The sequence below is a fragment of the Dendrobates tinctorius genome, unplaced genomic scaffold (assembly GCF_039654945.1).
Source record: "Dendrobates tinctorius isolate UK_male_01 unplaced genomic scaffold, ASM3965494v1 ptg000166l, whole genome shotgun sequence".
Lineage (NCBI taxonomy): Eukaryota > Metazoa > Chordata > Amphibia > Anura > Dendrobatidae > Dendrobates > Dendrobates tinctorius.
The window spans coordinates 12,061,744-12,133,832 of NW_027361833.1; positions in this window are offsets into that span (position 1 = coordinate 12,061,744).

A 72,089-nucleotide genomic window follows, 5' to 3' on the forward strand; every position below is an offset into this window, starting at 1 on the left:
AGGCTCCCTGATAGCTGCATTGCTGTTTGCACACTGCTGTGCAAACTGCTTTTTTAAAAGCAAAAATACTTTTTTTTCCTCTTTTCAGTACAGTTACCAAGCGTTCATTTTTCCACCCTTTTGTGTGTGCAGCAGTCCTGCTTATTAGGCTGCCTGCATCCATACTTGGACTGAGAGCATCATTGTCAGCGTCCTCAAATCTCTAGTGAGATCCAAATTCTCACCAATCCTATAGACACCCTCCACCTTGTCATACACCATCCAATTTCAGCCTGTTACATTGAGGTGTAATCTCTCCTGGGTCTGAGACAATAGTTCAGCGTCCTCAAATCTATAGTGAGATTCAAATTCTCACCAATCCTATAGACACCCTCCACCTTGTCATTCAGCATCCAATTTCAGCCTGTTACAATGAGGTGTAATCTCTCCTGGGCCTGAGACAATAGTTCAGCGTCCTCAAATCTATAGTGAGATCCAAATTCTCACCAACCCTATAGACACCCTCCACCTTGTTATACACCATCCAATTTCAGCCTGTTACATTGAGGTGTAATCTCTCCTGAGCCTGAGGCAATATTTCAGCGTCCTCAAATCTAATGTGAGACTCAATTTCTCACCAATCCTATAGACACCCTCCACCTTGTCATACACCATCCAATTTCAGCATGTTACATTGAAGTGTAATCTCTCCTGGACCTGAGACAATAGTTCTGCATCCTGAAATCTATAGTGAAATTCAAATTCTCATCAATCCTATAGACACCCTTCACCTTGTCATACACCATCCAATTTCAGCCTGTTACATTGAGGTGTAATCTCTCCTGGGCCTGAGACAATAGTTATGCGTCCTGAAATCTATATTGAGATTCAAATTCTCACCAATCCTATAGACACCCTCCACCTTGTCATACACCATCCAATTTCAGCCTGTTACATTGAGGTGTAATCTCTCCTGGGCCTGAGACAATAGTTCAGAGTCCTCAAATCTATAGTGAGATCCAAATTCTCATTAATCCTATAGACACCCTCCACCTTGTCATACACCATCCAATTTCAGCCTGTTACATTGAGGTGTAATCTCTCCTGGGCCTGAGACAATAGTCCAGCATCCTAAAATCTATAGTGAGATTCAAATTCTCACCAACAGTAGATACACCTTCTACCTTGTTTTACTGTACCATATTGCTGGTGGTATTTTGGGTACATTTTCACAAAAATGAGGAAGAGTGGTGGAAGACGCCATGGAAGTGGGCGGGGGTTGCCAGCTGGTCCTGATGGTGGTGGTGTTGCATCTGATGGTAGTGGCAAAAGCACAATAGCACCTAAGGCAGGAGGTGTTGAGCCTACATCATCGTCTGGCTCCACAAGGCCTCGAAGGCTCTCTTTTCTGGGAGTAGGTAAACGACTTTTAAAGCCGGAGCTTCAGGAACAAGTTTTGGCTTACATTGCTGACACAGCCTCCAGCTCTCTCACCTCCTCTTCTGAAGTTTCAAAAAATAAAAGCACTGAGTCATCAGTGGAGGCTCCTGGTCAGGAACAACACCTTTCCTTGTGTCCTTCACCCCTACCAAAAGTGAAGAATCTTAAAAAGGAGAAAACGGAGTAACGGATACAAAATATATGCAAAAGTATAAATTTTATTAGTACTCACATCAAGTGCTGACAAGTATACAAGTTGACTAAAATAGGGGGGATAAGCCCCAATGATACAACAATCAGGACAGACAAGGACAGGGTAAATAAAATGATACCAGTGCTCGAAATCTACATGGCACAACGTTCAGTCAGCCCATGGGCATTGCACATAACAGACATGTGTCTAATGGTAAAAGATAGTCAAATATGGCATACTCAATTAAATGTGTATTGTACATAGTTGTACATGTCTAGAGCGCAAAAAAAAAAAAAAAAAACATCCAGAGGGGTCAATGTGCAAGTCCAATGGACACTGAACATAAATGAATCAATGACATGTGGAAGGATTCTTACATAGTAAATAACATATGTATCAGCATATCAAAACTGCGCAATTGTGCCAGAGAGAACCCGGGAGACGACCCGCCCAGCGGTCCAAATGACCGAAGTGTGGAAACAAGTAAAGGCAGGCTGCTTACCGGGGAGCAGAGGAGGTGAAGGCCCATGCAACGACACAGGGGTGTCGTTGCATGGGCCTTCACCTCCTCTGCTCCCCGGTAAGCAGCCTGCCTTTACTTGTTTCCACACTTCGGTCATTTGGACCGCTGGGCGGGTCGTCTCCCGGGTTCTCTCTGGCACAATTGCGCAGTTTTGATATGCTGATACATATGTTATTTACTATGTAAGAATCCTTCCACATGTCATTGATTCATTTATGTTCAGTGTCCATTGGACTTGCACATTGACCCCTCTGGATGTTTTTTTTTTTTTTTTTTTGCGCTCTAGACATGTACAACTATGTACAATACACATTTAATTGAGTATGCCATATTTGACTATCTTTTACCATTAGACACATGTCTGTTATGTGCAATGCCCATGGGCTGACTGAACGTTGTGCCATGTAGATTTCGAGCACTGGTATCATTTTATTTACCCTGTCCTTGTCTGTCCTGATTGTTGTATCATTGGGGCTTATCCCCCCTATTTTAGTCAACTTGTATACTTGTCAGCACTTGATGTGAGTACTAATAAAATTTATACTTTTGCAAATATTTTGTATCCGTTACTCCGTTTTCTCCTTTTTAAGATTAGCATATGGAGTGGTAATCCATGCACAAGGCGTTTTTGGACCATGGTCACCGCCTTGTCTCGTTCTCTGATACTGGGCATTATCATATATGTATCAAAAGTGAAGAATGTGGCAGGCTACAATACCGATTACTCCATGGAGCTCTTTTCACATACCATGCCTGGGTTAGCAAGTCAAATCGTGAATTCCCCAGTCCAAGATGAATCTGACATGGAGTGCACTGATGAACAGCGACTGCTAGATTTTTCTGCTGGTACATTCACTCAGAGCACTACATTGTCCTCGCAGTGTACTGAGGCAGAATCAGACCCTGATGAAACTCAGGTGCCCCTTCCCGCATACTATACCACCTTACATGGTGACACAGAGGAAGGTGCACATGAAATTGAAGAGGAGGCGATGGATGACCCAGTTGTTGACCCAGATTGGCATCCATTGGGGGAAGAGGGTACCGCTGCCAATAGCTCAGAAGAGGAGGAGGAGGATCCGCTGCAGGCAATGACATCGCAACAGCTGTTATCTGGCATGACCGTAGCAGTCCAAAAAAGGGTAACAAAAACCAAAAGAGTTGCAGGACAGCTTGGCCAGACGGTCAAATTAGCACAGCGTGCAAGGTTTAAAAATGTCTTCCATAGTAGGAAGAGTGCAGTGTGGCACTTTTTTGAACAAAATCCTAATGATCAGGCAAAAGTTATCTGTAAGAAGTGCGCAAAGACCTTTAGCCAAGGGAAAAATCTGAGAAATTTGAATACCAGTTGCATGCTTAGACATTTAACCACCATGCACTTGCAAGCGTGGACGGACTAACAAACCTCACGTACCACATGCGCACCTGCTCCGAATGAAGGTAGTCAGCAACGCTACATTGCTTCCCCCACTGTAAGCCCAACGGTTAGCACACCACCATCAGCAGATGTTGAGCTGTCGTCGCAAGGGCAAAGCAGTCATGGAATCACAATGTTATTGCTACGAAAGACTGAATCTAGGCTATCAGTAACACCACCAACACCATCACCATCACCAACCCTCTCTCAGTCCGCCATGTCCACCGCTAGTTCCACCATATGCAGCTCTCAAGTCCAGCTCACCCTACCAGAGACTCTGAGTAGGACAAGAAAGTACTCATCCTCTCATCCGCGTACACTTGCTTTGAATGCCCACATTGCCAAACTAATCTCATTAGAGATGATGCCCTACCCGTTGGTAGAAAGCAAATCTTTCCGCGAGCGCATGGCCTACGCAGTACCATGCTATGACCTACCCAGTCAGCACTTCTTTTCGTGAAAAGCCATCCCAGCCCTCCACGTGCATGTGAAAGACCGCATTGTCCATGCACTCAAGGTGCACCTCATAACAGATGCATGGTCCAGTAGGCATGGCCAGGGCCGTTACGTGTCTATCACTGCGCACTGGGTTAATGTGGTGGATGCAGGGTCCACAGGGGACAGCGGCGGTGGGACAGTGCTGCCTATCCCATGGTATAGGAAACAGTTTGCTGTAGGCGTTCGACCCTCCTCCTCCTCCAGAAGTGAAAGCTCGTCCACAGAGCGCAGTCGCACGAGCACTCCATCCGCAGCTGCCAGTATTGCACACGAGTTGTCCCACTATCGAACAGCTAGTGGTAAGTGTCAGCAGGCTGTGTTGAAGATGATGTGTTTGGGCGACAACAGACTCACCGCGGAGGTACTGGCCAACTACTTGCAGTGACAAACTGAGTCATGGCTGGGCAGTCTACATCTTGAGGCAGGCAAGGTAGTTAGTGATAACGGCCGGAATTTTGTGGCAACCATAGCCCTTTCAAAACTCAGACACATACTTTGCCTAGCTCACACCTTGAACCTGGTGGTGCAGTGCTCCCTCAATAATTATCCAGAGTTAACACCCCTGCTCCATAAGATGCGAAGACCGTGCTCGCACATCCGCCGGTCGCCCGTACACTCCAGTCGTATGCAGAAGCTGCAGCGATTGCTCTACCTTCCCAAGCACCGCCTAATTATCGACGTTGCAACAAGGTGTAACTCCACCCTGCACATGGTTCAGAGGCTGTGCGAACAGAGGCAGGCTGTAATTCATTTGTAGGAGGATACACGGGCAGGCAGTTTGCAGGCAGACATGTAATTGTCTGGTGTGCAGTGGTCAAAGCTGAAAGACCTCTGTGAAGTCCTTCAGTGTTTTGAGGAATGCACATGGCTGTTAAGCGCATACGACGCCATCATAAGCATGAGCATCCCACTTATGCATCTGCTCATGCAAACTTTGATGCACATTAAGGAGCAGGCATCTGCAGCCGAGGTGGAAGAGGAGGAGGGAAGCCTTGATGACAGTCAGCCATTGTCTGCTCAGGGAAGTCTCGTGGACGAGGTGGAGGAAGGAGAGGAAGAGGATGATGGGGATTATTATTTTGGGGAGGAGGATGCTTCTCAGGGGGCAAGAAAAAATGTTGGCGTGGCAAGATCAGGTACAGGGTGTGTGCGTGACTGGAGGGATGTTGATTTGCCAGAAAGTGCTCCTCCACCCAGCACTCGTAGTGCATCATTGACACCTGGAACATTGGCCAACATGTCTGATTATGCCTTGCAGATCCTAAAAATGGACCCCCGCATTGCCAAAATGATGAACGATGATGACTACTGGTTGGCCAGCATCCTGAATCCATGCTATAAAGGCAAATTCCAAAACATCATGCCACAGGAGAACCTAGAGCTAATATTGGCTAACAAACAAGCAACTCTAGTAAACCGTTTGTTTGAGGCATTCCCAGCACACAGCGGCGATTATGCTTTTCCAACGAGCCGTAGGGGGCAACATGGAAGAGGTGTTCGTGGTGCACACAGCCAAAGTGGCGTTGGACACAGGGGTTTCATGACCATGTTGTGGACTGATTTTTCAAGTACCACTCACACGACTGGTAATACTGCATCGATCGAAAGTGACAGGAGACAGCAGTTGTCAACTATGGTAACAAACTACTTCTCGTCCCATATCGATGTTCTCCCTCACCAGTCATTCCCCTTTGACTATTGGGCCAGTAAACTTGACACCTGGCCTGAATTGGCACAATATGCCTTACAGGAGCTCGCTTGCCATGCTGCTAGTGTGTTATCTGAACGAGTCTTCAGTGCTGCTGGATCAATCCTGGCAGAAAAAAAGGACCCATCTGTCGACCCAAAATGTTGATGATCTAACCTTCATTAAAATGAACCATGCAAGGGTTTCAAAGGATTTTGTCCCACCCTCCCCTGCTGACACGTAGATTGCCAGAAAAATGGCTTGCTTTTGTCCTCCACTTTCGCGGACTTCTCCAATTACTCCATTTGCAGCTGCTGAATGGCCAACATCAACATATGCCATTTTTTCCACCTCCCTAACTGGGCTGCCTCCCCCCACAGGGCCAGGGTCACCACCTGGTGCACGCACCCGTGCGAGTGCCATTGCCCTTGACAGGTGGGTAGGCACACTCTTTGGCAACGGCACTGGCACAAGGTCCCTCATAGTAGAATCAAGTGTCTCTGACGGTGGGGGTGCACACCAGCCTTCAGACACACCGGCGTACTATGAGGGGCCCTGTGCCAGTACCGCCACCCACGAGTGGCCCCCCCTGCTTGCTCAGGGCACCAGCACTTGCAAAGTTGAAATACTTACCTCTCCCTGCTCCACTGCCGTGATGTCTTCCGCGTTTCCTGACAGTGACATTCTGGTCAGAGAGCGCGATGACATCACGTCTGTACGCTCTCTGCCTAAACAGTCCAAGTGCAGTGAGATGGAAGATGGGGACGACGAGGAGTCCAGACTAGTACAGGGATTCCCTAGCGAGGAGACTTATTTAATTGTTTTCAATGTTGGGACAGCAATTTTTGGGGAGCACTATACTCTGGAGACTGATATATGAGGCCCACCATACACTGGAGCATTCCAAAGGTGGACATCAGACACTGGAGCAGCATATACAGGGCCCATTATGCACTGGAGCATTAGAAATGGGGCCCATTATATATGGAGCATTATTTGGGCCCATAACACAGTGGAGCTTCATCCATGGGAACCAACATATACTGTAGCATTATGTGGAGCTCATCATATACTGTATGGAACATTATATGGGACCAATGATTCTGTATGGAGAAATATATAGGCCTCATTACTCTATAGCGCACTATGCGGTGGCCATAATACTGTATGGAGTAATATACTGTCCGTTTTTGGAGCTATTGGAGAATTTAAAATGGATATCAGTCATGAGATGTAATAAGTGAAGTATTTTTCATTGTACTATACCTCAATTTTTCTGCCGTATCAGAGGATCATGAATTGTGGCATGTGTTAAAAGAGCCCAGTGACACTCTTTGGCCCAGGGCCCATGAAAATCTGGAGCCCGCCCTACCCCCCCACATCTTTAGCCAAATAACCCCCAGTTTTCAAAGCCTAACTATTATTATAAAGTAAATTAAGGTTGACAAGCTTAAGTAATAAGAATTGATGTTTTTGGCATTAAAATGGGCACTGTAGGTGTGTTTCATGTCCTCCACTCCCTGCCGACCTTGGTTCCCCATTGACTTGCATTGGGTTTCGTGTTTCTGTCGGCCTTCGACTTTTCACAATAATCGGCCGATTTCGTTCGACCCGACTTTTGAGGAAATCAGGTTTCATGAAACCCGACTCGACCCGAAAAAAGGCAAAGTCACTCATCTCTACTGCTAGATAAATGTAGAAGTAACTTTAAACCTGTGCTTGCGTTATGGAAATCAAGGAAGACTAATTGGGAGGGGGAAGTGGCCTTGATTTTCTTGGACTAAAGGCCCCGTCACACATAGCAATCTGCTGATTTTGTGACGCCACAGCGATCTTGCCAGCGATCTGTGTGTGACGGGGATCAGTGACCGGCCCCCCTGCTGGATACCGCTGATCGTGCTTGATTGGCCTGGGCCATTTTTCGTTTGCTGGTCTCCTGCTGGCCAGCACGCATCGCTGCATGTGGCAGCGAGAGACCAGAGATCAGCGTCGCTGGACGCTGGTTTCTAATGTAAACATCCCGCTGTTTACCTTGGAAACCGGCATGCACGCTGGTATCCAGGGTAAACAGCGGGTATCCAGGAGCGGCATAGCTCTTAGAAACCCGATGTTTTACCTTGGAAACCAGCATGTACGCCGGTTTCCAAAGTAAACAGCGGGTATCCAGGAGCCGTGGCTCCTGAATACCCGATGTTTACATTAGAAACCAGCTTGCTCGCTGGTCCTGATCGCTGGAGGGGCTGTCTATGTGACAGCTCACCAGCGATCAGCCTAACGATGTCCCAGCGATCCCATCCATGTCGGATCGTTGGTGGGATCGCTGGGACATCGTTATGTGTAACGGAGCCTTAAAGCCCCCATCTCACATAGCGAGATCGCTAGCGAGATCTCTGAAGCGTCACCGATTTTGTGACGCAACAGTGATCTCGCCAGCGATCTCGCTACATGTGACACGCAGCGGCGACCAGTCCCACCACTGGATATTGCTGATGGTGCTCGAATGTCCTGGGCCATTTTTTCATCGTCGGCGTCCTGCTGGCCAGCATGCATCGCTGTGTTTGAGACCGATGAGCGACCTCGTTGGCGACGCAGAACTCAGGGCACAGGCGGGATTCGTCATAAAAGCTGCTGTGACAAAGTACCAATGACCGTCGAGGTCGTTATACGGATCGCCGGATCGTTGCTGCGTCGATGAAGAGATCTGCCTGTTTGGCAGCTTACTAGCGACCATGTGGCGACGCTCCAGCGATCCTTACCAGGTCGTATCGATGTCGGGATAGCTGGTGCGTCGCTATGTAAAACGGGACCCATACCCTCCCTCTCATTGTGAAATCAGACCCCTATGGGCGTGACAGAATTTTCAGGAGCGACTTTATCACTTTCACTTTTCAAACTTCGTGACTGGCCAAATCTATCAACATGGGCATGCTCAGTGTTCAAACAAAGTTTTACACCTAACTTCATTGCATGTTGGGGATAGGTCTTTGTGACATTATTATTATTATTATATATTTATAAAGCACCATTGATTCCATGGTGCAGTACATGAGGAGGGGTTACATACGAATTACAGATATCATAACTTCATAGACTTTTTTCTGCGCCGACCCTGCAAGCTGTGTGTTCAAAGCATATCAAGAAGCAGCAAGCTGATTATCTAGTGTGTTCTAGAAACTTGCTGCTGCCATCCTAATACTATTTGCAACAGTCTCTTGTGTCTGCTGGGCTATTGCTTTGAGAAGCCAAATTTTCAGTGCCAGCAAGAAAAGACAGGGGACATAGCAAGTGCTTGTGTAAAGCTTTGAGTTCTGCATAAAACATTTCAAGATCGGAACTTGCAAGAATCGTATATCTACTCAACACCACGCAGAGTCATTTGAGAGGGGTTAGACCAGGCAGTCACGATGACTGCAACCCACCAGGCATCTGCCTGGTCTGGCATATTGCTTATCTAGGCCTCTTATTAGTCAAAGTTTAATAGCTATATTTTCTGGTCACAGAGATATTAACTTTTTTATATGCACTGAAGAATACACACTGATTCTGATCTGCGGTAAAATCATTACTCCCGGTCAGCCAGCCGCTGTTTCTACGCTGTCAAATGACAGTGAGAACCTGCAGCTGTAATCGGAAGTAAAAAAGTTAACCTCTGGCATCAGCTGATGGGACTAATGCTCCCGTCAGCCGATGCTAATAAAAGTGAGAGAAGGCGGCAGCTGATGGGAGTATTCATCAACAAGCGCCTGCACTATAAATAAATAATAAAAAAATTCCATGGGTTCACCTGTATTTTTGATAACTTCACCAGGCAAAAATGACAGTTGGGGACTGCAACTCTCAGCTGTCAGCTTTATTAAGGTTGGTTACTAAGAATAGTGGGGTCCCCATACTGTTTTTTTAACTATTTAAATAAATAGTTTTAAAAAATGGCGTGGGGATCCCCCTATTTTTGACAACTAGCCTTGCTAAAGCAGACAGATGGGAACTGGTACTCTCAAGCTGATAAGGGGGCATGGATATTGTCCCCCATCCTAAAAATAGCAGCTCGGAGCCACACCAGAAAAGGCACATCTATTAGAGCTGTGCTGTGTTCACTTAGTGTTACTTCTCCCTGTTTTTAATAGTATTTTTAAGTGTATAAATATATCAATAAAGTTTTCATTACTTTAATACTTTTTCATGCCTATTTGCTTCCCTATGCTGTTCCAGTTTATCTCGTGGTTATTAGCGGCAGCAAGCATAGGCTAATGGGAGCAATACTCCCATCAACCCACGCCAGTAACCAGAGGACAGGCTGACGCTGTCATTTGACAGTTTGTGGACTGCGGCTGTCTTTCCGGCGATAATGATTTTACTGCAGATCAGAATCAGTGTTTGCCACATTGTCATGCACATGCCAGAGTGATAAACACCTGGTTTTCGGGGGCAGAACCCAACAGCAACACGGACTACCTGGTGGAGTCTGTGTTCGGTGTCTGTGCCCGAACAGTAGGTGTTCGGTGTGGATGCCAAACTTTACTGTTCAGGTTCGCCTATCTCTAGTAAAAAAGAGCAAAATTATGACCTGTAAACAGAATCTATTTCAGTTTATTCAGTTGATTGTCTCCAGGTAGCAACAGATTTTGTCTACTTTGTAGATGTAACACCCATGGTTCTTTTTCTCCCTCCATGCTGGGACGTCGACATAGTCAGTGCCCCGTCCGTGGCAGCATCCTCGTGCATCTCTCTCTCCTTCCTCTGTGCATGCTACACAGGCTAACAGTAGCATGCCTAGTACACGTGCGCTACGTTAAAGTGGCAGCATGCACGTGCAAAGATGCCCCCAGCTAACAACTCGGTGGCCTCTTCTATAAAAGGTACCTTCTCCAATAGGGAGGTGCCTGAGTAAACCCTGTAATTACTTAGTGATAGTGTGAGTGCAACTGTATGTTGCCAAGTCCCCATCCTTTGTTCAAAATAGGTATTTCCATATTCAGTATCATCCCTGCAGTCTTGTGTAGTTTATACAAGACCCTGAAGACGCTCTAACGGCACCAGAACCCTGTAGATGCATCGGTGATACCCGAACCATTTCCCAAGACCTGTGTGTCTAAATGAGAACCTTTCCCTGAAGTCCACATTGTCAGACTGTCCATCAGTCTCCATATCTTGTTTGTTAGTCACTCCGGTCCCATGTCTCTTTCCAGCAAACCCCTCAGCAGCTGTTGTACCAGAGACTAACAAGGACTGGTGCCTGGTGACTACATGCAGCTCAAGACTGGTGTTAAAGTTTGCAGAAAGCACCAAATATAAATTATGAAAAGGTACGATCGCAAACCAGTAGCTCCAAATGAATAGTGCACTGGTTCATGAATCCCCGACAGACTTTGCTGTCACCCGAGAACTTATCGGGCAGGGGGATGTGCGTGAGAGATGGAGAAGGGGTGGCAGCGGAAACTCTTGATGCAGCTTCACTGGCTGCACGAGCCGCTACCGCAGTACCATCCACTGCTGAAGTTGTGCGCTCTAAAGCGGACAACCTGCCCTCCAGCTGCTGGATATATCACTGTAAGTCAAACAAAAGATATATAAGCAAGCTCACCGACTTTCATAGGAGCACGGATCACCATCCCACAGTGGTTGATTCAACGAAGAAAAGGAAAAAATTATCCAGCTCCACACGATATTCAATTTAGGAATTTATTCCAATGAAGACAATATTCAAGTCAGCTCCAGGGTTGCATAGCTCACACAGGAGCGGCATTTAGCGACGCGTTTCGATCGCTGAGTGCAATCTTTATCAAAGCTAATACATCAAAATCACACGCAGGTTAAAAAGGAGCAAAGACCAATCCAAAGTCCGATACAAATCACATGATTGGAAGGTCCTGTTCCATTAATACAATACAGACAGACAACGAATTTGTGAAATATATCCCAAAAATACATATGAAATATACAAAAAAGACACTATATGAATGTAAAAAACACCATCAATACAAAAAATTCACAAATTTATCAAGAACAATAAAACTACAAGTATACATTTATAAATCATGTGACCGCAAAAGCTGACCTAGTCAACGCAAAAATCAATTAGCGGTGTCACATATATTTATCACAAAACATGAAAAATATCATGTACAAAATATATATATACAAAAATAAATGTAAAAAACACCATATTATGAACATGCTCTGAAATACTAATAATGAAACATGATTTCATTCTTTTTGTTTAATCCATCAGGAAATCTCGGCCCCAGGTTAAAAATCCAGAAAGCCTCCCGGGTGAGCAGAGTTCTTCTAATATCACCACCCCTAGAAGATTTCCTGATTTTTTCAATACCTGTCACCTGCAAAGAAGCAACATTACGAGAATGGAAATTAATAAAATGTTTGGCTGCAGAAGAAATATTACGGACTCCACTTGTGACATTAATCACATCATATAGATGTTCAGCTATCCTAGTCTTCAATTTTCTAGATGTACAACCTATATAGGATTTATTACAAATAGTGCAATCAATTTTGTACACCACAAAATCGGTATTACAATTAATAAAATTGTTAATTTTAAACTATGTGGATTTGTCATTATTATAAAAAAATTTAGTTTTTACCATATATTTACAAGTCCTACAATTATTACCTCCGCATTTATAGTTGCCTTTATTATCCAACCAAGTACCCCTATTGTTTCTAGAAGAGAACAGACTTGGTGATAAAATATTACCTAAAGTGGGAGCTCTACGTGCAACTATATTACATCCCTCTCCCAAAACAGCAGCCAAAATGGGATCCTCATATAATAAAGGTAAAAATTTATTAATAATCTTTTTAATTTCAACAAATTGAGGACTAAATTGAAAACATATAAACGGATTTTTGGACATAACAGATTTTTTATTCTTGTTATCAACTAAATCACAACTATCCTCTGTGACTAAATCCAAAGCTCTGTTCAGCATCCAATTAGGATAATTTCTATTTTTCAATTTATTACAAGATCTATTAAGTTCCTGCTGTAGACTGTTATTATTCTTACAATTCCTTCTGATTCTTGTAAGCTCACCCACAGGAATCGACTTTACTGTATGTCTCGGATGACTGCTATTAGCATGCAGGATAGTATTTCCTGCCAATGGTTTGGAATAAGTACGGGTGGAAATAAGCTGACCTGGAACACCCTGCAAAAATAAATCTAAAAATGAAATTTCATTTTTATTGTGCACAAAAGTAAATTTTAAATTGTAATTATTAGAATCACTAATCACTAATATATCACTGTAAGCACTGCTCATCCGCCATTGAATTGCGAGACCCTGGTGCTAAGACACTGTTAAGGTTTGCAGATTACACCAAATATAAATTATGAAAAGGTGCAATCGCATCCCGGGGTCCACCGTGCGGTGATGGAACCGCAGCTAGCAACCAATGGCGGAGCGGTGCTGCGTGCAAGCACCGTAAACACAGAGTTAAATGTCACTGCGTGTGTTAAGAGTGCAAAGTACCTGCTTGGTTGCTCAACAGAGTGGTACATCTAGAGAGAGCACTCAAGCCTATACCCTGTTAAGCTTCACAGGGATATAGTAGAGTGATGCTATTTGGGGTCCCTATAGCTACTCCCCAGGAAATTCTAAGCTGGTGGTTGCACTTGCTTTGATACTCAGTGTGCGATCCGCACATGCAACTTAGGACTCCTGATTGAGCTGCTAAGCCAAGCGGGGGTTTCCACCCTACACTGCCTGCCTTGACACACACTCACAGTGCTCGTAGCGGCACACGTGCACACAGGGTGGTAACGTATCCACCAACACACCAAACACAAATGATCTTAGTGTTGACGCCCACTTCAGGGAACCTTTTATATATTGTGTTTAAGTCCAGTCAGACAGGACTTTGTTCGTGGACCAATCCGGACCTGCCACGTCACCTGGGCAGCTGAAGACCGACCACCAATGAGAGGTTGCCACCTCACGAGCATGCTCAGTAGGGAGAAATCCGGACTTAGCCTCTGGAATGTCTCTTTGCTGCTGCCTGTTGTTAGTTACTATAGCTTTGGCTGGAGGGCCAGCAGTAACCAAGCGCACAGCACGAGTCTGAGCAAGATGCTGAGAATGACGTCTTTGCTGAACAGCCTCCACTGCAGCCGTAGCAGAATGAGAGACTGCAGATGCAGATAAGGCTTAAGATCTACCCTATGCAGTGGGAGAATCCTGGCACCCAACACCTGACTCCACCTTCATGAGCTCCAGTGAACACCAGGTAGCCACTTAGCTATGCCTCTCCTAGGCAAGCTTGACCTTGTTGCATGGAAGACCCAAGAACCAAGTGCGCCACCTGCAGATGTGACAGAGTACAAGAAATAAGTGAAAAACAGGTAACAAGAGAAAAAAATCTAATGACTGTCACAAGCTCAACTTTAGATTGACTGCAAATAAGAAATATGCTAGTCAAAAAAATAAATCTTAAAATTATATTATTTTAAAAAGGTATATTCACATTACCAAGTCTATTGACCCTGACAGTAATTTGTGGAAAAAGGATGGGAGTAATGTGAACTAATGTGGCGCCCCCAGGAGTATGGTTGCCACAGTGGCATTACCTTCCTCCTAGGGAGGGTGATGTCATGCTTGGAAGCAATGAAGGATCTCTCTGTCAGGTAAATCAGCACACAGCACAGTTCCTACTCCAGGCCAGCAGAGGGAGCTCTAAACCAAACTGGGGGAGGAACTGCTCTCTGGGACCAGGAAAGGAAAGTTAGTGGAGTTCGTGTGGAGAAGGTGAAGTGTGTGGATATGAAAAAGAGGAGCTGAAGGATTGATCAGAATTCAGGCTCACTTCTAGCTGAAGCGCATGGTCCGGAGTCCGGTATCCGAGGTTGTATGGATGATGATGGTCCTGCAGCAGAAACCAGAGGAACGAGAGGCGGTAAATGCTCCGTTCCCAACTAAGACTCGGAGGCACAGCAGCAACTGGTGTGAGCCAGAAGAATAAGGAGGCTACGGCTGTCTGCCATATGAGGGGAGTTCTAAAGAGAGCCAGCAAGGGGGACTTCAGTGTAACTCAGTACTGCAAGTGCCTCAGATTAGCGTTAGAAAGGAGACTACACAACCCATCTGCATAGAGAGATTCCTAAGTTGCTTCCCGGCTGATCAACTCCTGTTCCATCTGTAATCTGGATCCTGGACTGCACTTACAAAGCAAAGTAAAAAAAAGGTAAAGGAAACTGCACCCTGTTGTGTCCTTGCCTTCTTCCTGCAACCCCTTCAGCACTGCTACATCTCTGTGCCTAACACTGCACCCTCTTCCTCAACACCTATTACTACTGCCCTGGGACTACAGCTCTACCTGAGGGGAGCTCTTACATCTTGCTGCCTTGTACCATCTGTCCCAGAGGATCTGCCAGCAGCATCGGCTTAACCCCTTCATTGCACCACAGGTGACGTCAAGTATCATCCACCTATAAACTTTATTCAGCCACGGTTCACCCCTTTTACATGGATGCCCAGGGCCACCGCCACCGTGACACATCCCTCTGAGACACCGGCCCGGTACAGAGTAACCCCACTTCCCTGGCGGGCAATCCACTACGTCTTACCTGTTGGCATCACTGGCTCCTCTTGATTAACTGGCATGGAAATTAATTAATTCACAACACTGGGAGACTGGCATGAGACAGGACTCTGGACTGAGCTGGATGTTGAAAAGGACCTTTCTAAGGCCGGGATCACACATAGAAATACATGCAACCACACTTTCCACTCCCGAGTGCCAGCGGCAGTGCCAGGTATTAAGATGTGAGACTCGTCTGAGTTTCTTGCATGTGTTATCCCGGCCTCAACCATATCATTAGTTGCATGTAAAATATGTTTTTAGAGTTAGTAATGCATACCCCTACCCATACAGAGTCTGATCTCTGCTTACCCTGTTGGACTATCTTCTCTGCTATTGGATTATCAGGTGACACCCTTGATTGCCTTGTTGCTGTGGTGTTGTATTTCTGGGAATTAGTGTCAATGTAATGTAAAATAGTTTCAGTGACTAAGAAGCCATCACTGCTAGCTATCTGTTAGAAAACCCATTATAGAGTATCTATAGCATTACAGCTAGATAAGAGCTAATCTTTTAAAATTTAAATTTGTGAGATTTGGCAAACTTTACTTGAAAATTTAATTTGCTGCAAATAAATTCACTGTAAATCTCAATTTTTCAGTGCCTCTGATTAATTGGAAAATACAAGTATAACAGGGATGTGCTAGAAATCATGGGGCAACATAGTAAAATTCCAAATTGATTAATTTTTTTTGGAAAAGTAGAGGGGTCCAGAGATGATGCATTAAAAGAGTCACAGAAGATCAGTCCCACAAACTTTTAAAGATAAGGAGATGGACATATATTGCAACATTTACACAGTTATTTTACCTCCATTGAAACCCCTTACTGTTGTCACTAGTGTTGAGCATTCCGATACCGCAAGTATCGGTTATCGGCCGATATTCGCGGTATCGGAATTCCGATACTGAGTTCCGATACTTTTAGGACATTGAATACCGGAATCGGAAGTTCCCATAATGCTATGAGCCAGTTTGATTTGATTCAGCCAACGACAATCCTCTGAAGTGTGGGCACATCCTGTTAGGCATGTAGGCATGTTAACTAATGGCATGGCTGTGATTGGCTGCTGAAATGATGTCATGATGCACTATAAAAGCCGCTGCCGCCGCCATTTAGGGTTCACTCTGCTGTGAATTCAGTTAGCGACAGGCTGCTGTTCAAGACTGTGAGGGACAGTTAGAGAGCGATTTTCCAAATAACATTGTGCTTTATCCAGGCCACATTCTCAATAAGTGTAGCTTTCTTTTGCCTTGCAGCAGCACTAGTCACAGCTGTCTGCAAGGTCTGTGTGAGTGCAGCTCACGCTGTGTAGTGTGTCCTGCAGGCACGTCTGCTTGTAGGCCGCTCAGCGTGTCACTGCCTCATACATATTTTTCTTTTCTTGCTGCAAATTTTTCATTCTCCTATTAGTGTGCATCCATCCGTATCTATATACGTTGGTTGCAAACACTATAGGAGTAGAGAGCGGAGCCTTTCTGCAGCCTTTCAGTGCTAGTGCCCAATTGTCTGCACTGTTCACGGCTGTCTGAGAGGTCTCTGTGTGAGTGCAGCTCACGCTGTAGTTTGTCCTGCAGGCACGTCTGCTTGTAGGCTGCTCAGCGTGCGTCACTGCCTCATACATATTTTTCTTTTATTGCAGCTCATTTTTCATTAATTCTCCTATTTGGGTGCATCCATCTGTATCCATCTACATTGGTTGGTTGCAAACACTATATAGGAGTAGATAGAGGAGCCTTTTTGCTGGCTTATGCCCTGCAGGCACAGTCAGATTAGTATTACCCTATTTTTTGGAGCCTTATCTTTTGCATTGTAGGTTACCTTCCTGCATTGTAATAGCTCCAAAAAGTTTGTGATACCATCGCTTTCAAATCTTTTGTCACATCCTTTTTGTTTTTTTGAAAAAAAAAAAAAATAAATAAAGTTCACCAAACACTCCACTTCACAGTTGCGTAGGCCACATTAGCTCCTATTAAAGTGTAGTCCACACACTTTATAAAATTAGTGTTTCTTATACCTGTTAGCAGCTGTTCAGGAATAAGCACACTAAGCCCCCCTTTCTACTTTTCTGCCTATCTTTATCAGACTACCAAGATGAAGAAGGCAGGGAGTAAGGCACGTGGTCGTGGGCATGGAGTTGCAGCAGGGAGAGGACGTGGGGATTCTGTGCCTGCTGCAGCCACCAGTGAGTCAGCATTCTCCAGTTTTACCCGGCAATAGTACTTTATGCGCAGCTTTGTAGGACCTCGCCATACCCCACTGCTGCGTGACGAACAAATTGAAACCGTTGTCGGATGGATGGCAGCTAACACATCGACTTCAATGACTTCCACATCCTCTCAGGGCCAGAGCACTGAAGAGCAACCATCTGTCTCTTCACCACCTGCCAAATTGCCCAGGCAGTCAGAGAAGCCTGTACAGGAGCCTTCACAGTCTCTACTTCTGTTCTCTGAATCTGTTGGCTTGGAAAGGGGGGCCAGCCAAGCAGCATTCAAGAATGTGAAGAAGAGGGAGTATGCAGTGATGCGCAACTCCTTTGTCCCTCTGAATCTGAAGTGGCGGGTGGGCCAGTGCCTATGGTCAGCACACCTCAGTGCGCATCAGATGATGATGAGACTCAGGTGCCACTTTCTGGTGCATACGGTGCTGGCGAGACTACCCAGGAGAAGCAGGTGTTTGAAGAGGGGAGTGTAGATGATGAGGTCCTTGACCCATCATGGCGTGAGGAACAGGAAGGTGGTGGGAGCAGCTCTGAGGAATAGATTCCCCAAATGACCAAAACAGGAGGGAGAGGGAGGGGGCAGACTTGGTTGCCTGTAGCCTCCACTTCGGAACCCACTGGAGCATTCCTCTTCCAAAAGCCAAAACGGACGCTCCCAAGACTTGCAGTGCGTGGTCCTTTTTTGACACAGTTGCAGATGACATTTGCTTTGTCAAATGCAAGCTGTGTCATCAGAAAGTCAAAAGAGGGAAAAGTGTCAGCAACCTCAATACCACAAATATGTGGAAACATGTGCGGACCAAGCACGAGGTGGAGTTACAAAGACACACTGAAGACGTAGGCCAACCTACTGCACCACCTACCACCTCTTCAGCTCGTGTTGTAGCCTCTTCCTCCAGCTCACACACAGCTGGTTCGGCTTCCTCACAGGATCACCATGGAAGAACCTCTTGCACTGTTTTCCAGAGACCCAGTGACATTCCACCCACAGCACCACGTTCCCTGTCATGCTCACACTCCCAGGCCACTCTACAGCCATCGGTAGCACAGGCATGGGAGAAAAGGCGGCCATACTCGGCAAACCATCCCCGAGTACAGGATCTGAATGCTGGCATTGCAAAGTTACTGGCCCTTGAAATGTTCTCATTCAGGCTGGTGGAGACTGACACCTTCAGGAACTTCATGGCATTGGCAGTCCCACAATACGCCATGCCCAGCCGCTTTTATTTCAGCAAGCAAGCCGTCCCTGCCCTGCAAAAGCATGTGAAGGAAAAATTAAACATGCGCTACTAAACGCCGTCAGTAGCAAGGTCCACCTGACCACCGATGCGTGGACCAGTACCTTTCCCTCACTGCCCATTGAGTCAATGTTGTGGAGCCGGGTACAGATCTTGAGAGTGGTGCTGTACGTGTTCTGCCAACTCCAAGGATTGCAGGAATCCAGTCTGTACACATTGACTCCTCCTCATACTCCAGTTCCTCAGAATCAGCACTGCAGGAGCCTGTTATGACCGATATGAGCACAGCCATGGCCAAACATCAACAGGTCGTACTGAAATTAATTTCATTGGGGAATCGAAGCCACACAGCGCAGGAGCTCTGGAATGCCATCAAGCAGGAGAGCAACGTGTGGTTTGTGCCAGCGAATCTCCAGCCAGGCTTGGTAGTGTGTGACAATGGCCGAAATCTGGTGGCAGCTCTGGGCCTAGGCAAACTCACTCACATCCCATGTCTGGCACATGTCCTCAACTTGGTCGTGCAGAGCTTTCTGAGGGACTATCCGGATCTTGATGCACTGCTGCACAAGGTCCTCATAGAGTGCGCTCACTTGCGGCGTTCCAGCACGGCAAGATCATGCATTGCTGCTCTGCAGCGCCGATTACGCCTTCTGGAACATCGCATCATATGTGACTTACCCACCAGGTGGAATTCAACGTTACATATGTTGGAGCGGTTGTGTGAGCAGCAGGCAGCAGTAATGGAGTACCAGCTGCATCAGGCGCAAACAAGTCGCACTGTGCGCCGGTCACACTTCAGCACCACTGAGTGGGCCTCTATGAAGGACATCTGACACGTTTTGCGTGCCTTCGATGATTCCACGCGGATGGCGAGTGCAGATGATGCACTAGTCAGCATGACTGTCCCCCTTATCTGCCTGCTTCAAAAAACACTGCAAGCACTAAGGGAGGAGGTTTTGGAAGAGGTGGAGGATGAGGAGTCACAAATACCATCTGCTTCTGGACAGTCTACGCTACGTGGTTCCTTACAAAGGCCTAGGCAGGGGACACTTTGTGAGGAGGATGAGGAGGAGTCAATGGAGGAGGAAGACATCTCTGCAGAGGAGTGAGGTACACAATGCTCTAGTCAGTATGTACAGCGAGGGTGGGGTGATGCAGAGGAGGCAGAGATGACGCGTCAAGCAGGGGACAGCATTTCTTGGGCAGCTGGGAGTCTGCAGCACATGGTTGATTTCATGCTGCAGTGCCTGAGAAACGACCACCGCATCGCCCACATTCTCAACACGGCTGACTATTGGGTGTACACCCTCCTAGATCCTCGCTACCGGGACAACTTACAAAGCCTCATAGCACCGTTGAACTGGGGGCGTAAAATGCGGGTGTACCAAGAGACACTGGTGCAGTCCATCATGTTCTCCATTCCACCCGAGAGCAGTGCTGCTAGTGCTGTACAAAGCTGCTCTGTGCGTCGAGGCAGTGGAGGAAGCTCTGCACAAAGAGGGAGCAGAGGCAGCGCCTCAGCACAGGGCAAGACCAGTATGGCCCAAATGTGGCAAAGTTTTGTGTGCCCGCCACAAATATCTACACTATCACAGACGGCTCAAGTCAGCAGGAGGCAACGTTTCCGTCAGATGGTGACAGACTACATGTCTTGCCCTGTCAGTGTACTCCTAGACGGCTCTTCCCCCTTCAAGTTTTGGGTCTCTAAGCTGGATACATGGCCAGAGCTTAGCCAGTATGCATTGGAGGTGCTGGCTTGCCCTGCTGCCAGTGTATTATCGGAGCGCGTCTTTAGTGCCTCAGGTGGTGTACTAACAGTCCATCATACGTGACTATCCTCCGATAACGTTGACCGGCTTACTTTTCTGAAAATGAACAAGGCCTGGATCTCGCCAGAATTTGCCAGTCCTCTTCCAGAATAAATAATTGGTTGGCAACAGTATCCAGGTCTCCTGTTGTGTTCATGTTTCTACCACCTGAACTGTAATCCCTGGGCTTCTACACAGCCAGTTGTTGCTCAGAAGTGCCGTCTGCACAGAGACAAACACTAGCTCCTGTGTAAGTGGGGTTCAGTAACGCCTGCTGCTCCCCTGCTGTGCGGACGGCAATATCTCCTGCTGCCTCCACATTCAAAATACATCCTATTTCCAACTTGCACCAAGTAGGCCTCAGCCTGCTCCATGATTGATCCTGGGCTCCAACATCGCCAGTTGTTGCTCGGAAGTACCATCCGCACAGAGAAAAACACTAGCTCCTGTGTTAGTGGGGTTCAGTAACGCCTGCTGCTCCCCTGCTGTGCGGACGGCAATATCTCCTGCTCCCTCCACATTCAAAATACATCCTATTTCCAACTTGCACCAAGTAGGCCTCAGCCTGCTCCATGATTGATCCTGGGCTCCAACATCGCCAGTTGTTGCTCGGAAGTACCATCTGCACAGAGAAAAACACTAGCTCCTGTGTTAGTGGGGTTCAGTAATGCCTGCTGCTCCCCTGCTGTGCGGACGGCAATATCTCCTGCTCCCTCCACATTCAAAATACATCCTATTTCCAACTTGCTCCACGTAGGCCTCAGCCTGCTCCATGATTGATCTTGGGCTCCAACATCGCCAGTTGTTGCTCGGAAGTGCCGTCCGCACAGAGAAAAACACTAGCTCCTGTGTTAGTGGGGTTCAGTAACGCCTGCTGCTCCCCTGATGTGCGGATGGCAATATTTCCTGCTGCCTCCATATTCAAAATAGATCCTATTTCCAACTTGCTCCAAGTAGGCCTCAGCCTGCTCCATGATTGATCCTGGGCTCCAACATCGCTAGCTGTTGCTCGGAAGTGCCGTCCACACAGAGAAAAACACTAGCTCCTGTGTTAGTGGGGTTCAGTAACACCTGCTGCTCCCCTGCTGTGTGGACGGCAATGTCTAATGCTGCCTTCACATTCACACTACTATTGATTTCAAACTTGATCCAACTAGGCCTCTGGCTCCACTCTGTCTCTAGTATTTCCCCATGCCTCCAACACCGCCAGTTGCTGCTCAGAAGTGGCGTCTGCACATTCAACACTTGTTCCTGTGCTAGTGGGGTTCAGTAACATCATCTGATCCCCTGATGTGTGTCCGGCAATGTCTCCTGCTCTGTCCACATTCCCACTAATAGTTGTGGGAATGTGGACAGAGCAGGAGACATTGCCGGACACACATCAGGGGATCAGCTGACATTACTGAACCCCACTAACACAGGAACAAGTGTTGATTGTGCAGACGCCACTTCTGAGCAGCAACTGGCGGTCTTGGAGGCCTGGGGAACAACTAGAGACAGAGTGGAGCCAGAGGCCTAGTTGGATCACGTTTAAAATCAGTAGTAGTCTACAACAGATATTAAACTTGATGATTTTAGGCCTCAGCCTACACCATGATTCACCCTGGGCTTCAACACAGCCAGTTGTTGCTCAGAAGTGCCATGTACACAGAGAAAAACACATGCTCCAGTGTTAGTGGGGTGCAGTAACGCCAGCTGCTCCCCTGCTGTGTGTACGGCAAAGTCTCCTGCTCCCTCCAAAATCACACTACCTCAGCTTTTCAACTTGCTCCAAGTAGGCCTCAGCCTACACCATGATTCACCCTGGGCTTCAACACAGCCAGTTGTTGCTCAGAAGTTCCGTGTACACAGAGAAAAACACATGCTCCAGTGTTAGTGGAGTGCAGTAATGCCAGCTGCTCCCCTGCTGTGTGTATGGCAAAGTCTCATGCTCCCTCCACATTCAGACTACTGTTAAGGGGAGAATATATGGCACATGAATATATACAAGAATCAAAACTGTACCACTATATAGACGCTTTTAGGAGCATGTTGCTTTAAGATATTTCAGATTTTCTGCTGAATTATTTCTGTGTAGGACCCACCTAGGCTTCATGTAATATCGCAATACTGGGTGGACAAGGGTGGATCGGGCTAAAGAACAATACTTATGTACACGGTGATTATGTAGCATATGAGAACAGTAAACAGTAACTCAGAAACGTACATAGTGATATGTAGCGGCATGGGAACGGTAAATAGTAACTTAGAAATGTATCCATGATGTAATAACACAAACTCTGTATAAAAGCTGTTCATTTTTGGATTAAAGACAGAGAAGAATCATACTGACACGATACACCTTGTCTTGTGTATTCTTTTCTCCGTGCACGTACAATCTCTACCAAAGATCCAATTTGGCCACAGACAATTAAGACGGGCCACACCCTAGTGCGGCAGAATCAACAGTTGGTGCCCAACGTGGACGGAGTCAGATACACAAAACCCATGCAGCATCATGGATAGATTTAGCTGGATTGGCTGAGATCAAAGCAGGTGATTCATTTTGGCCTGTAATGGAACCATCCCTCAAACCCACTGGTGAAATCCCTGAATATTATCAGTCCCTACCCTCTGGGGAGGACTTCCTAGAAAAGCTCCAGCTCTGGGCCAAGGACCGCCTTATAGACCAAGCCACCTCCTTACAAGATACAATGCAAGAGAAAAATGAATCGGTGGAAAAATATTACCACAGGTTAAACCAAATGTTTACTGATTTAGGATTTGACCTCGTGGACAAAGCCCACCACCAAATTTGGGTACAGGCCTTTGTGCAGGGTCTCAGAGAACCAATACGCAAACAACTGCAGACCGCCAGGCCAGAATACCGCAGGCTAGAATCAGAAGTACTACATACAGTGGCAAAAGGATTAGAGTTAAATCAGTCAGCTAAACCCCGTACTACCCTTCTGTTGTCTCAGGACTAGTGTTGAGCATTCCGATACCGCAAGTATCGGGTATCGGCCGATACTTGCTGTATCGGAATTCCGATACCGACTTCCGATATTTTTTCAATATCGGAAGTCGGCATCGGAATCGGAAGTTCAAAGTTGATTGACAGCCTGACGTCATCATGATGCGCGGTGTGTGCGCATCATGATGCGCCGTCATTTCGGGCCTTCCGGGGGTCTCTGCCGGCCTGCCAGGGGGCTGTGCCGGCCTGCCGGGGGGCTGTGTGGACTGCCCGGGGTCTGTACCGGCCTGCCGGGGGGCTGTGCCGGCCTGCCGGTGGTCTGTGCACCCTGTGGGGGTCTGTACCGGCCTGCCGGGGGGCTGTGCCGGCCTGCCGGTGGTCTGTGCACCCTGTGGGGGTCTGTACCGGCCTGCCGGGGGGCTGTGCCGGCCTGCCGGTGGTCTGTGCACCCTGTGGGGGTCTGTGCCGGCCTGCCGGGGGGCTGTGCCGGCCTGCCGGGGGGCTGTGCTGATGTCCGGGGGTCTGTGCAAGCATCGTCCGATGGGACTACAAGTCCCATCTGGCGATGCCTGCTACCATGACAGTGATTGACACATTAGCCAATGATGGGACAGTAGTAGTCCCATCATCCGGCTAATGTGTTAAATGTTAAAAAAAAAAAAAAAAATACTACATACATACTACATGCATGCTACATACATACTACATGCTACATACATACTACATACATACTACATACATACTACATGCATGCTACATATATACTGCATGCTACATACATACTACATACATACTACATGCATGCTACATACATACTACATGCTACATACATACTACATACATACTACATACATACCACATATATACTACATACATACTACATACATACTACATACATAACACATATATACTACATACATACTACATACATACTACATACATACTACATATATACTACATATATACTACATGCATGCTACATACATACTACATACATACTACATGCTACATATATACTACATACATACTACATACATACTACATACATACTACATGCATGCTACATACATACTACATGCTACATACATACTACATATATACTACATGCATGCTACATACATACTGCATGCTACATGCATGCTACATACATACTACATACATACTACATGCTACATACATACCACATATATACTACATACATACTACATACAATACATTCATACAATACATACATAGACATACAGTACATATAACATAGAGTAACATACTTACCAATACTTGTCACATTGTTCCCCGAAGCCATTGTCTTTTACGGAATAAATATTAACATAACAAACCACAAAAATACTCACCCACGATCCGAAGCAGTCCACGAGTGTGTCCCACGACGATCTTGGGTAGAGAACTGCAGCATCAGCTGTTGCTGCCGTTCTCTACGGGCTGCAGGAATCCAATGACGGAGGGTAGGTATCCTTCCGCACTGTATTCCTCCGCCACTTAAAAAAAAAAAAGTCCCTAGTCTCACTTTATGCCATTGCTGTGTGGGAAATTCCCATGCAGCAATGGCATAAAGTGAGACTAGGGACTTTTTTTTTTTTTAAGTGGCGGAGCAATACAGTGCGGAAGGATACCTACCTTCCGTCATTGGATTCCTGCAGCCCGTAGAGAACGGCAGCAACAGCTGATGCTGCAGTTCTCTACCCAAGATCGTCGTGGGACACACTCGTGGACTGCTTCGGATCATGGGTGAGTATTTTTGTGGTTTGTTATGTTAATATTTATTCCGTAAAAGACAATGGCTTCGGGGAACAATGTGACAAGTATTGGTAAGTATGTTACTCTATGTTATATGTACTGTATGTCTATGTATGTATTGTATGAATGTATTGTATGTAGTATGTATGTAGTATATATGTGGTATGTATGTAGCATGTAGTATGTATGTAGTATGTATGTAGCATGCATGTAGCATGCAGTATGTATGTAGCATGCATGTAGTATATATGTAGTATGTATGTAGCATGTAGTATGTATGTAGTATGTATGTAGTATGTATGTGGTATGTATGTAGCATGTAGCATGCATGTAGTATGTATGTAGTATATATGTGGTATGTATGTAGCATGTAGTATGTATGTAGCATGCATGCAGTATATATGTAGTATGTATGTAGCATATATGTAGTATGTATGTAGCATGTAGTATGTATGTAGTATGTATGTAGTATGTATGTAGCATGTAGTATGTATGTAGCATGCATGTAGTATATATGTAGTATGTATGTAGCATGCAGTATGTATGTAGCATGCATGTAGTATATATGTAGTATGTATGTAGCATGTAGTATGTATGTAGTATGTATGTGGTATGTATGTAGCATGTATGTAGCATGTAGTATGTATGTAGTATGTATGTAGTATGTATGTAGGATGTAGTATGTATGTAGCATGCATGTAGTATATATGTAGTATGTATGTAGCATGCAGTATGTATGTAGCATGCATGTAGTATATATGTAGTATGTATGTAGCATGCAGTATGTATGTAGCATGCATGTAGTATATATGTAGTATGTATGTAGCATATATGTAGTATGTATGTAGTATGTATGTAGCATGCATGTAGTATATATGTAGTATGTATGTAGCATATATGTAGTATGTATGTAGCATGTAGTATATATGTAGTATGCATGTTGCATGCATTTAGTATATATGTAGTATGCATGTTGCATGCATGTAGTATATATGTAGTATGTATGTTGCATGTAGTATATATGTAGTATGTATGTTGCATGTAGTATATATGTAGTATGAATGTAGCATGTATGTAGTATGTAGTATGAATGTAGCATGTATGTAGTATGCATGTTGTATGTATGTAGCATGTAATTTTTTTTTTTTTGTACATTCAACACATTAGCCGGATGATGGGACTACTACTGTCCCATCATTGGCTAATGTGTCAATCACTGTCATGGTAGCAGGCATCGCCCGATGGGACTTGTAGTCCCATCGGACGATGCCTGCACAGACCCCCGAAGCCTGCACAGCCCACCGGAGCCTGCACAGCCCCCCTGGCAGGCCGGCACAGCCCCCCGGCAGGCCGGCACAGCCCACCGGAGCCTGCACAGCCCCCCTGGCAGGCCGGCACAGCCCCCCGGCAGGCCGGCACAGACCACCGGAGCCTGCACAGACCCCCTGGCAGGCCGGCACAGCCCCCCGAAAGGCCCGTACAGACCCCAGAGAGGCTGTACAAGGGAAAAACAGGATTTTTCTTATTCCGATACCGGAAGTCCCATAGACTTGAATGGGACTTCCGGTATCGGAATCGGCGATACCGATACTTTTTTTTAATATCGGCCGATCCATTCCGATCCGATACTTTGAAGTATCGGACGGTATCGCTCAACTCTACTCAGGACCCGTCTCAGGGCAACCTCAGACTACAGAGACCTAGGGGCGCCTGCTTCAACTGTGGGAGAGTAGGACACCTAAAAAGGAACTGCAGATCAGCTCCACTCAGGAGAGGGCCAGAACAGCGACAGCAGCCCACCCAGGGACCACCTGGACCCCGTCCACAATAGGACATTGGCAAGCCGGATCCACCACACACCCCATTACTCATACACTCCACAAAACAACCGAGTGGACCAACGCCTACTATCCAGTTATAGGTTGAGGGCAGACCCCTCACTTTCCTGGTGGACACCGGTGCAGCCAGAAGTGTAATTAGAAACATTGACCTACCAGATCCAGACTGTCTCACGGATGAAATCATACCTTGTGTGGGGGTGGATGGAAATACTCGGTACACACCAATGACCAGACCCCTCCATGTAAGTCTCCAGCCAACACAAACCATGTTGTCCCAATTAGTAGTCTCATCCACCTGTCCAGTCAATCTGCTAGGGTCAGATCTGCTGTCAAAATTCCAAGCTAATATTCTGTTTCACGAAGACGGGACAGTCAGTCTCAAGACCCCACTTTCTTATGATCACTCTGCAGAATTATACGCTTTTTTCTCTTTGCAGTGCAATAAGCAGGGCACGCCCATAGATCAGGTAGAACCTGAATTCATGGCATTGATCCCAGACACACTATGGGCGCAAGGCCAAGAAGACATTGGAAGACTTAAGGTTCCGCCCGTAAAGGTAGAATTGAAACCAGGAGCACTGTTGCCCAGGAAACCACAATATCCGCTCTCCATCTCACAATCTGCTGCTATTACACAGCAACTGAAAATCTACCTAGAAAATGGAGCCATCAGACCCACCAAGTCACCCTGCAATACTCCTCTATTTCCAGCAAAGAAGAAGACACCTAAGGGACAACCTACTAAGTTCCGCATGGTACATGATCTGCGAGCTGTCAATGAAGCCACAGTACTGGACACACCAATTGTGCCTAACCCACACACACTGCTTTCATCCATCCCACCCACCTCTAAGTGGTTCACGGTGATTGACCTAGCAAATGCATTTTTCAGTGTGCCTCTACATCCTGATTGTCAGTATCTGTTTGCTTTTACACACGAGGGTCGGCAATATGCCTGGATTGTGATGCCTCAAGGGGCACAAAATAGCCCCTCTATGTTCACCCAAGCCATGATGACTGTCCTGGACCCCTGGAAGATAACACATCCCACTGTTGTTCTCCTACAGTATGTGGATGACCTCCTCCTCTGTGCTGACACACTGGCAGAAGCCCAGACGGAGTCCATCTCCTTACTACAGTTCTTGGCACATAATGGATGTAAAGCATCGAAGGACAAACTACAGTTTTGCAAGGAAAGAGTGGTATTTTTGGGACACTGTATTTCCCACCAAACCAAACACCTGACTGAAGACAGGAAAACGGCTGTACGGAATATACCCTTGCCAACCAAGCCCCCACAGCTGCAGACCTTCCTTGGCCTTGTCTCCTATTGCCGTCCCTGGATCCTCGATGCCTCTCTGCACATGCAACCTCTGTATGACTGCCTCAAGGTAGATCCCTTCAGCCTGACCAAGGAAGCCATTGATGGATTCTGCATGCTAAAGACTGCCATCACATCCTCTCCGGCCCTAGGACTACCAGACTACAACAAACTATTTTGCCTGTTCGTCATGGAGAAACAAGGTCATGCAACTGGAGTCCTGACGCAGCTCCATGGAGGTAGACAGCGCCCTCTTGGGTATTACTCCGCCAGACTGGACCCAGTGGCTCGTGGAGCCCCAACTTGCATGAGAGCTGTGTTTGCAACCCACCTAATCCTGGACAAGACATCTGATGTCATACTGGGTCACCAGCTGAAGATCATGGCACCTCATGACATTACTGCCATCCTGGCCCAGACACAGCCAAAGCATCTGTCTGCCGCCCGCCACTTACGTCTCCAATGCTCCCTTCTTCTTCCAGACAACGTTGCCATCTCCAGGTGTGCTGTTCTTAACCCAGCAACTCTCCTACCCCTGCCAGGGGGAGAAGAGAATGAAGACCACATCTCTGACACATCAGTGGAAGAGGTAGTCGACTCTGAAATGGCCCAACATGATTGTCTTGCCCTGATGAGACAGGAAACCTCCAGGTTTGATTCAGTTACAGATGCTCCTTTGGAAAACCCGGACCTGACGCTCTTTGTGGATGGATCACGGTATGCAGACCAAGAAGGCCGGTTTCACACGGGTATGGCAGTAGTTACAGAAGATACTGTGCTACTAGCACAACCATTACCCCCATCCGTCTCTGCCCAGGAAGCGGAACTGCGAGCCTTGACAGAAGCATGCAAGATGTCTGCCCAACGCACAGCCACAATATACACTGACTCACGCTATGCTCATGGTGTTTGTCATGACTATGGACCAATATGGAGAGCAAGAGACTTCATCACATCCAATGGAACGCCTGTCAGACACCACAAAGCCATACAAGAATTAATGGAGTCTTTATTGATGCCAGAAAGAGTTGCGGTGGTCAAAGTAAAAGCACACACTGGAGGAACTTCAAGGGAAGCAGTGGGCAACAGACTGGCTGATGTCACAGCAAAAGAAGCAGCTTTACTACCACTTGACCCAGAAGCAGTTCATCTTTTCTCTCTCAAGGACTCAGTAGCAGAGGAAAAGAAGGAGCCCTGGGAGATGACACTCTCTACACTTCAGAAACAGGCATCCAAGGAAGAGAAGGACCAATGGACCCTGGATGGAGCCACAGAAGATTCAAGACATCTGATGATGAACAAAGGAAAGCCCTGCCTACCCAGAATCCTCTACCCTATGGTGGCTAAATGGGCTCATGGCACAACTCACCAGTCCAAGGTCAAGATGCACAACCTTGTCCGCCAGTACTACCATGCACCAGGCTTTTCAACAGCAGCCGCCAACATCACAAAAGGGTGTCTTGTCTGTGCCCGATGCAACCCAGGGAAAACGGAAAAGGCACCCCAGAAATGCACACCCAGACCCCTGTACCCTTTCCAGCGCATACAGATTGATCACATACAAATGCCACACTCAGGGGGTTTTGAGTATGCCTTAGTAGTGATAGACATATTCTCAGGGTGGCCAGAAGCCTTCCCTGTTAAGAACCAATCAGCAAGAACCACTGCTAGGAAACTTCTCTCCGAGATAGTGTGCAGGTATGGGCTCCCAGAGACCATAGAAAGTGATCAAGGGCCCGCATTCACGGCCAACCTCACAAAGGAGATATGGGAGGCCCTCGGGACCGAGTTGGCCCTACACACTCCATATCACCCACAGAGCAGTGGCAAGGTTGAGAGGTTGAATGGGACATTGAAGTGTAAAATGCTCAAAGCTGCACAGGAGACAGGAAGACCGTGGCATGAGAGTCTTCCCCTTGCGCTGTTCAGCATCAGACATACACCTGCTGGTCCCACCAAGCTTAGTCCATATGAGATCCTGTTTGGTAGTGCTCCCAGACTAGGACTATATTTCCCACAACATCTGTCTATGCAGTATGACACTTTGACTAAGTTTGTGATTGAATTAACTAAGCACTTAACTAAAATACATTCTCGAGTTTTCTCATCCATCCCAGATCCACAGGACTTAGAAGGAACCCATGAGATCCAGCCCGGTGATTGGGTCCTCACTAAGAGATTCAACAGACGTACCTTGGAACCCAGATATGACAGCCCATACCAGGTCCTGCTGACTACTACCACAGCTGTCAAGCTCGAGGGCAAGCCCACATGGATCCACGCTTCACACTGCAAGAAGGTCCCAGATCCAGAGGCCAGTGGCGACCGCCACTCTTCATCCGCCTGATACTTATCCTTTACTTAATTCACCCTGTAGCCAGCCTCCAAGGGACAATCACTCATGAGGAGGGTATGGTGACTTTCTGGTATAATGTTTCCACCCCCAGGGTAACATATCAATTTGACTATTGCCTTATAGTAGACTGCCCAGGCCCCATGGGACAGTTTGATATTTGGTTAGGTACCCAATTCATCTGTGTCACCACAGCTGAAAGGGGGGAAGGGTCAAACTGTGAGGATGGGGCTCTTGTTGGATGGAATACCGGTGAACATGATTGGGGTTATTGACCACTCCCAGCCTTAGAGCGAAGGGACAAATGGGGAGCCAGCCTATTATCCCGCATGACTCTGACTAAAGCCCCTTTTAAAGGCCAGAGAGCCTTTCCAGGCTTACCCATCCCTGCCACCCACTGTCCCAGGGAGGGATGCATAATTCTCTACCTTACTATTGACAACCCCTCAGAGAATGACCAAGGGTTGTACGTACTAGGCTCAAGTACAAAAGCTGGTAGAGCCGGGGAGGGTGACAACATGGGTAAATTCCGATTAAGAAACATTGAATCCAGACCACCAATTGAAGGGATAGATGAACCAGTACCAGGAGCCAAGTTCCTATTAGATTTGACATGTGAAGAAGAACTTGCCATAGAAACAGGATTTTCTGACTCCAATATCTGGCTCGAGTGGGTGAGATATACTGCCACTAGTGCAAATCGCTCCTCATGTGTAGCTTGCACCACCGCCAGACCCCATTTAGGCACAGTACCTTTCCCAATTAACCCCTGGGTGGATGAGAAGGGATTCCTGTGTACTCTATCTCTATACATGGATAATCAATCAGGTGATTCACAGAAATGCCAATCCATAGCCCACCTATACCCACCTCACCAAAATACCGAACCAACTGGTCATGGGATCACCCCCTACCCAGGTAACTACACCTGCTTCCAACGAGATGCCCCTGGTAGACAAGTGAACAACCTACCATCTAATTACTGTAATAATCAAGTCATTCGGGTCCAGGAAGGTAGCCTATATAACGACTCCTTGTTAGTAGGCCAAATTTATCAATTGCCCGATGTATATTGGTTATGTGGGGACATGAAGATCAGGCCAAGACTCACTGTTCCGTGGAAAGGACAGTGTACCATAGTAAAAGCCCTTATGCCCTTCCATATATTTGATTTACCCGGCTGGGATCAAGTACTCCAAGAAAAGCATCTGCCAAAAAGGGTAAAAAGGGAACTTCAAGGTTCTTTTGACCCCCATATTTACATAGATTCCATTGGGGTCCCACAGGGGGTACCTAATGAGTTCAAAGCCAGAAATGAGATAGCAGCTGGTTTTGAATCAATTATTCCCATGATTGGGGTAAACAAGAATGTAAAATGGATAAACTACTTATACTATAATCAGCAGAGGTTTGTTACCAGAGATGCCATACGGGGACTAATTGAACAATTAGGCCCCACATCCATCATGGCCTTCCAGAACAGGATGGCCTTAGACATGATCCTAGCAGAAAAAGGCGGAGTCTGCAAAATGATAGGTTCCAGTTGCTGTACTTATATACCGAACAATACCGCCCCCTCTGGGAGCATATCCAGAGCACTTAAAGGCCTTACTGACCTATCAGAAGAGTTAGCTCGAAACTCTGGAAAAAATGATCAATGGGATACCTGGTTTGGGTGGTGGGATGGCTGGCAAAGATCACTCACAAAGTTTGGAATAGCTATTCTATGTGTTTTAATTATTTTAGCCTTAATTCTATGCTGCTTAGTTCCATGCCTTAAGAAAATGATGATGAATACTATGGAAACCACAGTGATGACCATGCATGCCGATTTTGAAGATCCCCTGTATGAAAAATGTCCTGATGAAAACATGCAAGCACCACCTCCGGAATATGCCTGCCTGAAGCAAGCCAACGAGGGAAAGTTCAGGATCTGACTTCCTCCTGTGCAAAGTCCGTTAGGAGGGGGTCCATCTACTAGAGATGGGTCGTCTCGTATATACGGTGAAGATTAGTTAGTTAGGTTCCAGCATTGTTGAGATAGGTAGGCCAGGAGGACAGATCGATAGGTTCGACGAGATTAGGATTTTGATTTTGCATATCTCCAAAGGAGGGACTGTTAAGGGGAGAATATATGGCACATGAATATATACAAGAATCAAAACTGTACCACTATATAGACGCTTTTAGGAGCATGTTGCTTTAAGATATTTCTGATTTTCTGCTGAATTATTTCTGTGTAGGACCCACCTAGGCTTCATGTAATACCTTAATACTGGGTGGACAAGGGTGGATCGGGCTAAAGAACAATACTTATGTACACGGTGATTATGTAGCATATGAGAACAGTAAACAGTAACTCAGAAACGTACATAGTGATATGTAGCGGCATGGGAACGGTAAATAGTAACTTAGAAATGTACCCATGATGTAATAACACAAACTCTGTATAAAAGCTGTTCATTTTTGGATTAAAGACAGAGAAGAATCATACTGACACGATACACCTTGTCTTGTGTATTCTTTTCTCCGTGCACGTACAATCTCTACCAAAGATCCAATTTGGCCACAGACAATTAAGACGGGCCACACCCTAGTGCGGCAGAATCAACACTACTACTGATTTTTAACCATGCTCCAACTAGACCTCTGGCTCCAGTGTCTCTAGTATTTACCCTGACCTCCAACACCACCAGTTGCTGCTCAAAAGTGCGGTCTGCACAATCAACACTTGTTCCTGTGTTACTGGGGTTCTGTAACTTCAGTTGATCCCCTGATGTGTGTCCGTCAATGTCTCCTGCTCTGTCCACATTCCCACTAGTAGTTGACGGACACACATCAGGGGATCAACTGATGTTACAGAACCCCAGTAACACAGGAACAAGTGTTGATTGTGCAGACCGCACTTTTGAGCAGCAACTGGCGGTGTTGGAGGTCAGGGTAAATACTAGAGACACTGGAGCCAGAGGCCTAATTGGAGCACGGTTAAAATCAGTAGTAGAGTTGAGCGATACCAGCCGATACTTGAAAATATCGGATCGGAATGGATCGGCCGATCTTAAAAAAAAGTGTCGGTATCGCTGATTCCGATACCGGGAACCAATGCAAGTCAATGGGGCCAAAATATCGGAATTAAAAAAAACCCTTTCTTTCCTTGTAGGTTAATTCTACATGAAGAAAAACAACTAAGAATAATGTAGAATGTATTGTGGGAGGTGGAGGAGACATTAAAGCCATAGAGGTTTAGCCCAATCAAATGGAATAGCAGGAATTAAACTTTTTTTTTAAAGACGTTAGGAGTTACAAAGATATTGACTATGTTAGCCTCATTTATATTTTGCCAGACATGTATGTCTTCTTCTTCTTTCTTCTTTCTTCTTCTTCTTACGTTTTTTACCTTCTTCTTCTTCTACTTATTCCTTTTTTTACATTCTTCTTCTTCTTCCTTTTTTTACATTCTTCTACTTCCTTTTTTTACATTCTTCTTCTTATTCCTTTTTTTACATTCTTCTTCTTCTTCCTTTTTTTAAATTCTTCTACTTCCTTTTTTTACATTCTTCTTCTTCTTCCTTTTCTTACATTCTTCATATTCTTCTTATTCAACAATTATTATTCTACATATTCAACTTCTTCATCTTCTTCCTATTCTTCTTCATCATATTCTTATTTGTGTCAGGCATTCCTGTAGTTGTTATCTAGAAAAGTTAGAAGTTTACACCTTCCGTTCTGCCTGTCACAAAAGATTTACAACAGGATTTGTCCGCGTTCAGTTTGGCCTGCAGCAGCAGGCCTTTTCCAGGGGCACCACGAGGAGGAACGGACTCACCCCCATACACTGCTTAGTCTTCTTCTGCTTATAAATAAGATAATATCATTTGCTCAGAGTATTAGTCTTATGCTTAATGTTCTTCTGCTTTGTTGTTTTATGCTTCTTTGTCTTCACTCTCTTGTTGTTCTGCATCTTGGTGGTTGTCTTCCTGTTCTTTGTCCTCTTGAACCAGCTGACGGTACTGGCACCCGTAGGGGCAGCAGAAGGAACAAGAGCCAATGGCACTACCGAGGACCAGCTGACGGTGCTGGAACCCGGTTACTAAGCAGGAGGTACCTGTGCTACAAAGCACTACCAAGGACCAGCAGACGTTGCCGGAACTCGGATACCGAGATGGAGGCACCTAGGCCAAAGGCTCTGCCGAGAACCAGCTGACGGTGCTGGAACCCAGATGGGTAGCATAAGCTGCAAGAGCAAATGGAAATAGCGAGGACCAGCTGACAGTGCTGGTACCCGGAGGGGCAGCAGAAGGAATAAGAGCCAATGGCACAACCGAGGACCAGCTGACGGTGCTGGAACCCGGTTACTAAGCAGGAGGTACCTGTGCTACAAAGCACTACCAAGGACCAGCAGACATTGCCAGAACTCGGATACCGAGATGGAGGCACCTAGGCCAAAGGCTCTGCCGAGAACCAGCTGACGGTGCTGGAACCCGGAGGGGCAGCTGAAGTTACCCCTGAAAAGCAAAGTTGGCATGCCGCAAGCTGGCCGCAGTTACCGAATCACACAGTCCTGCAGGGGGTACTTGTCTTACTGGCACTATGGAACAAGCCTTTCTTACCAGAACCCGCAGTCCACATAGGAAGCACCTAAACTGCTGGCACCCTAGCCTCGGCTAACACAACCGCAACACGACATGGCAACTTGGGGTGGCAAACTGACAGTGACACTTCCCGGAAACAGCAGGCAGGGCTGGAACCAAGCTGGGCAGGAGGGAGTACCCGTGCCAAAGTCAGTTATGAGCAGCAACTGGCGATGTTGGAGCCCAGGGACAAGCACTTAGCAGGCTGAGGCCTGATGTGCTGTCAATTGGGAGGCAGCAGGACAGATTGCCATCAAAACAGCAGGGGATCAGCTAGCGTTACTGAACCCCACTGAGACATGGGAGCAAGTGTCTCTTTCCGTGTGGACGGCACTTCCGAGCTACAACTGGCTGTGTTGAAGCCCAGGAAATAGGAGGGTGTAGGCAGAGGCCTACTGTCTTTGGAATGCGGAGACAGCAGGAGAGACTGCCATCCACACAGCAGGGGAACAGCTGGCGTTACTGAACCCCACTGAGACACGGGAGCAAGTGTCTCTTTCCGTGTGGATGGCATTTCCGAGCTACAATTGGCTGTGTTGAAGCCCAGGAAATAGGAGGGTGTAGGCAGAGGCCTACTGTCTTTGGAATGCGGAGACAGCAGGAGAGACTGTCATCCACACAGCAGGGGAACAGCTGGCGTTACTGAACCCCACTGAGACACGGGAGCAAGTGTCTCTTTCCGTGTGGACGGCACTTCCGAGCTAAAACTGGCTGTGTTGAAGCCCAGGAAATAGGAGGGTGTAGGCAGAGGCCTACTGTCTTTGGAATGCGGAGACAGCAGGAGAGACTGTCATCCACACAGCAGGGGAACAGCTGGCGTTACTGAACCCCACTGAGACACGGGAGCAAGTATCTCTTTCCGTGTGGACGGCACTTCCGATCTACAACTGGCTGTGTTGAAGCCCAAGAAATAGGAGGGTGTAGGCAGAGGCCTACTGTCTTTGGAATGCGGAGACAGCAGGAGAGACTGCCATGCACACAGCAGGGGAACAGCTGGCATTACTGAACCCCACTGAGACACGGGAGCAAGTGTCTCTTACCGTGTGGACGGCACTTCCGAGCTACAACTGGCTGTGTTGAAGCCCAGGAAATAGGAGGGTGTAGGCAGAGGCCTACTGTCTTTGGAATGCGGAGACAGCAGGAGAGACTGCCATCCACACAGCAGGGGAACAGCTGGCGTTACTGAACCCCACTGAGACACGGGAGAAAGTGTCTCTTTCCGTGTGGACGGCACTTCTGAGCTACAACTGGCTGTGTTGAAGCCCAGGAAATAGGAGGGTGTAGGCAGAGGCCTACTGTCTTTGGAATGCGGAGACAGCAGGAGAGACTGCCATCCACACAGCAGTGGAACAGCTGGCGTTACTGAACCCCACTGAGACACGGGAGCAAGTGTCTCTTTCCGTGTGGATGGCACTTCCGAGCTACAATTGGCTGTGTTGAAGCCCAGGAAATAGGAGGGTGTAGGCAGAGGCCTACTGTCTTTGGAATGCGGAGACAGCAGGAGAGACTGTCATCCACACAGCAGGGGAACAGCTGGCGTTACTGAACCCCACTGAGACACGGGAGCAAGTGTCTCTTTCCGTGTGGACGGCACTTCCGAGCTACAACTGGCTGTGTTGAAGCCCAGGAAATAGGAGGGTGTAGGCAGAGGCCTACTGTCTTTGGAATGCGGAGACAGCAGGAGAGACTGTCATCCACACAGCAGGGGAACAGCTGGCGTTACTGAACCCCACTGAGACACGGGAGCAAGTGTCTCTTTCCGTGTGGACGGCACTTCCGAGCTACAACTGGCTGTGTTGAAGCCCAGGAAATAGGAGGGTGTAGGCAGAGGCCTACTGTCTTTGGAATGCGGAGACAGCAGGAGAGACTGTCATCCACACAGCAGGGGAACAGCTGGCGTTACTGAACCCCACTGAGACACGGGAGCAAGTGTCTCTTTCCGTGTGGACGGCACTTCCGATCTACAACTGGCTGTGTTGAAGCCCAGGAAATAGGAGGGTGTAGGCAGAGGCCTACTGTCTTTGGAATGCGGAGACAGCAGGAGAGACTGCCATCCACACAGCAGGGGAACAGCTGGCATTACTGAACCCCACTGAGACACGGGAGCAAGTGTCTCTTTCCGTGTGGACGGCACTTCCGAGCTACAACTGGCTGTGTTGAAGCCCAGGAAATAGGAGGGTGTAGGCAGAGGCCTACTGTCTTTGGAATGCGGAGACAGCAGGAGAGACTGCCATCCACACAGCAGGGGAACAGCTGGCGTTACTGAACCCCACTGAGACACGGGAGAAAGTGTCTCTTTCCGTGTGGACGGCACTTCCGAGCTACAACTGGCTGTGTTGAAGCCCAGGAAATAGGAGGGTGTAGGCAGAGGCCTACTGTCTTTGGAATGCGGAGACAGCAGGAGAGACTGTCATCCACACAGCAGGGGAACAGCTGGCGTTACTGAACCCCACTGAGACACGGGAGCAAGTGTCTCTTTCCGTGTGGACGGCACTTCCGATCTACAACTGGCTGTGTTGAAGCCCAGGAAATAGGAGGGTGTAGGCAGAGGCCTACTGTCTTTGGAATGCGGAGACAGCAGGAGAGACTGCCATCCACACAGCAGGGGAACAGCTGGCATTACTGAACCCCACTGAGACACGGGAGCAAGTGTCTCTTTCCGTGTGGACGGCACTTCCGAGCTACAACTGGCTGTGTTGAAGCCCAGGAAATAGGAGGGTGTAGGCAGAGGCCTACTGTCTTTGGAATGCGGAGACAGCAGGAGAGACTGCCATCCACACAGCAGGGGAACAGCTGGCGTTACTGAACCCCACTGAGACACGGGAGAAAGTGTCTCTTTCCGTGTGGACGGCACTTCCGAGCTACAACTGGCTGTGTTGAAGCCCAGGAAATAGGAGGGTGTAGGCAGAGGCCTACTGTCTTTGGAATGCGGAGACAGCAGGAGAGACTGCCATCCACACAGCAGTGGAACAGCTGGCGTTACTGAACCCCACTGAGACACGGGAGCAAGTGTCTCTTTCCGTGTGGATGGCACTTCCGAGCTACAATTGGCTGTGTTGAAGCCCAGGAAATAGGAGGGTGTAGGCAGAGGCCTAATGTCTTTGGAATGCGGAGACAGCAGGAGAGACTGTCATCCACACAGCAGGGGAACAGCTGGCGTTACTGAACCCCACTGAGACACGGGAGCAAGTGTCTCTTTCCGTGTGGACGGCACTTCCGAGCTACAACTGGCTGTGTTGAAGCCCAGGAGATAGGAGGGTGTAGGCAGAGGCCTACTGTCTTTGGAATGCGGAGACAGCAGGAGAGACTGTCATCCACACAGCAGGGGAACAGCTGGCGTTACTGAACCCCACTGAGACATGGGAGCAAGTGTCTCTTTCCGTGTGGACGGCACTTCCGAGCTACAACTGGCTGTGTTGAATCCCAGGAAATAGGAGGGTGTAGGCAGAAGCCTACTGTCTTTGGAATGCGGAGACAGCAGGAGAGACTGCCATCCACACAGCAGGGGAACAGCTGGCGTTACTGAACCCCACTGAGACACGGGAGCAAGTGTCTCTTTCCGTGTGGACGGCACTTCCGAGCTACAACTGGCTGTGTTGAAGCCCAGGAAATAGGAGGGTGTAGGCAGAGGCCTACTGTCTTTGGAATGCGGAGACAGCAGGAGAGACTGCCATCCACACAGCAGGGGAACAGCTGGCGTTACTGAACCCCACTGAGACACGGGAGCAAGTGTCTCTTTCCATGTGGACGGCACTTCCGAGCTACAATTGGCTGTGTTGAAGCCCAGGAAATAGGAGGGTGTAGGCAGAGGCCTACTGTCTTTGGAATGCGGAGACAGCAGGAGAGACTGTCATCCACACAGCAGGGGAACAGCTGGCGTTACTAAACCCCACTGAGACACGGCAGCAAGTGTCTCTTTCCGTGTGGACGGCACTTCCGAGCTACAACTGGCTGTGTTGAAGCCCAGGGACAAGCACGGAGCAGGCTGAGGCTGCATTGAAGAAATTTTAAGATCGGTTGTAGACTTCTACTAATTTTAACCGTGCTCCACTTAGGCCTGTGGCTTCACTGATCTTCGTATTTCCCCTGTCCTCCAACCCCGCCAGTTACAGCTCCGAAGTGGCGTCTGCACAATCCACACTTGTTCCTGTGTTCCAGGTGTTCAGTCCGGTCAGTTAATCCCCTGATGTGTGTCCGGCAATGTCGCCTGCTCTGTCTACATTCCCATAACTAGTTAACACTAGTTCCACTAACACGTGAACGAATGTGTTTGGCTCTGTGGAGACAACACTTCTGAACACCAATTGACGCTGTTGGAGCCCAGGATCAGGCGTGGAGCAGGCTGGGGCCTACTGGATTTTGGCTGGTGTAGGCAGCAGGAGACTTGCCATCTCCACAGCAGGGGAACAGCTGGCAGTGCTGAAACCCACTAACACTTGAACAAATGTGTTTGGCTCTGTGGAGACGACACTTCTGAACACCAACTGACGCTGTTGGAGCCCAGGATCAGGCGTGGAGCAGGCTGGGGCCTACTGGATTTTGGCTGGTGTAGGCAGCAGGAGACTTGCCATCTCCACAGCAGGGGAACAGCTGGCAGTGCTGAACCCCACTAACACGTGAACAAATGTGTTTGGCTCTGTGGAGACGACACTTCTGAACACCAACTGACGCTGTTGGAGCCCAGGATCAGGCGTGGAGCAGGCTGGGGCCTACTGGATTTTGACTGGTGTAGGCAGCAGGAGACTTGCCATCTCCACAGCAGGGGAACAGCTGGCAGTGCTGAAACCCACTAACACTTGAACAAATGTGTTTGGCTCTGTGGAGACGACACTTCTGAACACCAACTGACGCTGTTGGAGCCCAGGATCAGGCGTGGAGCAGGCTGGGGCCTACTGGATTTTGGCTGGTGTAGGCAGCAGGAGACTTGCCATCTCCACAGCAGGGGAACAGCTGGCAGTGCTGAACCCCACTAACACGTGAACGAATGTGTTTGGGTCTGTGGAGACGACACTTCTGAACACCAACTGACGCTGTTGGAGCCCAGGATCAGGCATGGAGCAGGCTGGGGCCTACTGGATTTTGGCTGGTGTAGGCAACAGGAGACTTGCCATCTCCACAGCAGGGGAACAGCTGGCAGTGCTGAAACCCACTAACACTTGAACAAATGTGTTTGGCTCTGTGGAGATGACACTTCTGAACACCATCTGACGCTGTTGGAGCCCAGGATCAGGCGTGGAGCAGGCTGGGGCCTACTGGATTTTGGCTGGTGTATGCAGCAGGAGTCTTGCCATCTCCACAGCAGGGGAACAGCTGGCAGTGCTGAACCCCACTAACACTTGAACGAATGTGTTTGGCTCTGTGGAGATGACACTTCTGAACGCCAACTGACGCTGTTGGAGCCCAGGATCAGGCGTGGAGCAGGCTGGGGCCTACTGGATTTTGGCTGGTGTAGGCAGCAGGAGACTTGCCATCTCCACAGCAGGGGAACAGCTGGCAGTGCTGAACCCCACTAACACGTGAACGAATGTGTTTGGCTCTGTGGAGACGACACTTCTGAACACCAACTGACGCTGTTGGAGCCCAGGATCAGGCGTGGAGCAGGCTGGGGCCTACTGGATTTTGGCTGGTGTAGGCAGCAGGAGACTTGCCATCTCCACAGCAGGGGAACAGCTGGCAGTGCTGAACCCCACTAACACTTGAACAAATGTGTTTGGCTCTGTGGAGACGACACTTCTGAACACCAACTGACGCTGTTGGAGCCCAGGATCAGGCGTGGAGCAGGCTGGGGCCTACTGGATTTTGGCTGGTGTAGGCAGCAGGAGACTTGCCATCTCCACAGCAGGGGAACAGCTGGCAGTGCTGAAACCCACTAACACTCTAACGAATGTGTTTGGCTCTGTGGAGACGACACTTCTGAACACCAACTGACGCTGTTGGAGCCCAGGATCAGGCGTGGAGCAGGCTGGGGCCTACTGGATTTTGGCTGGTGTAGGCAGCAGGAGACTTGCCATCTCCACAGCAGGGGAACAGCTGGCAGTGCTGAAACCCACTAACACTTGAACAAATGTGTTTGGCTCTGTGGAGACGACACTTCTGAACACCAACTGACACTGTTGGAGCCCAGGATTACGCATGCCGCATGCAGAGGCCAATGGGCAGCGGTTTTTATGGAGGTTGTTGACTACTACTGATTCTAACCATGCTCCACTTAGGCCTCTGGCTCCACTGTCTCTACTATTTACCCTGGCCTCCAACCCCGCCAGCTACATCTCTGAAGTGGCGTCAGCACAATCTACACTTGTTCCTGTGTTACTGGTGCTCAGTCCCGTCAGTTGATCCCCTGATGTTTGTCCGGCAAGTTTGCCAGCTCTGTCCTCATTCCCACTACTGGTTATGGGAATGTGGACAGAGCAGGAGACCTTGCCGGACACACATCAGGGGATAAACTGATGGGACTGAGCCACAGGAACACAGGAACAAGTGTAGATTGTGCTGACGCCACTTCAGAGATGTAGATGGCGGGGTTGGAGGCCAGGGGAAATAGTAGAGACAGTGGAGCCAGAGACCTAAGTTGGGCACGGTTAAAAATCAGTAGTGAATGTTGATGGAGCTGGTGACTTTGCCGTCCACACAGCAGGGGATCAGCTGGCGTTACTGAACCCCACTAACACAGGAGCTAGTGTGTTTCTCTGTGCAGACAACACATCTGAGCGACAACTGGCTGTGTTGAAGCACAGGGATTATAGTTCAGGTGGTAGAAAAATGAACACACCAGCAGACCTGGATACAGTTGCCAACCACTAATTTAGTCTGTAAGAGGAATGGCAAAGTCTTTGGAGATCCAGGCCTTGTTCATTTTCAGAAAAGTCAGCCAGTCAACATTATCGGAAGATAGTCGCGTGCGACGGTCTGTTAGTACACCACCTGCGGCACTAAAGACGCGTTCCGATAATACACTGGCAGCAGGGCAAGCCAGCACCTCAAATGCATACTGGCTAAGCTCTGGCCATGTATCCAGCTTAGAGACCCAAAACTTGAAGGGGGAAGAGCCATCTGGGAGTACAGCGACAGGGCAAGACATGTAGTCTGACACCATCTGACGGAAGCGTTGCCTCCTGCTGACTCGAGGCGTCGCTGATGGTGTAGACAATTGTGGTGGACACACAAAACTTTGCCACATTTGGGCCATAGTGGTCTTGCCTTGTGCTGCGGCGCTGCCTCTGCTCCCTCTTTGTGCAGAGTTTCCTCCACTGCCTCGACGCACAGAGCTGCTTTGTAAAGCACTAGCAACAATGCTGTCGGGTGGAATGGAAAACATTATGGACTGCACCAGTGACTCTTCGTACTCCTGCAGTTTACGCTCCCGGTTCAACGTTGGTATGAGCCTTTGTACGCTGTCCCGGTAGCGAGGATCTAGGAGGGTGTACACCCAATAATCAGCCGAGACGAGAATGTGGGCGATGCGGCGGTCGTTTCTCAGGCACTGCAGCATGAAATCAACCATGTGCTGCAGACTCCCAACTGCCAAAGAACCGCTGTCCCCTGTTTGAGGCGTGACCTCGGCCTGCTCTGCATCACCCCACCCTCGCTGTACATACTGAGTAGAGGTTTGTGTACCTCCCTCCTCTGGAGAGATGTCTTCCTCCTCCATCGACTCCTCCTCATCCTCCTCACAAAGTGTCCCCTGCCTAGGCCTTTGTGAGGAAACACGTAGCGCAGACTGTCCAGAAGCAGATGGCATTTGGGACTCCTCATCCTCCACCTCTTCCGAAACCTCATCCCTTAGTGCTTGCAGTGTTTGTTGAAGCAGGCAGATAAGGGGGACAGTCATGCTGACTAGTGCATCATCTGCACTCGCCATCCGCGTGGATTCATCGAAGGCACGCAAAACGAGGCAGATGTCCTTCATAGAGGCCCACTCAATGGTGCTGAAGTGTGAACGGCGCACAGTGCGACTTGTTTGCGCCTGATGCAGCTGGTACTCCATGACTGCTACCTGCTGCTCACACAACCGCTCCAACATATGTAACGTTGAATTCCACCGGGTGGGTAGGTCACATATGATTCGATGTTCCGGAAGGCCAAATCGTCGCTGCAGAGCAGCGAGGCGCGATCTTGCCGTGCTGGAACGCCGCAAGTGAGCGCACTCTATGCGGACCTTGTGCAACAGTGCATCAAGATCCGGATAGTCCCTCAGAAAGCTCTGCACGACCAAGTTAAGCACATGTGCCAGACATGGGATGTGTGTGAGGTTGCCTAGGCCAAGAGCTGCCACCAGATTTCGGCCATTGTCACACACTACCAAGCCCGGCTGGAGATTCGCTGGCCCAAACCACACATCGCTCTCCTGCTTGATAGCATTCCAGAGCTCCTGCGCTGTGTGGCTTCGATTCCCCAAAGAAATTAATTTGAGTACAGCCTGTTGACGTTTGGCCACGGCTGTGCTCATATCGGTCGTAACAGGCTCCTGCTCTGCTGTTTCTGAGGAACTTGAGTAGGAGGAGGAGTCTATGTGTACAGACTGGAGTCCTGCAATCCGTGGCGTTGGAAGAACACGTACAGTGCCACTCTCCAGATCTGTACCCGGCTCCACAACATTGACCCAGTGGGCAGTCAGGGAAAGGTATCGTCCCTGTCCATGGTTACTGGTCCACGCATCGGTGGTCAGGTGGACCTTGCTACTAACGGCGTTTAGTAGCGCATGTTTTATTTTGCCCTCAACATGTTTCTGCAGGGCAGGGACGGCTCGCCTGCTGAAATAAAAGCGGCTGGGCACGTTGTATTGGGGGACTGCCAATGCCATTAAGTCCCGGAAGGTGTCAGTGTCCACCAGCCTGAATGACAGCATTTCAATTGCCAGAAGTTTGGCAATGCCAGCATTCAGAGACTGTGCTCGGGGATGGTTTGCCGAGTAAGGGCGCCTTTTATCCCATGCCTGTGCTACCGATGGCTGTGATGGATGGGAACGTGCTGCTCTGGGTGGAATCTGACAGGGTCTCCGGACAACAGTGGCAGAGGTTCTTCCTTGGCGATCCTGTGAGGAAGCCGAACCAGCAGTGTGTGAGCTGGAGGAAGAGGCTACAACACGAACTGAAGAGGTGGTAGGTGGTGCTGTACGTTGGCCTACGTCTTCAGGGTGTCTCTGCAACTCCAACTCGTGCTTGGTGCGCACATGTTTCCACAAATTTGTGGTATTGAGGTTGCTGACATTTCTCCCTCTTTTGACTTTTTGATGACACAGCTTGCATTTGACAAAGCAAATGTCATCTGCAACTGTGTCAAAAAAGGACCATGCACTGCAAGTCTTGGGAGCGCCCGTTTTGCCTTTGGAATGAGGAATGCTCCTAACGGGTGCCGAAGTGGAGGGTACAGGCAACCAAGTCTTCCCCCTCCCTCTGCCTCCTGTTTTGGCCAGTAGGGGAATCTCTTCCTCCGAGCTGCTCCCACCACCTTCCTGTTCCTCACGCCATGATGGGTCAAGGACCTCATCATCTTCCCTCCCCTCTTCAAACAGCTGCTTCTCCGGGGTTGTCTCGCCAGCACAGTACGCACCAGAAAGTGGCAACTGAGTCTCGTCATCATCTGATGCGTACTGAGGTGTGCTGACCATAGGCACTGGCCCACACGCCTCTTCAGATTCAGAGGGACAAAGAAGTTGCGCATCACTGCATACTCCCTCTTCTTCACATTCAGTAATGCTGCTTGGCTGGCCCTCTCTTTCCAAGCCAACAGATTCCGAGAACAGAAGTAGAGACTGTGATGGCTCCTGTCCATGTCTCTCTGACTGCCTGGGCACTTTGGCAGGTGGTGAAGAGACAGATGGTTGCTCTTCGGTGCTCTGGTCCTGAGAGGATGCGGAAGTAATTGAAGTCGATGCGTTAGCTGCCATCCATCCGACAACGGCTTCAATTTGTTCCTCCCGCAGCAGTGGGGTACGTTGAGGTCCTACAAAGCTGCGCATAAAGGACTGTTGCCTGCTAAAACTGGGGGATGCTGATCCACTGGTGCCCGCAGCAGGCCCAGAATCCCCACGTCCTCTACCTGCAGAATCCCCACGTCCTCTCCCTGCAGAATCCCCACGTCCTCTCCCTGCTGAAACTCCACGCCCACGCCCACGCGCCTTACTCCCTGCCTTCTTCATCTTGCCAGACTGCTTAAGATAGGCAGAAAAGTACAAAGGGGGGCCTTAGTGTGCTTATTCCTGAACAGCTGGTTACAGGTACAAGAAACACTAATTTTATGAAGTGTGTGTGTGTGGACTACACTTTAATAGGAGCTGATGTGGCCTACACAAGTTCCAAATGTAGTGTTTGGTGAACTTTTTTTGTGGTTTCTTTGTTGGAAACAAACTCAAAGTATGTGAACAAAGAATTGAAACTGATAGTATCACCAACTTTTTGGAGCTATTACAATGCAGGCAGGTAACCTACAATGCAAAAGATGAGGCTCCAAAAAAATTGGGTAATACTAATCTGGCTGCGCCGGCAGGGCACAAGCCAGAAAAAAAGGCTCCTCTATCTACTCCTATATAGTGTTTGCAACCAACCAATGTTGATGGATATGGATGGATGCACACTAATAGGAGAAGAAAAAATGAGCAGCACTCAAAGACAAATATGTGTGAGGCAGTGACGCACGTTGAGCGTCCTACAACCAGACGTAGCTGCAGGACACTCTACTCAGCATGAGCCGCACTCACACACAGTCAGAGACCTCTCAGACAGCCGTGAACAGTGCAGCTAAGTGGGCACTGGCACTGACAGGCTGCAGAAAGGCTCCGCTGTGTACTCCTATATAGTGTTTGCAACCACCGTAGATGGAGACGGATGGATGCACACTAATAGAAGAAAAAATGAGCTGCACTCAAATACAAATATGTGTGAGGCACTGACGCACGCTGAGCGTCCTACAACCAGACGTAGCTGCAGGACACACTACTCAGCATGAGCTGCACTCACACACAGTCAGAGACCTCTCAGACAGCCGTGAACAGTGCAGCAAAGTGGACACTAGCACTGAAAGGCTGCAGAAAGGCTCCGCTGTCTACTACTAGTGTTTGCAACCAACGTATATGGATACGGATGGAAGCACGCTAGATTGAAATTATGTAAAAAATGCAGCTCAAAAATTAAAAGATGTATGAGGCAGCAGTGATCACACTGGGTGGCCTACAGCCTGACGTGGCTGCAGGACCCACTCCACAGCGTGAGCTGCACTCACACAGCCCTTGCAGACAGCTGTGAACACTGCTGCTAGGGCAAAGAAGGCTACAGTGGTGGTTTATGTAGCCTGGGTAAAGCACTAGATGTTTGGTGAAATCGCCACTTCTAACTGTCCCTCACAGTCTTCTACAGCAGCCTGTCCCTAACTGAATTCACAGCAGAGTGAACCAGAAATGGCGGCTGCGGTGGCTTTTATAGTGCATCATGACATCATTTCGGCAGCCAATCACAGCCATGCCAATAGTTAACATGCCTACATGCCTAACAGGATGTGCCCACACTTCGGAGGATTCCCATTGGCTTAATCAAAGCAAGCAGGCTCATAGCATGATGGGAACTTCCGATTCCGGTATCCGATATGACAAAAGTATCGGAAGTCAGTATCGGAATTCCGATACCGCTAATATCGGCCGATACCCGATACTTGCGGTATCGGAATGCTCAACACTAATCAGTAGTAGTCTACAACACATATTAAACTTGATGAAATTAGGCCTCAGCCTACACCCTGCTGATTGACCCTGGGCTCCAACATCGTCAGTTGCTGCTCAGAAGTGTCTTTGGCATGGGTACTTCCTCCTGCCCATCCTGGTTCCAGCACGCCTGCTGTTTCCGGGGAGTGTCAACGTCACTTTGCCACCAAAACGTTGTCCAGTCATGTTGCAGTCGGGTTAGCCGAGTCTATGGTGCCTGCAGTTTAGGTGCTTCCTATGTGGGCTGCGGGTTCTTGTAATAAAGGCTGGTTCCGTAGAGCCGATAGGACAAGCACCCCCTGTAGGACTGTAGATTTCGGAAACTGCGGCCGGTTCGCGGCCTTGCAACTTTGTTTTTCATGGATACCTTTTGCTACCCATCCGGGTTCCAGCACCGTAAGCTGGTTCTCGGCAGTGCCTTTGGCTTAGGTGCCTCCTTCTCGGTATCCAAGTTCCAGCAAAGTCAGCTGGTCCTTGGTAGTGCTTTGTAGCACAGGTACCTCCTGCTTAGTAACTGTGTTCCAGCACGTCAGCTGGTCCTCGGTAGTGCCATTGGCTCTTGCAGCTTCTGCTGCCCCTCCGGGTTCCAGCACTGTCAGCTGGTCCTCGCTAGTTCCATTTGCTCTTGTTCCTTCTGCTACCCATCCGGGTTCCAGCACCTCCAGCTGGTTCTCGGCAGTGCCTTTGGCTTAGGTGTCTCTGTTGTGAGTTCATTTTTCCCTTCATCATTGAGGTCTGATGAACTCCCTCCTCTGGTGAAGGAAGGTAGTGAGACTGATTACCAAACACCTAGGCAGCTAGATGATAACTGGGTGGCTGGAATTGAGGACTGGATATAAGGCTGCCGACGCCCTTCTTCCTGGCTGGTGATTTTCCTGCTGGATTCTTGGAGACCAGTCTGATTCCTGCGTCTCAAAGCTAAGTTTTTCTGCTCTGCTTTGTACTCTTCAGTTTTGTTTTTGTTTTGCCTTGTTTTTTGGGAGTTCTGCCATCCCTGGCCGGGGGTGAGCTGAATTCCATTTTTGTCTCTGATCTAGTGATCTTTTGCTCTGTCTTCAGAATATAACTGAGTGCTAATATAGTCTTTTGAAGCCTAGCGACTTCAGGGCCTGTTTTTCCTATCAGTCGGTTGGCTCATTTTGATATGGTTTTTGCAGATGGCAGACAGCAGCTTTCCTATCCTGTCCTATGTAGTAAGCTTGGGCCCCATCATTTGCTCAACCTATCTTTCTATCTGTGTTAGTGTTTTCATCTTGCTTCACCGTCATTATATGTTGGGGGCTGCCTATTGCCTTGGGGTCTGCTCTGGGGCAGTTTAGTTTTTCCCCTTTCTGTCTTTAGGCTATGTAGCTCTCTGGCTGTGATCGAGGGGTCTAGGGCACCGTAGGAACCCCCCACGGCTACTGCTAGTTGTTGTGGATAGGTTCAGGGGTCTGCAATCCGATAGCTGCCAACCTCTCTGGTTTTTCTGGACTTACCTGGTATTTTGTTATTTCCTCCTTCGGTGACTCATCATAACATGCCTCATTCTCGGTATCCGAGTTCTAGCATCGTCTGCTGGTCCTTGGTAGTGCTTTGAAGCACAGGTACCTCCTGCTTAGTAACTGTGTTCCAGCACCGTCAGCTGGTCTTCGGTAGTGCCATTGGCTCTTGTTCCTTCTGCTGCCCCTCCGGTTTCCAGCACCGTCAGCTGGTCCTCGCTAGTTCCATTTGCTCTTGTTCCTTCTGCTACTCATCCGGGTTCCAGCACCGTCAGCTGGTACTCGGCAGTGCCTTTGGCTGAGGTGCCTCCTTCTCGGTATCTGAGTTCCAGCAACGTCTGCTGGTCCTTGGTAGTGCTTTCTAGCAAAGGTACCTCCTGCTTAGTAACCGGGTTCCAGCAACATTAGCTGGTCCTCGGAAGTGCCAGTGGCTCCTTGTAGCTTCTGCTACCCATCCGGGTTCCAGCACCGTCAGCTGGTTCTCGGCAGTGTCTTTGGCACAGGTACTCCCTCCTGCCTAGCCTGGTACCAGCACGCCTGCTGTTTCCGGGTAGTGTCAATGTCACTTTGCCACCAATACGTTGTCCAGTCGTGTTGCGGTCGGGTTAGCCGAGTCTATGGTGCCTGCAGTATAGGTGCTTCTTATGTTGGCTGCGGGTTCTGGTAATAAAGGCTGGTTCTGTAGTGCCAATAGGACAAGCACCCCCTGTAGGAGTGTGGGTTTCGGTAACTGCGGCCGGTTCGCGGCCTTGCAACTTTGTTTTTCATGGGTACCTTCTGCTACCCATCCGGATTCCAGCACCATCAGCTGGTTCTCGGCAGTGCCTTTGGCTTAGGTGCCTCCTTCTCGGTATCCGAGTTCCAGCAATGTCAGCTGGTCCTTGGTTGTGCTTTGTAGCACAGGTACCTCCTGCTTAGTAACCGTGTTCCAGCACCGTCAGCTGGTCCTCGGTAGTGCCATTGGCTCTTGCAGCTTCTGCCATACATCCGGGTTCCAGCACCATCAGCTGGTTCTCAGCAGTGCCTTTGGCTTAAATGCCTCCTTCTCAGTATCCGAGTTCTAGCAACGTCTGCTGGTCCTTGGTAGTGCTTTGTAGCACAGGTACCTCCTGCTTAGTAACCGTGTTCCAGCACCGTCAGCTGGTCCTCGCTAGTTCCATTTACTCTTGTTCCTTCTGCTACCCATCCGGGTTCCAGCACCGTCAGCTGGTTCTCGGCAGTGCCGTTGGCTGAGGTGCCTCCTTCTCGGTATCCGAGTTCCAGCAACGTTTGCTGTTCCTTGGTAGTGCTTTCTAGAACAGGTACCTCCTGCTTAGTAACCGGGTTCCAGCACCGTCATCTGGTCCACGGTTGTGCCATTGGCTCTTGTTCCTTCTGCTGCCCCTCCGGGTTCCAGCACCGTTAGCTGGTCCTCGGTAGTGCCATTGGCTCCTTGTAGCTTCTGCTACCCATCCGGGTTCCAGCACCGTCAGCTGATTCTCGGCAGTGTCTTTGGCACGGCTACTCCCTCCTGTCCAACCTGGTACCAGCACGCCTGCTGTTTCCAGGTAGTGTCAACGTCACTTTGCCACCAATACGTTGTCCAGTCGTGTTGCGGTCGGGTTAGCCGAGTCTATGGTGCCTGCAGTTTAGATGCTTCCTATGTGGGCTGCAGGTTCTGGTAATAAAGGCTGTTTCCGTAGTGCCAATAGGATAAGCACCCCCTGTAGGACTGTGGGTTTCGGTAACTGCGGCCGGCTCGCGGCCTTGCAACTTTGTTTTTCATGGGTACCTTCTGCTACCCATCCGGGTTCCAACACCGTCAGCTGGTTCTCAGCAGTGCCTTTGGCTTAGATGCCGCCTTCTCGGTATCCGAGTTCCAGCAACGTCAGCTGGTCCTTGGTAGTGCTTTGTAGCACAGGTACCTCCTGCTTAGTAACCGTGTTCCATCACCGTCAGCTGGTCTTCGGTAGTGCCATTACCCCTTGCAGCTTATGCTACCCATCTGGGTTCCAGCACCGTCAACTGGTTCTCGGCAGTGCCTTTGGCTTAGGTTCCTCCTTCTCGGTATCCGAGTTCTAGCAACATCTGCGGGTCCTGGGTAGTGCTTTGTAGCACAGGTACCTCTTGCTTAGTAACCGTGTTCCAGCACCGTCAGCTGGTCCTCAGTAGTGCCATTGGCTCTTGCTCCTTCTGCTGCCCCTCCGGGTTCCAGCACCGTCAGCTGGTCCTCGCTAGTTCCATTTGCTCTTGTTCCTTCTGCTACTCATCCGGGTTCCAGCACCGTCAGCTGGTACTCGGCAGTGCCTTTGGCTGAGGTGCCTCCTTCTCGGTATCTGAGTTCCAGCAACGTCTGCTGGTCCTTGGTAGTGCTTTCTAGCAAAGGTACCTCCTGCTTAGTAACCGGGTTCCAGCAACATTAGCTGGTCCTCGGTAGTGCCAGTGGCTCCTTGTAGCTTCTGCTACCCATCCGGGTTCCAGCACCGTCAGCTGGTTCTCGGCAGTGTCTTTGGCACGGCTACTCCCTCCTGCCTAGCCTGGTACCAGCACGCCTGCTGTTTCCGGGTAGTGTCAATGTCACTTTGCCACCAATACGTTGTCCAGTCGTGTTGCGGTCGGGTTAGCCGAGTCTATGGTGCCTGCAGTATAGGTGCTTCTTATGTTGGCTGCGGGTTCTGGTAATAAAGGCTGGTTCTGTAGTGCCAATAGGACAAGCACCCCCTGTAGGAGTGTGGGTTTCGGTAACTGTGGCCGGTTCGCGGCCTTGCAACTTTGTTTTTCATGGGTACCTTCTGCTACCCATCCGGATTCCAGCACCATCAGCTGGTTCTCGGCAGTGCCTTTGGCTTAGGTGCCTCCTTCTCGGTATCCGAGTTCCAGCAATGTCAGCTGGTCCTTGGTTGTGCTTTGTAGCACAGGTACCTCCTGCTTAGTAACCGTGTTCCAGCACCGTCAGCTGGTCCTCGGTAGTGCCATTGGCTCTTGCAGCTTCTGCCATACATCCGGGTTCCAGCACCATCAGCTGGTTCTCGGCAGTGCCTTTGGCTTAAATGCCTCCTTCTCAGTATCCGAGTTCTAGCAACGTCTGCTGGTCCTTGGTAGTGCTTTGTAGCACAGGTACCTCCTGCTTAGTAACCGTGTTCCAGCACCGTCAGCTGGTCCTCGCTAGTTCCATTTACTCTTGTTCCTTCTGCTACCCATCCGGGTTCCAGCACCGTCAGCTGGTTCTCGGCAGTGCCGTTGGCTGAGGTGCCCCCTTCTCGGTATCCGAGTTCCAGCAACGTTTGCTGTTCCTTGGTAGTGCTTTCTAGAACAGGTACCTCCTGCTTAGTAACCGGGTTCCAGCACCGTCATCTGGTCCACGGTTGTGCCATTGGCTCTTGTTCCTTCTGCTGCCCCTCCGGGTTCCAGCACCGTTAGCTGGTCCTCGGTAGTGCCATTGGCTCCTTGTAGCTTCTGCTACCCATCCGGGTTCCAGCACCGTCAGCTGGTTCTCGGCAGTGTCTTTGGCACGGCTACTCCCTCCTGTCCAACCTGGTACCAGCACGCCTGCTGTTTCCGGGTAGTGTCAACGTCACTTTGCCACCAATACGTTGTCCAGTCGTGTTGCGGTCGGGTTAGCCGAGTCTATGGTGCCTGCAGTTTAGATGCTTCCTATGTGGGCTGCAGGTTCTGGTAATAAAGGCTGTTTCCGTAGTGCCAATAGGATAAGCACCCCCTGTAGGACTGTGGGTTTCGGTAACTGCGGCCGGCTCGCGGCCTTGCCACTTTGTTTTTCATGGGTACCTTCTGCTACCCATCCGGGTTCCAACACCGTCAGCTGGTTCTCAGCAGTGCCTTTGGCTTAGATGCCGCCTTCTCGGTATCCGAGTTCCAGCAACGTCAGCTGGTCCTTGGTAGTGCTTTGTAGCACAGGTACCTCCTGCTTAGTAACCGTGTTCCATCACCGTCAGCTGGTCTTCGGTAGTGCCATTACCCCTTGCAGCTTATGCTACCCATCTGGGTTCCAGCACCGTCAACTGGTTCTCGGCAGTGCCTTTGGCTTAGGTTCCTCCTTCTCGGTATCCGAGTTCTAGCAACATCTGCGGGTCCTGGGTAGTGCTTTGTAGCACAGGTACCTCTTGCTTAGTAACCGTGTTCCAGCACCGTCAGCTGGTCCTCAGTAGTGCCATTGGCTCTTGCTCCTTCTGCTGCCCCTCCGGGTTCCAGCACCGTCAGCTGGTCCTCGCTAGTTCCATTTGCTCTTGTTCCTTCTGCTACCCATCCGAGTTCCAGCACCGTCAGCTGGTTCTCGGCAGTGCCTTTGGCTGAAGTGCCTCCTTCTCGGTATCCGAGTTCCAGCAATGTCTGCTGGTCCTTGGTAGTGCTTTCTAGCACAGGTACCTCCTGCTTAGTAACCAGGTTGCAGCACCGTCAGCTGGTCCACGGTTGTGCCATTGGCTCTTGCTCCTTCTGCTGCCCCTCCGGGTTCCTGCACCGTCAGCTGGTCCTCGCTAGTTCCATTTGCTCTTGTTCCTTCTGCTACCCATCCAGGTTCCGGTACCGTCAGCTGGTTCTCGGCAGTTCCTCAGCCTTCTTGTACCTTCTGCTACTTTTCCAAGTTCAAGCTTGTGGAAATGATTATTGGTTCTCACTCTGGATCTCCCTGACGACGACCCTGAAGACCACACCAAAGAAGACCAAAAAGATGACCCTGAAGAAGATGACCAAGAGGACAAAGAGCATGAAGACAACCACCAAGATGCAGAACAACAAGAGACAGAAGACCAAGAAGCAGAAGAACAAAAATCAGAAGAACCAAAAGCAGAACATTAAGCATAAGACTAAAAATCAGAGCAAAAGATATTATCTAAATTATAAGCAGAAGAAGACTAAGCAGTGTATGGGGGTGAGTCTGTTCCTCCTCATGGTGCCCCTGGAAAATGCCTGCTGCTGCAGGCCAAACTGAACGCGGACAAATCCTGTTGTACATCTTTTGTGATAGGCAGAACGGAAGGTGCAATCTTTAAACTTTTATAGATAACAACTACAGGAATGCCTGTCACAAATAAGAATATGATGAAGAAGAAGAATAGGAAGAAGATGAAGAAGTAGAATATAAAGAAGAATAATAGTTGAATAAGAAGAATATGATGAATGTAAAAGAAAAGAATGATAGGAAGAAGGTGAAGAAGAAGATGAATAAGGTGAAGAAGAAGTTGATGAAAAAGATGCTGCTGCTGCTGCTGCTGAGGATCATGAAGGAGAAAGTGTGGGAGAAGTTAAAAAGAAGGTGAAGAGCATTGAAGTAGTGAAACAAACATATCTGACAAAATATAAAAATGGTTAACAAAGTCAATATCTTTGTAACTCCGAACGTCTTTAAAAAAAAAATTATTCCTGCTATTCCATTTGATTGGGCTAAACCTCTATGCCTTTAATGTCTCCTCCACCTCCCCCAATACATTCTACATTATTCTTAGTTGTTTTTCTTCATATAGAATTAACCTACAAGGAAAGAAAGGGTTTTTTTTAATTCCGATATTTCTGTCCCATTGACTTGAATGGGGCTTCCGGTATCAGAATCGGTGATACCCGATACTTTTTTGGTATTGGTCCGATCCAATCCGATCCGATATTTCACAATATCGGATGGTATCGCTCAACACTGGTTGTCACCTATGATGCCCATTTCATTACAAAGTATAATGCTAAGATAAATGCCCCCACACCACACAACATGATATTGCCTTTAAATTTCCCTACTGTACCCTGCACAAGCACAGTATGAGGATACCAAAGTGGACCTAGCAAAATGTGATGCCATCAACACAGTATGATAGTGCCACAATACTCACAACACAAAATGATGCCTATTTATTGCCACCCACATAATATGATGTGCTGCAGCCAAATTTTTTTTATTGAAAAAATATGGTGCCACCGGAAGCGCACGCGCAGTGGCATCTATTATCAAGCAATGCTCTTAACCTGCACCTACCCCGCCCACTTTTCATGGAAAATGTTTTTGGCTACAGCAAGATGGTGGCAGCGCCTGTGCAGTAGCATATTTTGGTAAGATTTGGTACTACGTAGACGCCACCGCCAGCCTCATTTTCCTGAATGTATTTTTTTTGTTTTCATGCCAACACTAATACATGCAGTATACAGGCAGGTCACCGAAGGTTCTCTCATAAGCTAATAAGGTTAAATATGTGAGCAGAGTACCAAATATTGTACCACCCATTTTATCATATGTCATTTTGCAGCGCCAGTTGTGCATCAAAATAAAAAAGACAGTGTCATGGTATAGGACATGGTTAATGTCCTGTTCTCTCAGGGTTAACTTTTGCTGGCCTCCCTTTGGATCTGGGAGGGGTATTTATACTCACTCCAGCCTAGGATTCCCTGTCAGCTATACTGTTGTTCTGGCTGTGTGTCTGACCCCTGGTGTGCGTGTATACTGCATTGCTTGTTGCTTCCTGTGTATGACCCGGTCTGTCCACTCACTCTGTTCTCTGTCTCACATTTTGGTACTACTGTCTTCCCCGGTTCTGACCTCTTGGCTTGGCTTTTGTTACTCCGTTACAGTTTGTCCCTATTGTGCCGTCTATTGCCCGTTCTGGTTTTCTAATCTATTGCTGCGTCCTGACTATCCATTCTGTCTAACCCTTTAGTACTGTTGTGCTATCTCGTGCTTTGACCCCGGCTTGATCTTGTTTACGTCCCTGCCTATGCCCCTTGGTAACTTGGCCCGTAGTTACCTTTCTAGGAGTTTTCCTTCAGCTCCTAGCTCTCTGGATCTTAGGCCACACCCCCAGCCTGGAGCACGCATCTTCACTGCTGCTACCCCAATCCACAGGTATCTTTGAGCACAGTTTTGGTACTCAGGACACACGCACTGGCTCAGTGAGCCAGTGCAGTGCGGTGTTTCTGACAGACAGATTTGGTTGGTTAGAAATATCATTGCTATATTGCTCAGGCAATGTAACAAGTACATCTGAGGTGGAAATATTTTTGTGCAATACTAATCCTGCAAAGTTTTCTCAACAGGGGCTTATCATACGCAATTTAAAATGATATTTCAACAATGTGTCCAAATATACAAAAAATGGCACTTCCAAACAAGATACACAACACTATGGTGGCAACAAATTAATGAGCTCACCATTAAAGAAGCGAACCAAAAAAAAATAGGATTAAAAATTATCATTTATTACAAAATCATGTTATAATGACAACAAGACCACATATCTATTATAGTAAAAAAATACCCCAATCTAGGAGACTACAGCATAACTTGAACACAATATTCCACAGGCAATAAATACAGATACCCCAAGGACACGTTTCCCTGTCAGCATAAGGATCCTATATTCATTTATCATATAACAAACGTGATTAGTGCTCAAGGCATCCATCCAAAATTTATTGATCCATTTGCTTGCAAGTTAGACTGCCCTAAAAGTATCCACATTCAATATAAAGCAACACATTTAATCCTCCCTTTATTTGGGGCTTAATTGAATGTAGCATAGAACATCATATCTTTTATCAGTTGCAAGACCCCCAATAAAAAGAAGGCCTCTTTATAACGTATAGTATACAGCTCATATATAGCATCCAGATTACATCCACAATGGAAGACCTGAAGCTAGTAACTTTGTCTCATTAATCAATGCGCTTCCCTACACACAGAATGAATGATGCGCCCATTATAACTATAAACTCCTGCAAAGAAAAGCCCAAAAGAGGATGCTTTGATTATACCTGATGGTGCGTTTTTTCAATCCTGCCGCTGTCCCCTGCGCCCCGACGCGCGTTTCGCCCTTTTGCTTCTTCCGGGGGCGTGGTTAGATAGGTGTCAGTGAGGGGTTTAAATCTTTCTAAAGAGCCAATAAAAAAGCCCCTACCCCGTCATGTGACCCAAAGGGGAGTGTCAAATTATGAGCGCGTCACTACCCTGATTACCATTACACGCTAGAAAGAAAAGAACCAGTGACGTCTTCATTAGAGGCAGGACACTTGCGGTGCATGCGCCCATCATATGCCACCCGAAACAAATGTAGTTTCCCATCCAGCGTCTCAGTGGGCGGCATTACATATAATGCGCCGCTCACATCTATGACACGGCAGAAAAGCTTTTCTATAGTTATGCATATCTTGAGAGGTATTTTTTATGGGTTAGGATATAATTTTGATATTCTGTTTTGTAATGCATGTTTTATTTTTTTAGTGTTCATTATTTAGTCAGTCTTTGGGTTTTAGGATGTCCCCATATTTTCCCGTCCTGGATTCGGAGGTCATATAGTCTTCATGTCTTAACGCAGAAGGACGTCTCTTCAATCAAATATATAGAGGATTCAACAGGACTAGTTGAAATGAAGATTATGACAAAAATATATATCTGTATATTTTATATTTATTTTTTCATTTTTTATATATGTTGTTTGCACTCGTCACTTTCACATAAAAGACGTGTTTTCTATATAGCAATATCTTTGATGCTTGATATTGTATAAATATATAGTGCACTCCAATAGCACTGGTCACTTTAGCATCATGTTCTTTAATGGCACAATTTATGGGTTATGTATGATTCAATTAAGAGTCATGTATTAAATCCATTGCTTATAGGTTCAAGCAATCACATTTGAATATATTTTTATTTTTGATAGGTAGCGCCTATATGCGTTTTTTGCTAAATGTGCCCTGCCGTTCATTTCACTTTTTCAACAATGATGCGTTTTTTATACAGGGATGTTTGATACGTTGCAAATTTGCTTGCCTTAACAAATATAGATGCACCCTACCTGCACTGGACACTTTCATCACTGCCTTTATTGAAAGGTTTAAGCACTGATGTATATTTAGCTTAATTTCATTCATATATAAGGAACCTTCATTTTGACAGGCAGTGCGCATGCGCGTTTCTGTCAATGCCCCCTGTTGCTTTCTGCCGTGTCATAGATGTGAGCGGCGCATTATATGTAACGCCGTCCACTGAGACTCTGGATGGGAAACTACATTTGTTTCGGGTGGCATATGATGGGCGCATGCGCCGCAAGTGTCCTGCCTCTAATGAAGACGTCACTGTTTCTTTTCTTTCTAGCGTGTAATGGTAATCAGGGTAGTGACGCGCTCATAATTTGACACTCCCCTTCGGGTCACATGACGGGGTAGTGGCTTTTTTATTGGCTCTTTAGAAAGATTTAAACCCCTCAATGACACCTATCTAACCACGCCCCCGGAAGAAGCAAAAGGGTGAAACGCGCGTCGGGGCGCAGGGGACAGCGGCAGGATTGAAAAAATGCACCATCAGGTATAATCAAAGCATCCTCTTTTGGGCTTTTCTTTGCAGGAGTTTACAGTTATAATGGGCGCATCTGTTGTGAGTTCATTTTCCCCTTCGTCACTGAGGTCTGGTGAACTCCTATTCTGGTAAAAGAAGGTAATGAGCCTGATTATCAGGCACCTGAGCCTAATGAGGATGACTGGCTGAGTGGAGTCACGGACTGGATATAAGGCTGCCGACGCCCTTCTGCCCTGCGGGTGATTTCTCTGTGGACTTCTAGGACACCAGTCTGATTCCTGCTCCTCTAAAGCTAAGTTTTCTGCTTTGCTTGCTAGCATTTGGTTTTGTTTTTGTTTTCCTTGCTTTTCTGGATTCTGCCATTCCCTGCTGGGGTGAGCTTAATCTCCTTTTGCCGGTTGCTCTGTCTTCAGAATATTCCTGAGTACTGACATAGCTTTTTTGAAGCCGAGCGTCTTCAGGGCCTTTTTCACTGTCAGTCTGTTGGCTCTTATTTTCATAGGGTTTTTCACGGATTGCAGACAGCAGCCTTCCTGTCCTTTCCTATCTAGTTAGCTTGGGCCCCGTCTTTGCTCAGTCTATCTTTCTGTCTGTGTTAGTGTTTTCATCTTGCTTCACCGTCATTATATGTTGGGGGCTGCCTATTGCTTTGGGGTCTGCTCTGGGGCAGTTTAGATTTCCCCTTTCTTTCTTTAGGCCTATTTAATTCTCCGGCTGTGATCGAGGGGTCTAGGGCATCGTAGGAACCCCCCACGGCTACTGTTAGTTGTTGTGGATAGGATCAGGGGTCTGCAATCCGATAGCTGCCAACCTCTCTGGTTTTCTGGACTTAGCTAGCATTTCTGTTTTTGCCTCCTACGGTGACTCAATCATAATAGAATCACCCGCCATACCGCAGATCCTAGGGTACTCAATAGCAGGAAAGAATTGTGTTTAAAAAAAAAAAAAAAAAAAAAAAAAAGGGTGTGTATATTCTTTCCTCTATATCTCTGAGGCCGTAGGGGGAATTTTTTTTTTCTCTCAATGGAGATAAAGCAATTGTCTGATCGTGTGGAGCAGCTCGCTGCGGAAGTGCGGGGAATTTCCGCCTACCTTGCTTGTTCGCATGCTGTGGAACCAAAGATCCCTACACCTGATGTATTTTTTGGGGATCGATCTAAATTTTTGAGTTTCAAAAATATTTGTAAATTATTTTTTGCCTTGAAGCCTAACTCGTCAGGGAGCTCCGCGCAGCAGGTTAAAATTGTCATCTCTTTGCTGCGTGGCGATCCCCAGGATTGGGCGTTTTCTTTGAAACCAGATGATCCTATTCTGACTAATGTGAACGCATTCTTTCAAGCTTTGGGGTTGTTGTATGACGAACCTAATGCTATTGATCAGGCTGAAAAGACCCTGTTGGCATTGAACTAGGGTCGAGATTCTGCAGAGTTGTACTGTCAAAAGTTCCGAAAGTGGGCGGTCCTTAATACCTGGAATGATAATGCCTTGGCTGCTCTCTTTCGGAAGGGTTTGTCAGAAGCCGTAAAAGATACTATGGTGGGATTTCCTGTTCCCTCTGGTCTGGACGATTCTATGTCATTAGCCATTCAGGTTGATCGGCGTTTACGTGAACGCAGGATTGCACGAGAGGTGTTGCCACCGGTTGAACAGACGTCTGAACCTATGCAATGTGATAGAGTTTTGTCTAAGGCGCAACGTCAGGAGTTCAGAAGGCGGAATAAGCTGTGTTTTTTCTGTGGAGATGCCTCGCATATTATTTCTGTTTGTCCTAAACGAGAGAAACGCTTTGCACACACGTTTTCTGTTGGTGGTGTTCAACCTAAGTTTCTTCTGGCAATTACTCTGATCTGCTCCCTGTCCACATTTTCCGCCAAGGCTTTTGTGGATTCGGGAGCAGCGCTAAACCTAATGGACTTGGATTTTGCTAAATGTTGTGGATTTCCGATGACACCTCTGCAGACGCCTATCCCTTTGAGGGGGATTGATGCTACTCCTTTGGCTAAAAATAAACCTCAGTTTTGGACCCAGGTGGTCATGCGGGTCGCCCCAGACCATCAAGAAAATTGCAGATTTTTGGTGTTGCATGGTCTGCATGATGCCGTTGTTCTGGGGTTTCCCTGGTTGCAAATTCATAATCCAGTTTTGGATTGGAAATCTGTGTCTGTGGTGAGTTGGGATTGTCGGTGTGCCTTTCGTGAGGCTCCGGTTTTTTCCACCTCTCCTCAGTCGCAGGATGTTCCTGACTATTTGGCGGACTTTTATGATGTATTTAGTGAGAATGAGTCTACGTCCTTGCCTCCTCATAGGAGTTATGACTGTGCAATTGAACTAAGCCCGGGGTGTAAATTTCCCAAGGGTCGGCTCTTCAATTTATCTGTACCCGAGCACGAGGCTATGCGGTCCTATATTAAGGAGGCGTTGGAGAAGGGTCATATTAGACCATCCTCTTCACCCTTAGGTGCCGGTTTTTTTTTTGTGGCCAAAAAGGATGGTTCTTTAAGGCCTTGTATTGATTATCGTGCCCTCAATAAAATTACTATTAAATATCAGTATCCGTTACCCCTGATTTCGGATCTATTCTCTAGAGTTAGAGGTGCTTGCTGGTTTACCAAGCTTGACCTCAGGGGGGCGTATAATCTTATCCGCATTAAGCAGGTGGATGAATGGAAGACGGCGTTTAATACTCCGGAGGGACATTTTGAGTACCTGGTGATGCCTTTTGGGCTCACTAATGCCCCTTCCGTCTTACAGTGCTTCATGAACGATATTTTCCGATACTTTGTCGATAAATTTTTGATTATCTATCTGGATGATATTTTGATCTTCTCCAAGGATTGGGATTCTCATGTGGAACATATTCGGACAGTGTTCCGGATCTTGAGGGAGAATTCCCTGTATGTCAAAGGATCGAAATGCCTTTTTGGAGTACAGAGGATTTCATTTTTGTGATTTATTTTGTCTCCGTCAACTATTGAAATGGACCCGGCCAAGGTACAGGCCATTTATGATTGGGTTCAGCCCACTTCTTTGAAGGCCCTCCAGAAGTTTTTGGGTTTTGCTAATTTTTATCGGAAATTTATAGCAAAATTTTCTAGTATTGCCAAGCCATTGACTGATCTGACTAAGAAGGGTGTTGATGTGTTGAATTGGTCTCCGGAGGCTGTTGCTTCCTTTCCGGAGCTGAAGCGAAGATTTACCTCCGCCCCGGTTTTGTGGCAACCTGATGTCTCACTCCCGTTCCAGGTAGAGGTGGATGCTTCTGAGATTGGTGCAGGAGCTGTTTTGTCCCAAAAGGATCCTGTAACATCTAAAATGAATCCCTGTGCTTTCTTTTCCCGAAAGTTCTCTCCATCTGAACGTAACTATGATGTGGGGAATCGGGAACTGTTGGCCATGAAATGGGCATTTGAGGAGTGGAGACATTGGTTGGAGGGAGCTAAACATCAAGTTGTGGTCCTCACTGACCACAAGAATTTGATTTACCTAGAGTCGGCTAAACGCTTAAACCCTAGACAGGCTAGGAGGGCCTTGTTTTTTACACGTTTTGATTTTGTGGTCTCTTTTCTTCCTGGAACTAAGAATGTCAAGGCAGACGCCCTCTCTAGGAGTTTCTTTGCTGATTCTCCTGTGGTGACCAAGCCTGCTACCATCTTAGGCGAAGGGGTAGTTCTTTCTGCCATCTCGCCCGATTTGAGACTTGCTCTGCAAGAGTTCCAGGAGGACAAACCTGAGCGTTGTCCCAGTGGAAAGTTGTATGTTCCTGACCAGTGGAAGAAGAGAGTGATGTCTGAAGTTCATTGCTCTGTATTGGCTGGTCATCCAGGTATTTTTGGTACTAGAGATCTGGTGAGTCGCTCTTTTTGGTGGCCCACCTTGTCTCATGATGTCAGGAATTTTGTGCAGTCCTGTGGGACTTGCTCCCGGTCTAAATCTTGTTCTCGCTCTAGTGGGTTGTTGATGCCTTTGCCGGTCCCCAGGAGGCCATGGACCCATATTTCAATGGATTTCATCAATGATATGCCGGTCTCTCAAAGAATGACTGTTATTTGGGTGATTTGTGATAGCTTCTCTAAGATGGTTCATCTTGTACCACTCCCTAAGTTGCCATCTTCCTCTGAGTTGGTGCCCCTGTTTTTGCAACAGGTGGTTCGCTTGCACGGGATTCCTGAGAACATTGTATCTGACAGAGGAGTTCAGTTTGTGTCTAGATTTTGGAGGACTTTCTGTTCCAAGCTGGGAATTCAGTTGTCCTTCTCCTCTGCTTTTCACCCTCAGACCAATGGGCAGACAGAGAGAACAAACCAGACCTTGGAGTCGTATTTGAGATGTTTTATTTCCGCTGATCAGGATGATTGGGTTTCATTTTTGCCCTTGGCCGAATTTGCTTTAAATAATAGAGCTAGTTCTGCCACTTTGATGTCACCTTTTTTTTGTAACTTTGGGTTTCATCCTCGATTTTCTTCAGGGCAGGTGGAGCCTTCTGCCTGCCCAGGTGTTGACACTGTGGTGGAGAGAATGCACCAGATCTGGGACCAAGTGGTGGATAAGTTATCTCTCTCCCAGGAAAAGGCCCAGCGGTTTTCCAATTGACATAGGACCATTGGTCCCCAGTTTAAGATTGGTGATATGGTGTGGTTATCATCAAAAAATATTGCTATGAAGGTGGCTTCTCCTAAGTTTAAGCCTAGAGTTAGTGGACATTACAAGATTTTGGAGATTATTAATCCGGTCTCTTTTCGTTTGGCTCTTCCTGTCACATTTAAAATCCATAATGTGTTCCATAAGTCCTTGTTGAAGAGGTTTGTTGAACCAGTTGTTCCTGGGGTGGCACCTCCAGACCCTGTATTGGTTGAAGGTAACATGGAATATGAGGTAGAGAAAATACTGGATTCCCATCTGGCTAGACGGAGACTCCAGTATTTGGTTAAGTGGAAGGGTTATGGTCAGGAGGATAATTCCTGGGTCTCTGCCTCTGATATTCATGCCAAAAGATTGGTGCGTGCCTTTCATCGGGCTCACCCTGATCGCCCTGGTGGCGTGGTTGAGGGTTCGGTGACCCCTCCTCAAGGGGGAGGTACTGTTGTGAGTTCATTTTCCCCTTCGTCACTGAGGTCTGGTGAACTCCCTATTCTGGTAAAGGAAGGTAATGAGCCTGATTATCAGGCACCTGAGCCTAATGATGATAACTGGCTGAGTGGAGTCACGGACTGGATATAAGGCTGCCGACGCCCTTCTGCCCTGCGGGTGATTTCTCTGTGGACTTCTAGGACACCAGTCTGATTCCTGCTCCTCTAAAGCTAAGTTTTCTGCTTTGCTTGCTAGCATTTGGTTTTGTTTTTGTTTTCCTTGCTTTTCTGGATTCTGCCATTCCCTGCTGGGGTGAGCTTAATCTCCTTTTGCCGGTTGCTCTGTCTTCAGAATATTCCTGAGTACTGACATAGCTTTTTTGAAGCCGAGCGTCTTCAGGGCCTTTTTCACTGTCAGTCTGTTGGCTCTTATTTTCATAGGGTTTTTCACGGATTGCAGACAGCAGCCTTCCTGTCCTTTCCTATCTAGTTAGCTTGGGCCCCGTCTTTGCTCAGTCTATCTTTCTGTCTGTGTTAGTGTTTTCATCTTGCTTCACCGTCATTATATGTTGGGGGCTGCCTATTGCTTTGGGGTCTGCTCTGGGGCAGTTTAGATTTCCCTTTTCTTTCTTTAGGCCTATTTAATTCTCCGGCTGTGATCGAGGGGTCTAGGGCATCGTAGGAAACCCCCACGGCTACTGTTAGTTGTTGTGGATAGGATCAGGGGTCTGCAATCCGATAGCTGCCAACCTCTCTGGTTTTCTGGACTTAGCTAGCATTTCTGTTTTTGCCTCCTACGGTGACTCAATCATAACACGCATCATTCATGCTGTGTGTAGGGAAGCGCATTTATTAATGAGACAAAGTTACTAGCTTCAGGTCTTCCATTGTGGATGTAATCTGGATGCTATATATGAGCTGTATACTATACGTTATAAAGAGGCCTTCTTTTTATTGGGGGTCTTGCAACTGATAAAAGATATGATGTTCTATTTTACATTCAATTAAGCCCCAAATAAAGGGAGGATTAAATGTGTTGCTTTATATTGAATGCGGATCCTTTTAGGGCAGTCTAATTTGCAAGCAAATGGATCAATAAATTTTGGATGGATGCCTTGAGCACTAATCACATTTGTTATATGATAAATGAATATAGGATCCTTATGATGACAGGGAGACGTGTCCTTGGGGTATCTGTATTTATTGCCTGTGGAATATTGTGTTCAAGATATGCTGTAGTCTCCTAGATTGGGGTATTTTTTACTATAATAGATATGTGGTCTTGTTGTCATTATAACATGATTTTGTAATAAATGATAATTTTTAATCCTATTTTTTTTGGTTCGCTTCTTTAATGGTGAGCTCATTAATTTGTTACCACCATAGTGTTGTGCAATTTAAAATGAGCAAGGCGCGTGGTAAGGGACTGGAAAGTGGACATGATGATGAGCTCAGAGGCCGAGGCCATGGACTAGTTGAAACTGTGTGTTAGGGCCTGCGGAACGCACCTATTAATATAAAGCAGAGGCTAGATGCGTTCACAGCCCGGGGTCCACCGTGCAGAGATGGTAAACTGCTGCTAGTAATGGAGGACGTGATATGGCGGTATAATAAAGGAACACACGGGGTTAGCTTCACTCTATGTGTACCGAGGCAGACTCTGTTAACTCACAGAGCCGCACAGCCGCCAAACATAAATGCCGTGGCCTGTTAAGCTCACAGAGCATGGCAGTGTGAACACTAGTGTATAGTCACAGGACTCTACCCCTGAGAAACTGGGTCAGAGTCCCTCTAGACACACTAGTGCTCAGCACCGGAACTGCAATGCCAGGAGGAGGCAACTAAATAAATAAAGAGCACTATGTGCATACAGCACCACTCCAGCGAACACCACTAACCACCTGGACTAGGGAGGAAAGCGCTAAACTTGCACACGGCACTGCACAGGTGGTGACTGTACCTTGCCGAGGTACAATAGTGCCCTGCAGTGGGAGACACCATCAGACGCTAGTGTGGACAGAGTCTCTGGAGCACAGTGGCCCTTTGGCGCTGACTCTAACTCTGAATCCCTAACACACAACCAGAGGAAGGTAATCTTAATGAGTCAGTCACCAGATACATGCATCCATCATCATACACACAAATAAGCATAAGAGTCTATACTAGCACACAGCCAAGTGGCCATGCGACTCTTTTATAGCAGCGTCCTTCCGGGACCTTCCCAGTAGTGGACCAATCAGAGCAGGAACGGGACCTGCGCATGTGACCTCCGACCTCCAATGAGAGGTCCTCCATTAGCCTAGGCATGACACCTGGACTGACGCCTTTGCTGAGCAGGAATTTCTGTGGCTGCAGGGGAATCGGAGACCGCAGAGGACATGACTTGAGATTCCCCCTGTGCAGTAGGGGAAACTCGACGCCTAACATTACCCCCTTAGGCCCCCCTGAGCCTCGCTACGCTCAAAGGCCGCAATGAGTAGTGGAGCACGGATGTTCTCCACTGGCTCCCAGGTCCAATCCTCTGGGCCATGACCCCTCCAATCCACCAGATAATACTTCTTTCCACATGCCACCTTGCAGCCCACAATGGCGTTCACCTCAAACTTATCCGAGAACAAGCTTGATATCCCGGCAGATGACTCGGAGAACCGGGACATGTGAATGGGCTTAAGAAGGGAAACGTGGAAGGTATCAGTGATACCCAGGAGTGGGGGAAGGGCCAGCCGGTAGACTACAGGACTGACCTGTTCAAGGACCTTGAAAGGACCAATGTAGCAAGGTGCGAACTTAGTGGACTCGACCCGCAGCCTGATGTTACGGGCGGAGAGCCACAGTAAGTCGCCAGGGGAGAAAGTCAGAGCAGGGCGCCGGTGTGCATCGGCGGAGGCCCATCATTCTCACTTTGGAGGCCCAGAGGGCATCCTGGGTGCAGTCCCAGTTCCTCTACTGCCCAGTCTGCCACCCTAGAATCGGTGGAAGACACGGGAAAGGGAACAGGGATGCGAGGATGCTAGCCGAAATTGAGGAGGAATGGGGTCTGAACGGTGGAGTCGGCAACAGCGTTGTTCAATGCAAACACCGCCCATGGTAGCAGGGATGCCCAGTCATCCTGCCTTGCCAAGACAATGTGGCGTAGATATGTGACCAGGGTCTGGTTGGCCCTCTCTAGCGACCTGTTTGTCTCGGGATGATAGGCCGAGGAGAGATTCAGCTCAATGCTGAGGAGACTGAGGACTGAGGAGACTGCAGAGTTCTCTCAAGAACCAAGACGTAAACAGACTACCTTATCCAGCATACCATGAAGGCGAAAGACATGTTTAATAAACAGCGCTGCCAGGCCCCATGCAGAAGGTAACTTCGCAAGGGGCACCAGATGCATCATTTTGGAGAAATGGTCGGTGACAACCCAGATAACCATGCTGCCCCTGGACTTGGGCAGACCCACCACAAAGTCCATGCCGACCATCTCCCAGGGCCTGTCCGCCACTGGCAGGGGGTGAAGTAGCCCAGCAGGTCATTGCCGGAGAGACGTGTTCTGGGCATAGGAGACACACGCCCGAATGTAGTCTCCAACGTCTCCAACGTTACAGGCCACGTGCGGCCACCAGTACATTCTCACCAGGAGATCAGCTGTCCGCTTCGTCCCGAAGTGTCCACCCACCCTGGACGAATGAGCCCAAGAGAGGACCTCCAATCTCAGACGGGCAGGGACAAATGACTTGCCCGGAGGTACAGCCTCTACCCCTGAGAAACTGGGTCAGTGTCCCTCTAGACACACTAGTGCTCAGCACCGGAACTGCAGTGCCAGGAGGAGGCAATTAAATAAATAAAGCCCACTATGTGCATACAGCACCACTCCAGCGAACGCCACTAACCAGCCGGACTAGGGGGGAAAGCGCTAAACTTGCACACGGCGCCGCACAGGTGGTGACTGTACCTTGCCGGGGTACGATAGTGCCCTGCAGTGGGCGACACCATCAGATGCTAGTGTGGGCAGAGTCTCTGGAGCACAGTGGCCCTTTGGCGCTGACTCTAACTCTAAATCCCTAACACACAACCAGAGGGAGGTAATCTTAATGAGTCAGTCACCAGATACATGCATCCATCATCATACACACAAATAAGCATAAGAGTCTATACTAGCACATAGCCAAGCGGCCATGCGACTCTTTTATAGCAGCATCCTTCCGGGACCTTCCCAGTAGTGGACCAATCAGAGCAGGAACGGGACCTGTGCATGTGACCTCCGACCTCCAATGAGAGGTCCTCCATTAGCCTAGGCACGACACCTGGACTGACGCCTTTGCTGAGCAGGAATTTCTGCGGCCGCAGGGGAATCGGAGACCGCAGAGGACATGGCTTGAGATTCCCCCTGTGCAGTAGGGGAAACTTGACGCCTTACATTACCCCCTTAGGCCCCCCTGAGCTTCGCTACGCTCAAAGGCCGCAATGAGTAGTGGAGCACGGATGTTCTCCACTGGCTCCCAGGTCCGATCCTCTGGGCCATGACCCCTCCAATCCACCAGTTAATACTTTTTTCCACATGCCACCTTGCAGCCCACAATGGCGTTCACCTCAAACTCATCCGAGAACAAGCTAGATGTCCCGGCAGATGACTCAGAGAACCGGGACATGTGAATGGGCTTAAGAAGGGAAACGTGGAAGGTATCAGTGATACCCAGGAGTGGGGGAAGGGCCAGCCGGTAGACTACAGGATTGACCTGTTCAAGGACCTTGAAAGGACTAATGTAGCAAGGTGCGAACTTAGTGGACTCGACCCGCAGTCTGATGTTACGGGCGGAGAACCACAGTAAGTCGCCAGGGGAGAAAGTCAGAGCAGGGCGCCGGTGTGCATCGGCGCAGGCCCTCATTCTCACCTTGGAGGCCCGGATGGTATAAAAGATAATAAACAAAAAAGATATTGCTTGATTCTTGTGGCTAATTCAGCGCTTAATCCAATATATACACCCATAGTTTAATTAGCCAACATACCATACTGGCACACTTCTTATCAGATTATAGATCATATATTAAATCATTTTAACATGTCTCCAGTAGAAACCTCCCCCAAAAAAAAGATAGAGCAAGAAGTCTGTGTCTTAAGGCAAAAAATAATAAATATAATAATGCACCATTATTAGGTATTGATCATCAAATAAGCTCTCTCAGAGCAGTAGAAGTAGGCTGAAACTGTACGAGACCACACTGATCATAGATAACTAGTAAAGTTCAATTGATCATTTAAACCTTTAGGGCTCTGTGATTCGAGCCAAAAGATCCAGCGTGTTTCTCACTGTAAGATCCTCCTGTCCCAATCTTCCTGTCTTGCTGTGGGCTGAACCCTTTCAATCACGTGAAAAGAGATCTGTTTGATATCACCTCCATGTACCAAATTAACATGACGTGCCAAGGGGGTATCTCTACAGTGTTTGATGTCACCCAAATGCTCACCTATATGGACTCTCAACTCATGTTTAGTCTTCCCCATATAGTCAAGGGGACACAAGCAAGTACACAGATATACCACACCTGTGGTTTTACAATTGGCAAAAGATCTCATATTGTAAATCCTTTTAGTGTATGAACTACAGAATGTCTGTGATGGACACGCAAATTTACAAAAACTGCAGTGTCCACACCTGAATGTGCCAAATGATCTAGTCTGCAACCATGTGCCTTTTTTTTACACAGTTCAAGATGACTATTCACCACTTTATCTTTGATTGACTTGCCCTTTCTGTAGGTCACAGACGGTTTTGGGGTAACAAAATTACAAATATCTTGATCAGTCTTAAGAATCGCCCAATGTTTCTTAAGTATATCCAAAACCTTACTAGATTGATCATCAAAAGTGCATATCAGTCTAGTCACATTGTTCGAATCCTCTTTCTTTCTGTGGACCAAAAGAGATGCCCTCCTCACTTGTTTTGCATATCTATATGCAGGTTCAATAACCTTAGTGGGGTAACCCCTGTTCCTAAATCTCCCCCACAGGTTCCTTGATTGTGACTCAAAATCACCCGTCTCAACAGTTCCTTCGAACTCTGAGGAACTGCCCTCTGGAGATCCCCTTTTCAAAGGGGGGGTGATCTCTCTCCCACCTCAAAAGGCTGTTTGTTGATGTGGGTTTTCGGTACAGGCAAGTTTTCAAAAAACCCTCCCTGGAAATAGATATACTTATATCCAGGAAAGTAATATGGTCTCCCCCACCTCATGTGTAAAGAAAAGACCCAAATCATTCTTATTCAAAGTGTCCACAAAGAACCCAAATGACTCTTCACTCCCTGCCCAAAAGACGAGGATGTTGTCAATGTAACGTCCCCAGAATAAAATCCTTGGGGACCAGACGACATCCTCGTCCCTAAAAACTGTTGTGTCCTCCCACCAACCCAGGAGCAAATTAGCATAAGTGGGGGCACAAGGGCTCCCCATCGCTGTGCCCCTGAGTTGGTGGTAGTACTTGCCATTAAACAGAAAGTAATTGTGGCATAGTACGAATGCAAGAAGGTCTGCCAGAAAGGCATTATGTGCTCCAAGGTGTACTCCCCTCCCTTTCAGAAAGTGTTTGACCATTCTAAGGCTATCAATGTGCCTAATGCTGCTATATAGTGCTACAACATCAATTGAAGCCAATATAGTACCTGGGTCAACTGTAATCCCTTCAAGTTTATTAAGAAGGTCCATTGTATCCCTCAAATAGGAGGGAAGAGAGAGCACAAAAGGTCACAACAATTTGTCCAACTAGACGCTCGAGTTCTGACATAGGGCATTAATTCCCGATACAATTGGTCTCATGTTGTGAGTTCATTCTCTGGTCCACCAGTTGTGAGTTCTCCTTCCAGATTCCATCTGGTGGTAACAGGAGGTAGTGAAGCTGATTTAATCAGTAGAGATCTGCCACCTGATAATGAGGATGACGATTGGACCTCAGGAATCTCAGACTGGAGTTAAGGCAGCCGACGCCCTATTCTGGGGCTGGTGATTCCTTCTGGCTTGTCAGGTCTTGGTTTTCAGCTCTGTTCCAGTCCTCTAAAGCTAAGTTTTTCTGCTAACGTTCACACTTGATTTTGTTGGTCTATTCAGTTTTTTGTGTGGTCAGCCAGCCCATGCTGGGGCTGCGCTGAATTTCCACTCTTATTTATCTGTATTTGCCAATTTGCTTTTTGTCCCTTACTAGATTGGCCGCTTTTTGCTCTGTCTCAGAATATTTCAGAGTGCTGATATAGTGGGAGAAGTCTAGTGACTTCAGGGTTATTTTTGCTATCAGAAGTGTTGGACATTATTTTTGTAGGGTTTTTTGCAGATTGCAGACAGTGTCTTTCCTTTCCTTTCCTTTCTAGTTAGTTTGGGCCCCATCGATTGCTCAGCCTATTTTCCTGCCTGTGTTTGTGCTTTCATCTTGTTTCACTGTCAATACATGTGTGGGAGCTGTCTTTCCTTTGGGGTCTGCTCTGGGGCAGTTAGTTTTCCCCTTTTCATGCTTCAGGCTTATTTAGTCCTCCGGCTGTGACGAAGCATCTAGGAACATCGTAGGTGCGCTCCATGGCTGCTGCTAGTTGTGTGGTTAGGATCAGGGATCTGCAATCTGCATAGTTACCAAACTCTCTGGTTTTCTGTGACTTAGCTTGTTTTGCTTTTTCTCCTCGGTGGCCCATTCATAACCGAATCACCAGCCATACCGCAGATTCTAGGGTACTCAAAAGCAGGAAAAAGTTGTTAAAAAAGTGTCAGAATTTTTTTTTTTATATATATATTTTTTCCTCTTTTTCTCTGGGGCCGTAGGAGGATTTTTTTTCTTTTTCCTAATGGAGATTATGCAATTGTCTGATCGTGTCGTGTGGAGCATCTTGCTGCTGAAGTGCAGGGAATTTCCACCTACCTCATTCAGTCACATGCTGCTGAACCTAAGATCCCTACTCCTGATGTGTTTTCTGGGGATCGGTCTATATTTCTGAATTTTAACAATAATTGTAAATTATTTCTGGCCTTGAAGCCTAACTCATCGGGGAGCTCTGTGCAGCAGCTTAAAATTGTCATCTCCTTGCTGCGCGGCAATCCCCAGGACTGGGCTTTTTCTCTGACACCTGAAAATCCTATTCTGACTAATGTGGATGCATTTTTTCAAGCCTTGGGGTTGTTGTATGATGAACCTAATGCTGTTGATCAAGCTGAGAGAACCATGTTGGCATTAAACCAGGGTCAGGATTCTGATGAGTTATACTGTCAAAAATTCAGAAAGTGGGCGGTCCTTACTACATGGAATGATAGAGCATTGGCAGCTCTCTTTCGGAAGGGTTTATCAGAGACCATAAAAGATGTTATGGTGGGATTTCCTGTTCCCTCTGGTCTGGATGATTCTATGTCATTAGACATTTAAGTTAAACGGCGTTTGCGTGAACGTAAAACTACACGGGAGGCGCTGCCACCTTTTGAACAAACGTCTGAACTTATGCAATGTGATGGGTTTTGTCTAGGGCGCAATGTCAGGAGTTTAGAAGGTGTAATAAGCTGTGTTTTTTCTGTGGAGACGTCTCTCATACTATTTCTGTCTGCCCTAAACGAGAGAAACGTTTTGCACACACATTTGCTGTGGGCAGTGTACAACCTAAGTTTCTTTTGGCAATTACTCTGATCTGCTCCTTATCCATGTTTTCCACGAAGGCTTTTGTGGATTCAGGAGCAGCGTTGAATCTGATGGATTTGGACTTTGCTAAATGTTGTGTTTTTTCCATGACGCCTCTGCGGACGCCCATTCCTTTGAGGGGTACTGATGCTACTCCTTTGGCGGAGAATAAACCTCAGTTTTGGACCCAGGTGACAATGCGAGTTGCCCCAGACCACCAAGAAAATTGTAAATTTTTGGTGCTGCATAATTTGCATGATACTACTGTTCTGGGTTTTCCCTGGTTGCAAACTCATAATCCAGTTTTGGATTGGAAATCTGGGTATGTGGTGAGTTGGGGTTGTCAGTGTGTTCTTAGGGACGCTCCTGTTTTCTCCACCTCTCCTCAGTCTCATGATATTCCTGATTGTCTAGCTGATTTTTCTGATGTATTTAGTGAGAGCAAGTCTGCGTCTTTGCCTCCTCATAGGAGTTATGACTGTGCAATTGACTTGATGC